This window comes from Harpia harpyja, chromosome 8 (assembly GCF_026419915.1).
Source record: "Harpia harpyja isolate bHarHar1 chromosome 8, bHarHar1 primary haplotype, whole genome shotgun sequence".
Taxonomy (NCBI): domain Eukaryota; kingdom Metazoa; phylum Chordata; class Aves; order Accipitriformes; family Accipitridae; genus Harpia; species Harpia harpyja.
Window position 1 is genome coordinate 1 of NC_068947.1, and position 52,389 is coordinate 52,389.

A 52,389-nucleotide genomic window follows, 5' to 3' on the forward strand; every position below is an offset into this window, starting at 1 on the left:
ATGAATCAAAAAGCAGAATTAGATCCCTTAAGAATTCCATCTCCAAAATATCTCTGGTTGCAAAATAAAATTATTTACTGTGAATAGCCAATGATTCAGAGTCCCCCTGAGCGTGTCTCCAGCTGACTCCCTTAACAGAGGTACAAGAGTCCCAAAGCGCAAAAGACACCAAAAAAACATGGAAATACAGGGGCGGGGGGACCAGGCAGCAGCCATGCCCCACAGGGACAGGCTGGGGGGGTGGGGCAACAACGCCCCCTGCAGTCATGCAGCAAAGGGTCGGCAGCAGCCACGCCCCCCGCAGTTTACGTGGGGACAGCAGCCGCAAATGACACCGAGAAAACATGGAACTTCAGGGATACACGGTGGGTGGGGGGAAGGGGGTGACGCCCCCACCAATCGGCATGGGAAAAAACTCGCACGGAAGGTGGGTTAGATGGATAGTTTGGGGTGGAAAGATACGTGCGCAAGAACACGCACAGGCTGGGGGGGGCATGCGTGAGGTTTACCTTCACCAGGGGCTCCACCCACGTAATCCACAGTAGGTAAACTCGTCTGGGATAATCTGCAACAGCAATTCCACTCTGGGTTCTTGACCCAACGCCAGATAATCCACGCTGCCTGCCCCATGGAGGGGGTGCTTCCCACAGGATGGGGCATCTGCTAAGCATCACCACACCCTTACGACAACACATCTGAAAAATTAAAATCACAAATTGTATTTCAGCATATTAAAAAAATAACACCAAATGAGTAGAAGAATTCCAGCAAAGGGAGAGGCTAGCAGGTGCCCTAATTAGGACTCGAGCTAAACAGGTCAGCTCACAATACGACACATCCTTTGGAAGGTAGACCGATGAAAACTGGTTTGCTGCTAGATAACTGTATAAGTGAGATTTGATAAATGATCGTATATTAACATTATGGTTGAAACAGTAGACAACGGGTAGCTGGGGACATAATTACAAAAGTGTAGTCAAGTGATTAACTAGTAATTATTCATAAGTTTTGCAGTTCTTTGCTCTTATGACTAGATGGTCCTGTACACTAGATGAGAACAATGCTGAAACTGACCACGTGTGACTGAAACTGCGTTAAGCTTCAAGATCAAAGAACAAGGACAAGAATAAAGACTTCAAGGACAGCCAACAGGAACTTCAAATGGGTCGGTGGTCGTAAAAGCAGCCCTTTGCCTCAAATGGATCCTTCATTGCGCACGATAGGATGTAGGCAGTACTAAGATAATCAGTTGCAATCATTTTTATGTATATGTATACTAATCTGATTAATATGCAATTAGTTATTCTATATAACCTGTTGGTGCTAAAGCTGTGGTATGCACACTAGGTGGAAATATCCCCCGTGCGTCCAGCGCTGCAATGAAGAATGCCTGCTTTCTAAAACTCCAAAACAAGTCTTAGAGAGTTTCTTCGACCGGCTTTTCAGTATCAGAGAGGTGCAATTGCAACAAAATGAGTCCAAAGGGGGCTTACAGAGCTAAAAGTGTGCTGCAGGGAAAATCTAAGACCTCGGGAGACATTGTGACAGTAGCAGAGGGCTTCTGAGAGGGACAGGCAAAAGAAGGCTCGAGGCCATGATGAAGAAGTCCAGAAGGGATTTGAACAGACTACAGATGTCCTCAGGGGACTAGGGACTGAACAGAGGTATGCTAGCTAGCATAGAGGACAACGTGAGCATTCTGGAGATGAAAGATGGCATCAGGAAAGGTTCTCAGGGAGGGAGAAGGGTGCAAAGTGCACAACAGAGCCAAAAGAGGGCTGTGGGGCACAAGGATGGCCTCAGGAGGCATGATTATGGGAGAAGAAGGGTGCTGAGAGTGAAAGACAGAAGGCAGCTCTGGGACACAATGCAAAACTCAAGAAGGTGTCCCAGCAACGTACAGATGTCCTCAGGGGATGAGCGACAGAATGGAGACATCCAAGATGGCAGTGAATAAGGTAAGAGCGCTCTGGGGCGCAATGAAAGCCTCGGGAAGAATTGTCTCTGAATACGAAAGAAACAAAGCCTGCTACAGAACTCAAGGATAGCTATGGAACAGAAGGATGCTCGCAGGAAGCATTGTGACAGAAATAGAGGGGTGCCGAGGTAGACAGAGACACAGAAGAAGGCTCGAGGGCACAAAGATACTCGGGAGGAGATCTGAACACGGTACAGGTATCATGAGGGAGACTGACCCACTGGAGGCAAGCGAGATGGAAGAGAGGACAAAAAGACTGCTCTGAGGAAGAGGCAACGTTCTGACAAACCAAGGGGGGTGCAGATTACACCCCAGAGATAAAAGCATGCCGAGGAGACCCTCTAAAGCCTGAGGATGAACCAAGAAAAGAGCCCCCCAAAAAATAAAAGTAGACATAGGAAGAAAATTTAAAAAAAATAAAAGGGTACAAGGCACAGGAGAAAAATTTAAAAATAGGGACAGAAAACTACATAAAAGTAGACATAGAAAAGAAATTCAAGAAGGAAGGCATTAAAGGAGGAAAAAAATTTAAAAATAGAGACAACAAACTAAGTAAATGGAGACATAAAGAAAATTCTAAAATTGACAACCTACCCAACTGTTGCGGTTTAACCCCAGCCAGCAACTAAGCAGCCGCTCGCTCGCTCCCACCACCACCCAGTGGGTTAGGGGAGAGAATCGAGGGGAAAAAAAAAAAAAAGTAAAACTTGTGGGTTGATACAAAGACAGTTTAATAGGACAGAAATGAAGATGATAATAAAATAATTGGAGATAATAATATACAAAACATAATACTTGGAGATAATATACAAAACAAGCGACGTGCAATGCAATTGCTCACCGCTCACCTACCGATGCCCAGTTAGTTCCCAAGCAGCGATCCGGGGCCCCTGCTCCCCACCCCCAGCCAAGTCCCCCCAGTTTATATACTGTGCATGACATCATAAGGTACGGAATATCCCTTTGGCCAGTTTAGGTCAGCTGTCCCGGCTGTGTCCCCTCCCAACTTCTTGTGCCCCTCCAGCCTTCTTGCTGGCTGGGCACGAGAAGCTGAAAAATACTTGACTTGTTTTAAATACCACTTAGCAACAACCGAAAACACCAGCGTGTTATTGTCGTGGTTTCAGCCCAGCCGGTAACAAAGGACCACGCAGCCGCTCGCTCACTCCTCCCGCCCCCTCCGGTGGGATAGGGAGGAGACGGAGGAGAGAAAAGAAAAAAAAACTGGAACCTCGAGGGTTGAGATAAGGGCAGTTTACTGGGACAACACAAAAAAAAAGGTTACAAAAACAACAACGGTACTAATGAAAGAATATACAAAAAGCGTGATGCACAGTGCAGCTGCTCACCACCCGGAACGCGACGCTCCGCCGCTTCCCCCACAGAAAGTCCAGAGCGCTCCCCCCGGCCCGCTCCCCATTTATATACCAAGCATGATGTCACATGGTATGGAATAGCTCCTTGGCTAGTTCAGGTCAGCTGCCCCGGCTATGCCCCCCCACCTCCCAGGTTCCTGTAAAAATTAACTCTATCCCAGCTGAACCCAGGACAGTTATCAACATTCTTCTCAAAATAAATCCAAACCATAACACTATACCAGCTACTAGAAAGAAAATTAACTCTGTCCCAGCCAAAATCAGGACACCAACAGACAAGAAAGAATTAAAAAGTAGGGACAGGAGGTAGATAAAAGCAGATGTAGAGAAAAAAAAAAATTAAAGCGCAACAAGATTAAGAAAATAAAGGAAAAAAAAAATGGGAACATCAAACTAAAACAAAATTTTAAAAGTGACAGCATTTTTAAATTACACAGCACAGACTAGAATAAAATATAAAGACAGTGAACTGGATAAAAGTAGATAAAAAAATAAAAGCAACAGGACACAGGAAATAAAAAAATAGGGTTAGACATCTTGATAAAAGTAGACAGAGAAAATTTTAAAAGTCATAACATAGAGAACAGATAGGAAAAAAGGAAACAAAAGAGACAGAAAAATACATAAAAGTGAACAAAGAAACAAAATTCAAAAGTGAAGGCATTAAGAGAGGAAAAAATTTTAAAATAGCAAAAACCCCTAAATAGACGGTGTGAGAGGCTGAAAGAGTTAATGTCTCAAACATCATGGTGGGGCAAGTTCTGCTTAACAACAAACTCTGCATAACAAGGAACCCTGCATAGCAAGGAACCACAGGTGAAAAGAAGCGGATCAGCACCCATCAGCAACAGGAGGGGAAGGGCATGCCAGAGGGTGCACAGCTCCCTGTTCTGATAATGCTGTTCTGATATGCTGAGCAGGACAGCTCACCATGCATGACAAAAGATCACATCTGCAGGGAAGGGGAAGTTACCCCCCAAACGACCCCCAAGTCCCAAAGGCTCACACACCACTCACTCATGACACCTAATTAACCTAACAAGTTTGAGTGCCTGCCCGAAGGAGGGGCAAGGACGATAAAAGGACACAAACTGAAGCCCCAGGTGTGCAAGTCCAGCAGGACTGGACCCCTCAGTTGACTGAACCAATGCTGCACCCAGGACTGGTGAAATCTTTCTCTTCTCTCTCTGTCTTGTTTCTCTCTTTCTTTTTCCTTTTCTATAATCCCTACATTTTATCCCTGTAAACATAAACCGTTGACCAAGTCTGGGACTAGGAGTGAATCCAGCTGCCCCCAGGCTCCTCTGTGAGAAGGAGTCTAGAAAGCAAAGGGGTCTGCTCTGAACCTCGTGACTCGACCGGAGGGCTCTCCTTCTTGTCTTCCCTGAAGTGATCCCAAAATAAGCAAGGCCTGTAGTATATGTTTGGTGATGTAGGGTTAGCACAGGTTACACAGTTTACTGATGTAGTTTCATGCCAATTTTTGTGGTGAGCGAATAAAGTTGAGTTTTGTGAGTTAAAGGATCCCTAGTGTCGTTTCACTTTAATCCTGACCTGGGAACCGGCAAACCTGAGTTGTCATCCTGAGAAAGTGAGATGTGACAGACGAAGGCATAGAAAGAAAATTTTAAAAGCAACTGAGTATGGGACATACTAGAATGGATTAAAAAATAAAGACAGCAAACTGGCTAAAAATAGACGAGGAAAGAAAATTTAAAAGAGATGGGGTACAGGACAAACAGGAAAATTTAAAAAAAGGGAGTGACATCTTGATAAAAGTAGACATAGAACGGAAATTTTAAAAGTGACAAGATACAGTAAACAGGAAAAAATTAAAAATAGGGACAGAAAACAAGATAAAAGTACACCTAGAAAAAAAGATTTGAAAAGTAAAAGAATTATGAGAGAAAAAATTGAAAAATAGGGACAGTGAACTACATAAAAGTAGACATAGAAAATTTTAAAAGCAATGCAGTTCATGACACAGGAAAGAATTAAAAAATAGAAACAGTTACTGGATAAAAGAAGACATAGAAAGACCATTTTAAAAGCACAGCATTAAGGAATTAAAGGGAAAAAAATAGGGACAGCAAACTAAAACAGACAGGAAATTTTAAAAGCAATGGAGTCTAAGACAAAGGAAAAAATTTAAAAATATTGATAGGCTGAAAAAGAGAGAGATACATAGAAAGTAAATTTTAAAAGTGATGCGGTATAGGACAGACAGGAAAGAATTAAAAACCAGTAATATGCAGCATCATAAAAGTAGACATAGAAGGAAAATTTAAAAAGTGATGGGGTACAGGACAGGAAAGAATTAAAAAATAGGGACAGAACTGGTTAACAGAGATAGAAAATTTTAAAAAGTGATGGGAATAAGGAAAAATGGAAAAGAATGAAAAATAGGGACAGCGAACTAAAGAAATAAAGATGTAGGACCAAAATCTAAAAAGCAACAGGCTACAGGACAGACAAGAAAGTATTAAACAATAGTGACAGCACACTAAATAGAGAAATAGAAAGGAAATGTAAAAGTGATGGAGTGCAAGACAGCGGAAAAATTAAAAAACAAAGTGAACTGGATAAAAGGTGACACAGAAAGAAAATTTTAACAGTGACAGCATTAAAGAAAGGCTAGGAAAAAAAATAAAAAATAAGGATAGGGTGAATAATAGAGAGACACAGAGAAAGAAAATGTAAGAAGTGACAGGGTACACGACAGCCAGGAAAGAATCAAAAAGCTGTGATACACTGCTTGATAAAAGTAGACATAGAAGGAAAATTTAAAAAATTATGGCATACAGGACAGGAAAGATATTTAAAAATAGGGAGAGAAAAATAGATAAATAGAGAGATGGAAAGAAAATTTTTAAAACAATGAGGTGCAAGACAGAGATGAAAAAACTAAAAATATATAGACAGTTGAACTGTATAAAACTAGCCATAGAAAGAAAATTTAAAAAGCAACTGCTTACAGGACATACAGGAAAGAATTAAAAAATAGGGACAGCAAACAAACAGACACAGAAAGAAAATGTTAAAAGTGAGATGGTACAGGACAGAGGATAAAATTAAAAAACAAAGACAGTGAATAGGTTAAAGTAGGCATAGAAAGCAAATTGGAAAAAAGTGACAGGTGTCATGGTTTAACCCCAGCTGGCAACTAAGCACCACCCAGCCGCTTGCTCGCTGCCCCCCTGCAGTGGGATGGGGGAGAAAAACCAGAAAAAAAGTAAAACTCACAGGTTGAGATAAAGCCAGTTTAATAGGTAAAGCAGAAGCCACGCGCACGAGCAAAGCAAGACAAGGAATTCATTCCTTGAAGCGTCCCGTCAGCAGGCGGGTGTTCAGCCATCTCCAGGAAAGCAGGGCTCCATCATGCGTAACGGTTACGTGGGAAGACAAATGCCATCGCTCTGAATGTCCCCCCTTCCTTCTCCTTCCCCCAGCTTTATATGCTGAGCATGACATCGTATGGTCTGGAACAGCCCTTGGGTCAGTTGGGGTCAGCTGTCCCAGCTGTGTCCCCTCCCAGCTCCTTGTTCAGCCCCAGCCTGCTCACTGGTGGGGCAGGGTGGGAAGCAGAACAGCCCTTGACTCTGAGCAAGCACTGCTCAGCAATAACAAAAACATCCCTGTGTTATCAACACTGTTTTCAGCACAACTCCAAAACGTAGCCCCATACTAGCTACTGGGAGGAAAATCAACTCTATCCCAGCCCAAACCAGCACAACAGGGTACATGACAGAGACAAAAGAATTAAAAAATAGGGACAGCTAACTAAACAAACAGACATAGGAAGAAAATTTAAAAGGTGATGGGCTACATGACAGACAGGAATAACTTAAAGACAGTGAATAGGTTAAAGTAGACATAGAAAGAAAAAGTAAAAAGCAACGGGGTACACAATAGTGAGGAAAGAATTAAAAAACAGTGATACACAGCTCGATAGAAGTAGACATAGAAGGAAAATTTAAGAAGTGATTGGGTACAGGACAGAAAAAATTTTAAAAATAGCCACAGTGAACTAAAACTGAGAAATATAAAGGAAATTTAAAAGTATCACAGGGGCACAGGACAGAGAGATAAAAAATAAAGACAGTAAACTGGATAAAAGTAGACATAGAAAGCAAATTTTCAAAGCAACAGGGTACACAACAGACAGGAAATAATGAAAAAATAGCAACAGGCAGCTTCATAAATGTAGATGTAGCATCGTGGTTTAACCCTGGCTGGCAACTAAGTACCATACAGCTGCTCACTTACTCCCTCCTACAGTGGGATAGGGGGAGAATCAGGAGGGTAAATGTGAGAAACTCATGGGTTGATATAAAAAGTTTAATAATTAAAAAGACTTTTTTTTAAAAGTTGTAACAGAAAAAAAAAACCCAGCAAATGAAAACATTTGCTTACCACCAACTGACCGATGCCCAGCCAGTCTCAAGCAACTGGGTACAGGACAAAGAGGGAAGAATTAAAATATAGGGTCAGGGAGACAGAGAGGGGAAAACATAGAAATTAAATTTTAAAAGTAATGGGGTACAAGGCGGTGCAGAAAAAATAAAAAACAGGGAGAAGCAGCTGGTTAGAGAGAGGCATATTAAACATTTAAAAGGCAACAGGGTACTGGGCAGAGTTGACAGAAGAATAACAAGTTTTGAGGAGCCATACACATAGGTGGGCAGGCAGAGAGGGAGACGGAGGAAGGGAGGCGGAGGTGGGCCAGGATGTAGAGGAGAGGATGTGCGACTCACCACAGCTCCTGGTGCCGGCAGGAGACCTTCACCGCCCCGACGTTTCTCTCTCTGCCTCTGCCCCTTCCTCCTCCCCAGTGCCGGCTGCCTGACCCTCACCCACTCGGCAGCACGCAGCGGACGCCTCAATGCTCCTCATCCACAAGGCTTCCTTGATACATGGCAGCTCACGCATGTAGCCAACAGAGGCCAGGAACAGCTCAGAGGGATCCTTCCTTGCCACGGGGACTGGCCATTCCTTGCTGCAGGCACCTACCAGCCAGACCCCCTTGCACTCCCTCCTCGGCCAGTTCCCCTGCCCAGGCAGCCCCCTTTACAGCTGGAGCCCCTTCACACAGCAGGGCCAGCCCCATCCTCAACCTCACTGGCCACACCTGGGGCCATCCCAGCCCCAGCTGGAGCCCATCAGGAACAGGGGCCATTGCCAAAGCCCCACAGCATATTATCCCTGCCCCTGCACCTACCCACATCCAGGGACACAGAGGAGGCAGGAAAAATTTATTCATTAATGCATATAAGAAATCCTGGCAATGAGTTGGCTACAAGGCTCAGTGCCCAAAGGCAGCAGGATGGGGTGATAAAAGGGAAGAGTAAAGCAGGAGGAAGGACAGAGGGACACAGAGGTGCAAGACAGGGAGCCAGAAAATGGGATGCTGGGAACAAGAGAGGGACAAGAAGCAGGAAAACAGTGTAGAGAGAGAAGCGCAGAGAGACTGAGCAAAACAACAGGGATGGAGATGGAGGAATAAATAATAGGAAGTGGGGGAGAGAAGGTGAAGGGACTGGCAGGACAACAAGATAAAGACAGGACAAGGGACAGGGAAACATTCTCAAGTGATATGGGAGAAGAAACAGCAAGAACTAGAAAACAGAAACAGGGAGCCAGGTAGAGAGAAAATTTTCAAAAAGCAACAGCATATGAGAAACATAGGCAAGAACTAACAAATAGGCACAGGGAGACAGAAAGAGGGAGAGGTAGAAAGAAAATCTAAGAAGTGACAGGGTACAGGACAGAGAGGGAAGAGTTAAGAACTAGAGACAGGGAGATGGATAGAAGGAAACAGAAAATTTTGAAAGCAACAGGGTACAAGAATCAAAAAGTAGGTACATGGAGCTGCATAGAGGGAGACATAAGAACGAAATTTGAAAAGCAACAGGGTGAGAAATTAAAATAAGGTCAGGGAGACAAAAAGAAGGAAAAGTAGCAAGAAAATTTAAAAAGCAACTGGGTTTAAGAAACATGCAAGAATTTAAATAAGGATGGAGAAGTAGAAAGTTTCAAAAGTGACGACATACAAGAAACATAGGCCAGATTTTAAAAATAGGGACAGGGAGCCTGAGAGAAGGAAACTGTGGTGGGTTGACCTTGGCTGGCTGATGAGCGTCCACCAAGCCACTCTACCATTCCCCCTCCTCAACAAGACCGGAGGGTAGAAAATACAACAAAAAAGCTTGTGGGTCAAGATAAGGACAGAGCAATCACTCACCAATTACTGTCACAGGCAAAACAGACTCGACTTGGGGAAATTAATTTATTGTCAGTCAAAATCAGAGTACAATACGAACAAATCTGAAAAACACCTTCCCCCCACCCCTCTCTTTTTTTCCTGGGCTCATCTTCACTCCTGACTTCTCTACCTCCTCCTACCGAGCAGCACAGGGGGAGAAGGAGGGGGGGGTTGCAGTCAGTTCATCACAAGTTGTCTCTGCTGCTCCTTCCTTCTTTGTGCTCTTCTTCTGTTCCAGTGTGGTGTCACTCCCATGGGGCCGCAGGTCCTGCCAGAAAACCTGCTCCAGTGTGGGCTCCTCTCCACAGCGTCACAGCCTCCTTCGGGTGAATCCGCCTGCTCTGGCGAGGGGTCCTCCATCGGCTGCAGGGTGCATATCTGCTCCGCCATGGACCTCCGTGGGCTGCAGGGGGACAGCCTGTGTCACCATGGTCTTCACTGCAGGCTGCAGGGGAATCTCTGCTTTAGGACCTGGATCACCACCTCCTTTTTCTTCTTCACTGACCTTGGTGTCTGCAGGACTGACAGCTTCTGCACAGCTTTTTTTTAGCCCTTCTTAAATATCACAGAGGTGCTACCAGCGTTGCTGGTTGGCTCAGCTTTGACCAGTAGCAGCTCCATCTTGGAGCTGGAACTGGCTGTGCCCAACATGGGGGCAAGTCCTGGTGTCTTCTCACAGAACCCACCCCTGCAGCCCCTATCCACTCCCCTGCCCCAGCTTGCCACACAAACTCACTACAACAGTGATCGGCTACAGGGCAGAGAGGCGGGATTGAAAAGTAAGGAAAGGGAGACAGAGAGAGACAGGGTGGGGAAATAGCAATGGGCTACAGGACAGAGAGGAGGAACTAATAAAAAAGGAGAGGGTACCAGACAGAGAGATGGATAAAAACAAATATTAGTGATGAGCCACAGGGCAAACGGAAGAATTAAAAAACGGGACAGTGAGGTAGATGAGAGAGACTGAGAAATATCAAAAACACTGATGATCTAAAGGGGAGAGAGAGGGGAAATAAAGAATAGGGACAGGGAACCAGACAGAGAGAGAATAATAAAGACAAAAATGGGCTATGGGACAGTGAGGGAAGAAGTTAAAACATAGGGACAGGGACCTGGAACAAGAGAATCTAAGAAAGTAAAAGTGTATCCAGAATACAGGGCAGAGAAAGGAATTTAAAAATAGAGACACAGCATCAGACAGGTGAGAGCGGTGGGAATTGTGAAGGGCTAAAGGGCAGACAGGGAGGAATTAACAAGATTGGGATAAGAAGACAGACGGATAGATGGAGAAAGACAAAGGAGTGATGGGCTGCAAGGCAGAGACAGAGAATAAAAAAAAGAGGGATGGGACAGGTCAGAAGTGCAGAGAGAAAAAGAAAACAGAGAGGCAGAACAACAGAGAAAGAGGGGGACTTAGAGAACAAGAAAGGGAGAGGTACAGAAAAAAAAAAAACACAAAAAAATTAAAGCAGTGAGAGAAAGAGAAGGTGGGGGCAGGGAGGGACTGAGATGCAGAAGAGGGGTGACACAGCCCCAGGGGTCCAGGACTCGCTGTACCTCCTGCTGTTGGAGCTGCTGGGAGAATTTGACAGTTCAGACATGTCTGTCTCTCTCTCCCTCTCCCTTCCTCCTCTGTAGCTGCACTCACTTGACTGTCATCCACCTAAGAGAATAGATTGGTGTCTTCCAGCTCTTACAATATGAGGCTTCCTAGAAACACAGCCTCACATGCACACACACTACATGGCTGTACTGTGGTTTTGGTTATGCATACAGACCCTGCCGTGCACACTGGTGATCGGACCTGCTGAGGACTACACTAGGAAGGATCCATCCTCACCTGGAGAGGCAGGCTATCTCCTGTCTGCAGCTGGTGGCTGGATCCTCTTTATTTTATTCTTCAGCAGCTTTACCATTCTGTGGCCTCTCCAGCTTCAGCGTCAGCTTCAGCAGCTCCTGTCCACAGCCAGTAAGCGCTCCACCTGTCCCTCTGCGCTCCCGCGCCGCGAGGAGAGGGAGGCCAGGCAGAGACAGCCCACGCAAGCCTGAGGCTGCTGCAGTCAACGGCATCCCCAGGGGACGAACAGACAACCGCACCCACAGCGTGGCCTCTGGGAGAAGGAAAGAGGCAGCAGTGACCATTATTACCGCAGCTCGACCCTGGCCGGAGCCCCTCCTTCCGCAGGGGCTTCCGCAGACGCCGCTCGTTCCCCGCGCCGCTGCTAACGGCACCCCTGTTAAGGGAGACTCCAGACCACCGCAGGGCCAGCTTGCTGCCCTCGCGACAGGGCTCGGGGGCTGCCTGCGGCTACAGCGCAGGCTTCAGGGGAGGGGCTGGAGCTGGGGGCAGCCGCACGGGCCGAGCGGGGCCGGGGGAGCTCTGGCGACTCGGGCGGGCGCCCGCTGGCCGCGCCTGGGGGGTGCCCGCCTCCGTCCCCTCTTCCCTTCTACCGGCTCTCTCTCGGGGAACTCCCCGGCGCTGCCCTGGCCCGGCTCGCCTCCGGCGGACCGGCAGCCTGCCGCGGCGGCCGCTTCGCAGCTTCCCGTCCCGCCAGCCCCGGGCGGCCAGCGGGCAGGAGGCACCCCTCGCCCTCGCCCTCGCCCCCGCCCGAGGGGATCGCTCGCCTCACCCGCGGTCCCGGCGCTCGCCCGCTGCCGCCAAGACCCGCGCGCCGCCACGCTGCTCCCGGGGACCGCGCATGCGCCGGAGGGGCCGGAGCCGGCGCGCCAACGCCGGGCTGCCCCACGCGCAGGACGGCGCATGCGCCCGGGAGGGCTGGTCGGGGAGCGGGCGCAGCGGGAAGCCCGCGGAAAACCACGCGAAACCGGCAACGCTCCTGAGTCTGACCTGGTCGCACTCCGGGGGCCGCGGCGGCGGCAGCAGCGAGGACTACGCCGCGCCCGAGAGCCACGCGGCTGCCCGGCCGCCGAGTCCGCGGAAACTACAGCTCCCGGCATGCCCCGAGGGGACGCCGCTTCTGTTTCCGCCCACCCCCACGCCGGCGCAGCCGCAGTCCCCGCCGAGCCCCCAGCGCCGCTCCGGGCAGCTCCGGCGCGCTCCCGCCGCCGGCTCCGGCACGGCGCGGCACCCCCCGCCCGGCTCCGGTCAGTCCCCGTCGCCGCCGCTCCGGCACGGCGCGGCACCCCCCGCCCGGCTCCGGGCAGCGCCCGGCTCCGGGCAGCGCCCGGCTCCGGGCAGCGCCCGGCTCCGGGCAGCGCCCGGCTCCGGGCAGCGCCCGGCTCCGGGCAGCGCCCGGCTCCGGGCAGCGCCCGGCTCCGGGCAGCGCCCGGCTCCGGGCAGCGCCCGGCTCCGGGCAGCGCCCGGCTCCGGGCAGCGCCCGGCTCCGGGCAGCGCCCGGCTCCGGGCAGCGCCCGGCTCCGGGCAGCGCCCGGCTCCGGGCAGCGCCCGGCTCCGGGCAGCGCCCGGCTCCGGGCAGCGCCCGGCTCCGGGCAGCGCCCGGCTCCGGGCAGCGCCCGGCTCCGGGCAGCGCCCGGCTCCGGGCAGCGCCCGGCTCCGGGCAGCGCCCGGCTCCGGGCAGCGCCCGGCTCCGGGCAGCGCCCGGCTCCGGGCAGCGCCCGGCTCCGGGCAGCGCCCGGCTCCGGGCAGCGCCCGGCTCCGGGCAGCGCCCGGCTCCGGGCAGCGCCCGCCGCCGCCGCTCCGGCACGGCGCGGCCCCGCCCCGCTGCCGCTCCGCGCGTCCGGCACGGACCCCGCCGTCCTCCTCGGGGCTTTCCCCGGGACCCGCCGGGCGATCGCGCAAGCCCCGCCACGGGGCCCGGGCCCCCCCAGGCCCACGTGCTCCCGGCCCCCCGCGAGCCCCCAGGGCCCCGGCCCCCCCCCCCGGCCTCGGCACAGGCGGCCCCCACCTCCCCCGGGCCACCCCCGCCTGGGACGGTCGCGGTCCGAGGGGCGCCCGGCCCCGCTCACCTTCTCCCGAGGGGCAGCCGCAGCCCGGCCACCGCTCTGCTCTGCTCCGCTCCTGCCTGGGCTCCCACCGGCCCCGCCGCGGCCCCTCCCCCGGCAGCCCCCCCTTCCCAGGGAGGGGCCGTCGCCATCAGCCTCACTGCCCGCACCTGGGGCTCCTCCAGCCCCGGCCCGCAGCTGCGGTACCGAAATCCCGAATAAAACTCCACAACACCCATGGGAAGTTCAGAAGCAGGCGCTTCGTTTATGGAATGAAAGATGTCAAAGTAAGATGACTCTTGACGAGCTGTTCACTGGGGTAAAAATACAGATTTTAATACCCGTCTTATTTTAGTTCTAAGACTTGGCAATTGCCAGGTATCATCTTTTCGATTTACCCAGGTCCACCGTCGAGGCCACAAGGGAGATTTCTTCCAGAGAGAGGATAGAGTTATTAAGTCTAAAGTCCATTATTTGCTTTTGTCCTTCAGGAAGAGGTGAGTGGAGCATCTATCATCACTATTCACCCACACAGTTAACCCTAAACTTTTCACCTGTCCTTTAATACAGTCACTTCCAAGCTAATTTTTTTCCATTATTAAGAGGGGACCCAGGATCATTTAAAATATTATTCTACTTTCTACAAATACATGCCCCATCTTAGAGCTTTAGCTACTAGAGAAAGTCTTTGGATTTTGGGGTCAGAGGAGTTGCAAGTCTAAACTTTCATACCCTTCTCTTTAGGATGTGCGATTTTTCTCTGTATGTCTAAACCAATCTAAATTTCCCTAGATGGTCCTGACTCTGGGTGGATCTAACAAGGATCCTGGAACTCCAGTAAATTCTAAACATCGTTTTATATTTTAAATATGGTCCCAAGTTCCTTTCTGCACTTGTCTCTACGGTTTTGGCAACTGACAGCCCCAAGGGGTCTTTGTACAAGTTTCTCCCGAAGGGCGATAAATTTATTCTTTTGTCCGTGAGGTGGATGGTTTGGTAATGTTATAATTCAAAATGCTATAATTCCTTCTTTCAAATTTAAAAAAATAATTGCCTTTTAAATCCATCCAATTTAATTTGCTAAAATGATTCTCATTGTTCTACGTCTTTTCTCAAGTTTTGGTTAAATTCAGTGTCAGTATTCTCCACGGAACTAGATTTTCATCTGACTTTGGAATCGGAAGGCAGGCTGTTATCGAGGTTAAATTTTGTGTCTTTACAAAACTTCGAATCAATTCCAAAACTAGAATTTTTTTTTTTAATCAAAATTACAGAAACGGTTAATATCAAGATTAATAGCTCAAACAATAATTGTTTCATTTTGTTTATCTTATGTTTAGAACCCCTCAAAAAAAATACTTAAACCCTATAACACACAAAAAGATTACTGCCCTTGACAATATTCCTAATAGCAACCCCAATATTATAAACTTTACACAATTGTTTTCCCAAATAGATAACGTGAAACTTACTTATAGGTTTTCAGTTTCAAAGGGCCAGTTTCTTTAGACTTCCAATTTCCTGTTGGTGCTTTCTTTAGTCTTGAATAATGAAGCCAAGGTTCTTCGCCCAGACCTTTACTGCTCTAAGTGTTGTTAAAATGACTCGATACGGTCCTTTCCACTTCTCAGTGATTTTATATATATTCAATCTCCTGGTCGGAAGGGATGCGCTGCTACGTCCAATTCTAAGGGTCCAGCTGCGGAGACATACTGACGAAGTTCTTGAAAAGAATTTCTCAAAGAATTCATAACACCTTTTAAAAACATATCTCCAAAGCCACTCCAGATACTCAGAACATAGGACTCTTGATACGGTCTTTCATATAACATTGCATAATGACTTAAATTTTCTTTCTCTTCTGGCTATACTCTGATTCTTAATAGAGCCATGGGTAAGGCTTTAACCCATGTGAGTGAGGTTTCCTGACAAATTTTACTCAACCGTTGCTTGAGGGTATAGTTCATTCTTTCTCCCCCCCCCCCCCCCCCCCCCCCCGCCCCCTTGCTTGTGGTCTATATGGGGTGTGATAGTCTCAATCTATAGATAATACTTTGCTCGACTTGTCTCATCATCTTTGCTATGAAATGAGGGCCATTGTCAGATGACATTCTTACAGGCACCCCATAGTTTGGTATTATCTCTCTGAGCAAGACTTTAACTACTTCTCTTGCTTTGTCGGTGTGACAAGGGAAAGCCTCGGGCCACCCAGTAAAGATATCCACTAAAACTAGGGTAGATCCTTCTTTTCAAGGCAATTCTATAAAATCAATTTGCTAGTATCCCCCTAAAAAATTTCCTTATTTAATAATTCCAAAGATAATCTTATTACTGATTTGGGGATCATTTTATATATAAATTTCACATCCGCTTATAATTGTTTAAACAATCTTTGTCATATTTTACTTTCTGTTCCCCGATATACTTTGTTATGTTCAGCTCGGGCAATTTCTCTTATTATTGTGGGCGGGACTATTATTTGACCTGTCGGTGTTACAGCCTGTCCTGTTTCATTTTGTTAGCCTGCAATCTAACAATTAATTCTTCCATCTTTTTCATTATAATTTGGAGTTTCTTTAGGCAATTTTATACTTTTCTCTGGAACTAGCGCTAGGATGCCTTTTTCTGCAGCCTCTTTAGCAGCTTTATCAGCCAGTCGGTTACCTGCGTTAGGAACAGTCTTACCTAACTGGTGCGCTTTACAGCGCGTTATCGTGACTGCTGTTGGTTTTTGAACGGTTTCTAACAATTTCGGTATTTGTTCTGCATGCTGAATGGTGGTTCCTTGTGCAGATAACAGTCCTCTCTCTCTCTCCATATTGCTCCATGCGCACGTACTACTCCAAAAGCGTACTTTGAGTCTGTCCAAATGTTGACTCGCTTTCCTTGACTTAGTTCCAGAGCTCGAATAAGAGCTATCAATTCAGCCTTTTGGGCAGATGTCATCGAAGGCAAAGTTCGCAACGCAATTACCTCCTCGGTTGTTATTGTCTATCTGGATAAACGTTTTCCTTCACAGATGAAACCGCTTCCGTCGGTATACAGTTCCCAGTCTGCTGCTTCTAGCGGCACATCTCAGAGATCCAGTCAGCTGGGGTAAACTCTTTCGATTGTCTGCAAGCAGTCACGTTCCAGTTCTCCTTTAACTTGATCAGTTGTTGAAAACGCAACAGGGTTAACGGTGGTAGTAGTTTTTAAGTAAACATCATCTTGTTCCAGCAACACCACTCGGTATTTCAGCATTCTGCTAGGGGATAACCAATGCCCCCCTTTCTGTTTTAGCGCAACAGTTATCGTATGGGAAACGTACAGCGATCCTTTGTCCTCAGGTGAACTTAGGAGCTTCCTGGATCAGTAGCGCAGTTGCAGCGACGGCTCTCAGACGACCAGAGCATCCCAGACTCACGTGATCTAATCGCTTCGAGAAGCAGGCCACAGCTCGCCCACTTGGCCCTAAATATTGGGCCGGGATGCCCAGGGCTATACCTCTTCTTTCGCGAGTGAAAAGTTCAAATGTCTTTGTGAGATCCGGCAGGCCTAGGGCTGGCACCCCTATTACAGCCTGTTTCAATTCCTTGAAAGTAGCTTTCTCGGCATCAGTCCAATCCATTGTTTGAGGTTTTGAGCTGCTCCTATAAAGGTCGGACCCGCAAGCCACAACTGATAATCGACAGGTGACACCACGCAACCGTTCCCGGAAATGCTCTTCATTAATTTGTTAGTCTTAGGTTCGGGGAAACGACAAATTGCCTCTTTGCTCTCAGTTCCTAATTGTCTCTGTCCTTTTAGGATTTTAAAACTCAAATAAGTTTCTTCTTTCTGGGTTATTTGGGTGTTTTCTTTTGACACTCGCTATCCACTGATTCCCAAAGAGTTCAAAAAGTTAATAGTTAACTTTGTGCATTGTTCTTCCATCTCAGCTACAATTAACAGATCATCCATACATTTCAACAAGATTTCTTGATTATTTTCTTTCTTCCAAAGCTCTAATTCTCGTGCCAATGGATTTCCAAAGATGGTAAGACTATTCTTAAAGCCTTGAGGCAAGACTGTCCGTGTATATTGTCTTTTTCTCCCAGTCTCAGGATTTTCCCATTCAAAAGCAAAAAGCTCTTGACTGTTGGGATCCAAGGGAATACAGAAAAAGGCATCTTTTCAGTCTAACACTGTGAACCATTCTCGTTTCTCTGTTAGGGTTGTTAACAAAGTATAAGGATTTGCTACTACCGGATGAATATCTTGTACTATTTGATTTATTGCTCTGAGGTGTTGAACTAATCTATAATCTTTTTCATTAGCCTTTTAACAGGCAAGGTCGGGGTGTTATATTTGGATTCACATTCTGTTAACAATTTATATCTTAAAAATTTTTGTATTATCAATACTAACCCTTTCCGGCTTTCCAGTTTTAGGGGCTATGGCTTAATTCTTAGCGGATTCGATCCTGGCTTTAAATCCAGTCTCACAGGTTCTGCTTTTTGGATTTACCGGGAACTTCCCAGTCCAGACGATTGGAATTACAGCATTATACTTTGACTGGTATGATCTTCTGCTTTCGGTAACCATCCTGTAACAACAAAGCCACTGCTTCGATACGTTTAGTTTCTGGAATTAAAATTTTAATCTCTCCATTTTTTAATTTAATTTCTGCCTCTAAGTTCTCCAGTAGATCTCCCCTTAACAGGAGTTTAGGAGAATTTGGCACATACAAAAACTGCTGAGTGACCCATTGCTTTCCTAATTTCATTGTTAAAGATTTAAAGAAGGGTCTAGTTTCTCGTTCACTTGTTGCGCCAACACCACCAATTTCTTCAAAACTTAACTCTCCCTCTAAGGTATTTAAAACTGAAAAGGTGACTCTAGCGTCAATTCATATTCAATTTTCTGTTCTCCCAGTTTAGCTGTAACCAGAGCTTCTGCTGGGAGAGTCCCCTCCGGTCCCCGTCAGCTGCGTTCACTTAAAAAGAACAACTCTACCTATGGCACTTCATTCCATTTACTCTCTCTCCTACAAAACAACAGTAATTGCAATATAGTATTATAACTCAAAGTTCTGTTTGTTTCCCATTTTTCCTGCAATTCACCCCAGTGTGCCAATAAACATCCCAACGGTGATGTTTTTGGTGTCTTTTCATCAGCAGTTCTATTTCCTGCACTCTTATTCTTAAACAATTTTGCTAATGCCATTATACTTATATACATTCAAATCCCAAATACCAAACAAATGCAAATGACAGTTGTCCCAAATAATACACAAAGTCCAACCCAGCAATAGCTTTCACTTACGACTTGGGGGCAGACGCCTAGGCTTCCACTGCAAACGGGTACCCTCCAAGCCCCAACCCTGCGAAGCTTTCGCCGCGCCTCACGGGCAGGCTTTCCAAACAAATTCCAAAGAAGCAGCGCCTTACCTTTTTTCCAGGGAACGGTGCGAGGAGCTTTGTGAGTTGAGGGCGATGGTTCTCCCCGAGAATACCTCGGCGCCGGCCGGAGTTTGATCGACACTCGATCTCGTCCAGTCTCACTCGCAAGGTCCCGTCTGGGTCGCCAAAACCGTTACCGAAATCCGGAATAGAACTCCTTAACACCAACGTGAAGTTAAGAAGCGGGCACTTCGTTTATCGCAGCGCTGGGGACACGGGGGATCGCTCCTCCAAAGGCGTGTCCCACTTAGTATCAAAATCCGTCAGTTTTTACAGACTTTTTCTGTCAGGTCATTGTTACGTAAGCTCTTTCCATAAAAAGGCATACTATGCTCGTTCTTAAATTTAACCTTTCTAAGGATTGGTCCTTTGATTATATAACCTTATCAATATTCTTATTTAAAAACAATCATTGGTCAGTTACACTTAGCTCTACTGCCTGGAATCTTCGATACTCAAATCAAGATGGGAAGGGTAAGGGGGTTTCCAAGCAGCAAACTGGCGTCCACGACGGTTTCCTTCGTTTCTTGAAACGGAACATAGAAAAACCTGTAACTTCCTGGTGAGGTTTCTAGGGTTAGCTATTTCCAACTTTAACAATATTAAGGCTCCGATAGTCACACGTAACGCAGTTCCTAAAGTTTCTATGGCTACGTTTCAAACGTAACAATCCTATACATTACGCTTCACAATTTTACTTCTTAATCAAACCTAACTCTTCTATGTGATTAAATTTTGATTTCTTTACCAGAATATTTGCAACAGCTGGAGCCCAGCAGGAACAGGGGGGGCATGGCCCGACGCCCCCCAGCACCTCACCTCCTCCTCCCCTGGGCTCCCTCACGGCCCCTCGCCCCGTGCAAAGGGAGCGCAAACGCAGCCCGGCCGGTGTCCGTTTGGTCAGTCGCGTGCCTAACGAGTCCTGCCAGCGAGTCCGCTCCGGGGCTCGGGGCCCCCCCCGACGCTCCCCCTGCCCCTGGGACACCTCTGATAGCATATTTCCATACATTCTGTATGGCACGTCTAAATAGTTTTGGATGGTTTTAATATTTTGTACCAGCCGTGGAAACTGGTTTGCTGCTAGGTGACTGTAAAAGTGAGATTTAGTAAATAATTATTAGAAATCTTACACTAACACGATGATTGAAACAATAGACAAAAGTATAGCCAAGCAATTAACTAGCAGAGGTAGGTACTCCTAAGTTTTGCAGTTCTTTGCTCTTATGACTAGATGAGAACAATGCTGAAACTGACCGCATGCGATTGAAACTGCGTTAAGCTTCAAGATCAAAGAACCAAGGACAAGAATAAAGACTTCAAGGACAGCCAGCAAGACCTTCAAATGGGCCGGTGGTCGCAAAAGCAGCCCTTCGTCTCAAATGGATCCTTCATTGCGCGTGATCGGATGTAGGCAGTGCTATGATAATCAGTTGCCATCATTTTTATGTATACGTATACTAATCTGATTCATATGCAATTAGTTAGTCTATATGACCTATTTGTGCTAAAGCTGTGGCACGCACGCTAGGTGGAACTATCCCCCGTGCATCCAGCGCTGCAATGAAGAATGCCTGCTTTCTAAAACTCCAAAACGAGCCTTCGAGAGTTTCTTGGACCGGCTTTTCAGTATCAGAGGTACAAGGGAGGAAAGGAAAAAAAAAAAAGCAGCGGTGTGGGAAAGAGAGGGGGCCAGGGGAGGGTCAGGGAGGGACCAGAACGCAGAAGAGGGGAGAGAGAGACAGGGCCCCGAGGGCCCGGGGCTCACCACAGCTCTCTTTCTTGGCGCTGCCAGCAGACTTTGCCAGTTCAGACGCTTCTTTCGGCTCCTCTCCCGCTCCCCTCCTCTTCCGTAACTCCGGCTGCACGGCCGTCCTCCCCCTAGGAGAACACGCGTCTCACAGGTCTTGCAAGACGAGGCTTCCTGGGCACGGAGCCTCGCTCGCCCGCACGCCAAGCGGCCGTACCGCACCGACGGTGCTGCACACGGACCCTGCAGTGCACCCTGGCGGTGTGACCTGCTGTGGACTACGAAGAGGGATCCTTCCACACGCGGAGAGGCAGGCTCTCTCTTGCCTGCAGCGGGAGGCAGCTGCTGGCCGGGCGGCCGGCCGGCCTTCCATTTCTTCTTCTCTACCTTTCTCTGGCCTCTCCAGCTTCAGCCGCAGCAGCTCCTGCCCACAGCCGGTAAGTGCCCCGCCTGTCCCTTTGTGCTCCCACGCCACGCCGCGCGGAAAGGGAGGCCAGGCAGAGGCAGCCCATGCAAGCTTTCCTTTCCAGCGGCGTTTCCTTACCGGGAGGAAGCAACGGGCGCGGCGGCACCTCCCGCCGGCACCGCATTGCCGGTACCGTCGGACGGCACGTGCGGGACGGGGGCAGCCCCGCGCACTCGCAGCCTCCGAGCTGCAGTACCGAACATTGGTCGCAGGGTGGCAGCGGCGAGCGCTTGGCACGAGGCGCCAGCGCGGCTCCCCAGCGGCAGTACCGAACATTGGTCACGAGGTGGCGGAAGAGAGCGGCGGCGAAAGGCGCCGCCAGCGCGCATGCGCGGATCCCGAGCTCCTGTGCCGCGTTCTGGTTGCCAGGCAACAGCAGGAGGGCGGCAAAACGCGCCACCGCGCATGCGCGGCTCCCGAACGCCAGGACCGCCTTCTGGTTGCTAGGCAACAGCAGGAGCGCCGTAAACCGCGCCACCGCGCATGCGCGTTTGCCGAGGCGTCGTGTCGCGCTACGGTTGCTAGGCAACAGCGGCGAGCGCCGTAAAAGGCGCACCGCGCATGCGCGGTTTCCGACCTGCCTTACAGCATCCTCGTTGCTAGGCAACAGCACGAGCGCCGTAAACCGCGCCACCGCGCATGCGCGGTTGCCGCGGCGTCGTGTCGCGCTACGGTTGCTAGGCAACAGCGGCGAGCGCCGTAAAAGGCGCACCGCGCATGCGCGCCTCCCCGCTGCCGTACAGCATCTCGGTTGCTAGGCAACAGCACGAGCGCCGTAAACCGCTCCACCGCGCATGCGCGGTTGCCGAGGCGTCGTGTCGCGCTACGGTTGCTAGGCAACAGCGGCGAGCGCCGTAAAAGGCGCACCGCGCATGCGCGCCTCCGACCTGCCTTACAGCATCCTCGTTGCTAGGCAACAGCACGAGCGCCGTAAACCGCTCCACCGCGCATGCGCGGTTGCCGCGGCGTCGTGTCGCGCTACGGTTGCTAGGCAACAGCGGCGAGCGCCGTAAAAGGCGCACCGCGCATGCGCGCCTCCCCGCTGCCGTACAGCATCTCGGTTGCTAGGCAACAGCACGAGCACCGTAAACCGCGCCACCGCGCATGCGCGGTTGCCGAGGCGTCGTGTCGCGCTACGGTTGCTAGGCAACAGCGGCGAGCGCCGTAAAAGGCGCAGCGCGCATGCGCGCCTCCGACCTGCCATACAGCATCTCGGTTGCTAGGCAACAGCAGGAGCGCCGTAAACCGCGCCATCGCGCATGCGCGGTTGCCGAGGCGTCCTGTCGCGGTACGGTTGCTAGGCAACAGCGGCGAGCGCCGTAAAAGGCGCACCGCGCATGCGCGCCTCCGAGCTGCCGTACAGCATCCTCGTTGCTAGGCAACAGCACGAGCGCCGTAAACCGCGCCACCGCGCATGCGCGGTTGCCGAGGCGTCGTGTCGCGCTACGGTTGCTAGGCAACAGCGGCGAGCGCCGTAAAAGGCGCACCGCGCATGCGCGCCTCCGACCTGCCGTAAAGCATCCTCGTTGCTAGGCAACAGCACGAGCGCCGTAAACCGCGCCATCGCGCATGCGCGGTTGCCGACGCGTCCTGTCGCGCTACGGTTGCTAGGCAACAGCGGCGAGCGCCGTAAAAGGCGCACCGCGCATGCGCGCCTCCGACCTGCCTTACAGCATCCTCGTTGCTAGGCAACAGCACGAGCGCCGTAAACCGCGCCACCGCGCATGCGCGGTTGCCGCGGCGTCGTGTCGCGCTACGGTTGCTAGGCAACAGCGGCGAGCGCCGTAAAAGGCGCACCGCGCATGCGCGCCTCCGACCTGCCTTACAGCATCCTCGTTGCTAGGCAACAGCACGAGCGCCGTAAACCGCTCCACCGCGCATGCGCGGTTGCCGCGGCGTCGTGTCGCGCTACGGTTGCTAGGCAACAGCGGCGAGCGCCGTAAAAGGCGCACCGCGCATGCGCGCCTCCCCGCTGCCGTACAGCATCTCGGTTGCTAGGCAACAGCACGAGCACCGTAAACCGCGCCACCGCGCATGCGCGGTTGCCGAGGCGTCGTGTCGCGCTACGGTTGCTAGGCAACAGCGGCGAGCGCCGTAAAAGGCGCAGCGCGCATGCGCGCCTCCGAGCTGCCATACAGCATCTCGGTTGCTAGGCAACAGCAGGAGCGCCGTAAACCGCGCCATCGCGCATGCGCGGTTGCCGAGGCGTCCTGTCGCGGTACGGTTGCTAGGCAACAGCGGCGAGCGCCGTAAAAGGCGCACCGCGCATGCGCGCCTCCGAGCTGCCGTACAGCATCCTCGTTGCTAGGCAACAGCACGAGCGCCGTAAACCGCGCCACCGCGCATGCGCGGTTGCCGCGGCGTCGTGTCGCGCTACGGTTGCTAGGCAACAGCGGCGAGCGCCGTAAAAGGCGCACCGCGCATGCGCGCCTCCGACCTGCCTTACAGCATCCTCGTTGCTAGGCAACAGCACGAGCGCCGTAAACCGCGCCATCGCTCATGCGCGGTTGCCGAGGCGTCGTGTCGCGCTACGGTTGCTAGGCAACAGCGGCGAGCGCCGTAAAAGGCGCACCGCGCATGCGCGCCTCCGAGCTGCCGTACAGCATCTCGGTTGCTAGGCAACAGCACGAGCGCCGTAAACCGCGCCACCGCGCATGCGCGTTTGCCGAGGCGTCGTGTCGCGCTACGGTTGCTAGGCAACAGCGGCGAGCGCCGTAAAAGGCGCACCGCGCATGCGCGGTTTCCGACCTGCCTTACAGCATCCTCGTTACTAGGCAGCAGCACGAGCGCCGTAAACCGCGCCATCGCGCATGCGCGTTTGCAGCGGCGTCGTGTCGCGCTACGGTTGCCAGGCAACAGCGGCGAGCACCGTAAAAGGAGCAGCGCGCATGCGCGCCTCCTCAGCTGCCGTACAGCCTCTCCTTTACCAGGCAACAGCGGGGTCCCAGCCACACGCACCACCGCGCATGCGCGCCTCCCCAACGCCAGTTCCCACCTGCGCTCGCCGGGCAGCAGCACCCCCGCAACGATCCTCTTCTGAGCATCAGCTGGATGAGACACCACTGACAGCTCAGCCCAGTAGAGACCAGCCACAGGTGGCAACTACTTACTGGGGGCACAGGGCTTACATTGCCCTGCCCTTTCCCCACTCGCAGCCCGGGCAGTCCTCTTCATTGCCTCCGTTCCAAAAAGCACCCGAGTGGCTGGAGCCTTTACAGCAGTCAAGCACAAACAACAGACAATGCAGGCGGTCGCTTCTGTCCCTGCCCCCCCACCCCATTCTCTAGAGAGGAGAAGCAGCACAGGGAACCTGCAAACAGCAGGGGGGGTTGCCCTGGACCAAGCCCCAGGGACTGCTGTATTCGTCTGCACGTGGCTTCAGGGTTGTGGGAGGGACAGCAGCCACTCAACAGATGCTGGCGAGAGATTTAAAAAAAAAAAAAAAAAATAACGCCTGGTTCAGGTGACAGCCTGAAGGCAGGCCACGAGAGACCCAAAGCTGCTTCGTGCCAGAGGGGCAGCTCTGTTCAGCAGGAAACGGCGCGTCCCAGCGGACCAGATGCGAGCGGCTGACCTGCAAGTGAGCGATACCCTGGCGATCCTGGGGCTCTGTTGGGGTGGGCGCACCTTTCCTCACCTCTGTGCTATCACAACTCTGCTCTCCTAATCCTGCACGCACGCAAGGCTTCTTGTGCGGGGCTTGTCTCTTATCGAAGAGATGCTGCACGGTGTTACTTACCGCCCTGCCCTCCGGCGTGCAAAGTAATTAGACGGGAAGCAGGGAAAGCAAAAGAGGCGTGTCGGGATATTAGATGTCCTCAGCAGATGACCGTAGAGCCCTCGAGGTTCCACCTTTGCTCCCTACAGGAGCGTGGCTCCGCACTCCTTGCCGCTCCCGCCAGCAAGCGTCACAATTGCCCTTTGCTGCCTGCAACGCGCAGTACCTGCACGGCCCGAGTACTGCTGCTTACGGAGCAAGAGGCGCTCGCTATAAAGCAGCAATGAAGAACAAGGACGGCCCGTCAAGACGGCAGGAGGAACACAGAGAGCCTCCAGCATTAGCCAGGCAGGGCTTCCAGCTCACCTCGTGTCGTGGTTTAATGCCAGCCGGCAACGAAGCCCCACGCGACCGCTCACTCGCTCCCCCGCCCCCAGTGGGACGGGGAGACAATCGGAAGGGCAGAAGTGGGAAAACTCGTGGCTTGAAACAAAAACAGTTGAATCATTAAAAAGAAACAACAACTTGTAAGGAAAAGAAGAAAAAAAATGACAGAGAATGGGGTGAAGCCTGACGGATGATGGGGGGGGGTGGGTGGAATACGGAGGAGGGAAAGGGGGGGGGGCAGGAGATAGGAGAGCAGGGGATGCGGGGGGAAACAACTCGCGTGGGTGAAGGGGGCGGGCCGGAGCAACAGGGGGGCATATGGGGGAGAAACACACACGGCGGGAGGGTAGGGGAGGTTACAAAGGTGCACGGGGGGACACGGGTGGGGATGACCTACCCCAGGGAGTCCACCCGGGATGATCCACAGCAGGTAACTCACCTGGGATAACCCGCAACAGAGAATCCACACCGGGAGGACCCCCAGCAATGCCCCTCAAACTGCCTGTGCTTCACCCCCAATCTTCCCCAAACTGGGGAGTTTTCTGCTTTCTCAAAATACTCAGTTTGGGGTGTGTTTCAGTGCTTTTCCACAACATAAAAAGGGGAGATCTTTTGGTTGTGGTTTTGTGCATGAAAATGGGGTGGGTTTTTTTGCTTTCCAGCTGCACAAATCCAGGCGGATTTGGCTTTCCCAGGAGTCCCAAATTCGTTCGGTTTTTTCCGTTGCAGACCCAGAATCAGGGGGTTTGGGGTTGTCCTGGTTTCGGCTGGAATAAAGTTTATTTTCTTCTGAGTAGCCGGTACAGGGCCATTTTGGATTTAGGATGAGAACAATGTTGACAACACACCGACGCTTTAGTTGTTGCTAAGCAGTGTTTATATTAAGTCAAGGACCTTCCAGCTTCTCATACCGCCCTGCCAGCGGAGGCTGGGGGTGCACAAGAAGAGTCGCTGAGCTAAAGGAGGATTCCAGGTAAACAGGTCAGCTCGAAATACACCACCTCCTTTAAAAGTTAAGAGCGATTTGAACGCTTAAAATCAGCATTTAGGCTAATCGATACCACTTTGAACACCTTCTTAGCATACAAGTAAACACTCTTGCCGGTGTTGGAAAACGTCTCCTCCCTTCCTTACAGCACTGCTGCAGGGAGATAACCCTGGGAGGCTGCGGGACGAGGTCGTACGCAATCAGAATCTACGCTTACGGATCCACCGCAACAGCTACAGCCCTTGCGCTGCTGCTGCTGCTTTGCATCTTGCTCGTTTGGTGAATAAAGCTGAAAGTGAAGTGGAAAACTTCAAAAAGCAAAATGAAAAATAAAGAATAAATCTCAATAATTCACTTTACACTAAAAGGGTGTGCCCATGTTTATATACATCCAATAAAAATACAGTATTGAAGCAGTAACTCACCAAAACCACCTCAGGACTCACTGTCACTAGTTACAAGGCTGCTGATGCTTCCTGGGAAAACCTGGAAAACACACGGAAGCGACGCCAGTTTGTCCTGTTTTGTCCGCGTCTCTTCTTTGACCTTGATTGCTTTTAGTACAGGTGCTAGTTATCTCAGTAAGGTTGTCGAGTACTCCTATAAGATATTTAAAAAAACTCATTGACTGCAGAAGCATAAAGCTTTTATCGTGAAAACAAAGCCCGTTTCTTCTGAACAGCTGAACTCTTACGAACAGTTTCTCCCCTCTTTTAGTACAAAATTATTTTCACGGTATCATTTACTAGTAAGCGCACGGAAACAGAAGATTACATGCTTTCAGGAAGAGGAAATAGACAGAGGGAAGTCAACTTGGCGTAGGCGTAACGTGCTCCAGAACAGACCTTAGTTTTAGTATTCGTATTAAAATATTTCACAGAAAAAATGTGGAAGGAGAGTTGGCACATTCTTAATGTTAACTTTAAAGTCCATACTACAAGTACCTTTGGAAAAATGCAGACACACATCGCAGGCGTACCTTGTACTTGCAGACCACTACGGAATCTTTCCATCTGTCTTGTACTTTCACGGCAGAAGAAAGGGCAACCACGGTGAAATGGTGGCAGCTGACATCCACCTGAGAGAGGGGGAAAAAAAAACCCAACAAACAAAAAAACAAAACAAAACAAAACTTTAGCATAAAACTGGGTAGGAATCCAAAGCTGCCTTTTTTTGTGAAGGTTTGTGAAGACAGTACGACTGAGCAGAGCAAAAAGTATTTTTGCATCATCTTCAGTACAGCTGTTGACACAGGCCACTAAAGCTTTTGCATTTTTCAGACAACTGTGCCTTTTTTTTTTTTTTTTTTGACTCATAGGTAACTTTAGTTTCACTAGAACTCACTTTCCTAGATACACGCAGGTGACAGACATAGAGACCTACATACATTTTCTCAAGCCTTAGTATAGCCAAGACTTCATCACCCTATATGTCCCAAGTCGAGTATTTTTGCTAAAGAGCACAGCAACACATCTGTCCTTGTGAACTGCCTCGTTGCAAAAAAGGAATGATTTTTTCCAACTTGCCCATAAAATCAGTATGAACAGAGAAAAGAGAAACACTCGACCCTAAAGAAGCTAACAGGCAGCTCTGAATTTACCAGACATGAATTTTCGTTCTTTCACCTGAAACACAAACATATCAAGGGACCAGTTCAGGAACAGGGCACGATCTGTTAACAGCAATTTTTCCATCAGCTCTTCTGCACTAGCAGCAAATTTGCCTTTTCTGTGGGTTTAACGTGGAGCATCTGTAGTGCCCTCGAACTCGCAAGTGTTTCTCTCCGCTCCCCCAGCCCGACACGTGCGATTACCTGAGCAGCAAGCGGAATTAACCACGCAGGATTTTCTTCGTGTGACGCAGAAGGTGACACTGGGAAAAGAGGAGACAAAGAAATGAACCTGCTTGTCACACCCAGCCAACGGTGAAAAGACAGGGGAGGATTCTGCCGGAAGGGCTCTGCACCCCAGGAGCTCCCACCAGCCGGTTTCTCTCCCCTTTGCCCAGTACCGAGGGGACGACGACACCTCGCCCGCGCCCCCCTCGCGGGGGGGGGCTGCCCCAGGAGAACCGGGGGACCCCCACCTCGCTTCCGCCCGCGGGAACGGACCGGGCGAGACCCTCCACGCAGAGAGAGGAGCGTGGCGTGGATCGCATCCCCGAGGGAAGAGGCCGGGCTCCCCGCTGGAAGAAGGACAACTCACCTCCCTGCTGCTCGGAGCCGCTCGCTGCGGACAGCCCTGCCTGCGCCCGGCCGCTCTTCGGCCGTGCTGGGAGCGCGGTCCGGCCGACGGACGCTCCAGCGAAAAGACGCTCCAGCTCATCGCGGCTCCTGCTCGTCACAGCCGCAGGTAATTTTGCCTCTGGCTAACGCACGCTCCAGACAGCGGACACCCCGCCTCGTTCCAGCTCCCGCTTGCTACAGTTCTGGCTCACTGAAGCCCCAGCTCCGCACTGAAGCTCCGGCTGATTTCAGCTGCTTCTCCTTACAAGCTCCAGCTATGTGCAACGGCCTGGGCTTTCCATAAGGTTGTATATCAACTGCTGTCAAAACCAGAGCATTAGGATTAAACATCAGAGTTACACGCCGTATAAATATGCGTTAGTTTGGGCGATTAATTACTGAACAACTATTCTGAGCAGCGCAGAAAGAAGAGCTGCACTCAAAGAGGGCATGTGGGGTCTGAAAAGTGCCTTTCCCCCCAACAGACCATCGCAGATGTTGAGTTCGGCTGGCTGCGTGCCGGCCTCCCGAACTTCGGCGTCCGACACAACCAGACACCCATCTCCGGGGAGGGTCCACGCACCCTGCCCACCCCCTGCTTCCCCCCGCAGCTCCCCACACCCTCCCACCCGCCTGCCAAACCAGCCAAGCCGGCTCCCGCTTTTGGCCCCCACGCCGGCTGACTCGGGGCCCATTTGGGAGCCAAAAAACCCGGCTGCCGAGCCTGTTCTCAAGGCCCAAAAACGCAGGGCCGGACCTCTGTTTCTGGGCCCAAAGCCACGCAGCAGCTCGGTCTGTTTCCGAGCCCCAAAATCAGCCAGGCGAGCCTGTTGTCAAGCCCCAGGAACAGAAAACTTGTTCTCCATTTCTGACCCTGCAGCGCCCACGGGCGACGCCGAGTGTAGCCACCCCACAGCCCTGCACCCCCGGGGCCCCACGCGCAGTTTTGGGGAGTGCTCGGGACCGGCGGAGGGCCCGGCCCCACGCCTCTGCGGGGCAGCCCCAGCACAGGCAGGGCGTCGCTTCACGATTGCCGTTTCAGGCTTTATTTCCCCGCCATGGCCGGCACGGCCAGGCCCCCACCCCAAACCCCCGAGCCGAAGCACCCCCGCGGGTAGCCGGGCCCAGCCACCCGGAAAACAAGAAAACCAAAGAGGGAACAAGACAGAGAACGTGGGGAAAGGCAAGGAGACGGACACAGAAACAGAGAGAGCGCGAGAGGGATAGGGAGCAGGACAGAGAGATGGAGCAAGAAAGGAAAAAGGGACGGGAGGCAGAACCAAGGGAAAGAGACACAAGGACGGGGAGCAGGACAAAGGGACGGAAGAGAAAAAAAAACAGCGACGGGCTGCAGGACAGAGATGAAGGGATTAAATAGACACAGGGAGCACGACAGAAGGACAGGGAGAGACAAAAGGGACAAAGAGCAGGCCAGCAGCGGAGGGGAGAAAACCAACTGCGATGGGCAGTGGGAGAGAGATACGGAAAAAGAAAAAAATACTGAGGAACAGAAAAAAGAAAGAAGAGACAGCTAGCTGGACAGGGGGACACAGTTAGAAAGGACGGGAGAGGGAACGGGGCAGAGAGAGACAGACAGAAAAGGTAGCGAAAGAAAGCAAGGCAGAGGGACAGCAAGGCGGGGCGGGGGGGAAGGGACAGGGGTCTGGACAGAGATGGAGAAATAAGCAGCAGGGACAGAGGAAAAGAGACAGAAAGAGGGACAGGGAACATGGCAGAGAAGGACAAATCAGGACAGCGGCAGGACGGAGATAAAAAACTGGGACGGTCCTCAGGACAGAGAGGAATACAAATACGAGCAGGGAGCGGGACAAAGGGATACAGCGAGAAACGACGGGACAGGAAGCAAGACAGAGCGACAGACAAGAACAATGACAACGAGAGAGAGAGAGAGAGAGAGAGAGAGAAAGACACAGACCGTGAGAAGCACAGGGGGTTGGGGAATTTAGAAAGAGAAGTATCAGGAGCCCTGCAGAGAGAGGGAGGGTGAATAAAAAAGGGGCAGGAAGCAGCACAAAGGGTCAGAGAGAGTAAGAGATGAACAGGAAGGAGGATGGGGACAGTGAGATCCAGAATGACAAAAATAAACAGCAACAGCGAGCAAGACAAAGGGATAGAGAGAGAAAGAGAAAGTAGAAAGAAGAGAGATAGGAAGGCAGGGACACAGAGCGGCACGTACAGACGCAGAGAGGAAAAGAACGCCAGGGAACAGGCCAGAGAAATTGGGAGGCGGGGAAAGAGGTGGATGCAGATCAGGACAAGGAGATGGAAAAGGAAAAAACAGCGACTGGCTGCAGGACAAAGATGGGGGGCGGCGGTGGGGGAAGAGGGAGAGGGAGCAGGACAAGAATGCAGAGAGAAAAAGGAAGGGGGGCAGTCGAACAAGAGAGAGAAAGGGGGAGAGGAAGAGGGAGCAGGACAAGAGAATAGACAGAAGAGGAGAGGTACAGGGAAGAAAAAAAAAAAAACAAAAAACACAAACACCACCCAAAAAACCCCAAACGTCACAGCAGCATGGGAAAGCGAAGGGGCCAGGAGAGGGGGAGGGGGGGACCGGGACGCACAAGAGGAGCGACAGGGCCTCGAGGGCCCAGGACGCACCACAGCTCTCGCTCTTGGAGCTGCCAGGAGACCTTGCCAGCTCAGACGCTTCTTTCTCCTTCTCTCCACCCTTCCCCTTCTGGAACTCCCGTCGCTTGGCTGTCCTCCACGTAACGGAACACGCGAGCGTCTCACAGCTCTTACGAGATGAGGCCTCCTAGACACGTAGCCTCGCTCGCTCGCTACGTGGCCGTACCCCGCTGCTGGTCGTGCATACAGACCCTGGCGGTCTGACCTGCTGCGGACTACGAGGAGGGATGCTCCCACACCCGGAGAGGCAGGCTCTCTCTTGCCTGCAGCGGGAGGCAGCTGCCAGCCAGACGGCCTTCCGCTTCTTCTTCTTTACCTTTCTGTGGCCTCTCCAGCTTCCGCAGCTCCCGCCCACAGCCAGTAAGCGCTCCGCCCGTCCCTCTGCGCTCCCGCGCCGCGAGGAGAGGGAGGCCAGGCAGAGACAGCCCACGCAAGCCTGAGGCTGCTGCAGTCAACGGCATCCCCAGGGGACGAACGGACAACCGCACCCACAGCGTGGCCTCTGGGAGAGGGAAAGAGGCAGCAGTGACCGTTATTACCGCAGCTCGACCCTGGCCGGAGCCCCTCCTTCCGCAGACGCCGCTCGTTCCCCGCGCCGCTGCTAACGGCACCCACGTTAAGGGAGACTCGAGACCACCGCAGGGCCAGCTTGCTGCCCTCGCGACAGGGCTCGGGGGCTGCCTGCGGCTACAGCGCAGGCTTCAGGGGAGGGGCTGGAGCTGGGGGCAGCCGCACGGCCCGAGCGGGGCCGGGGGAGCTCTGGCGACTCAGGCGGGCGCCCGCTGGCCGCGCCTGGGGGGTGCCCGCCTCCGTCCCCTCTTCCCTTCTACCGGCTCTCTCTCGGGGAACTCCCCGGCGCTGCCCTGGCCCGGCTCGCCTCCGGCGGACCGGCAGCCTGCCGCGGCGGCCGCTTCGCAGCTTCCCGTCCCGCCAGCCCCGGGCGGCCAGCGGGCAGGAGGCACCCCTCGCCCCCGCCCCCGCCGGAGGGGATCGCTCGCCTCACCCGCGGTCCCGGCGCTCACCCGCTGCCGCCGAGACCCGCGCGCCGCCACGCTGCTCCCGGGGACCGCGCATGCGCCGAAGGGGCCGGAGCCGGCGCGCGAACGCCGGGCTGCCCCACGCGCAGGACGGCGCATGCGCCCGGGAGGGCTGGTCGGGGAGCGGGCGCAGCGGGAAGCCCGCGGAAAACCACGCGAAACCGGTAACGCTCCTGAGTCTGACCTGGTCGCACTCCGGGGGCCGCGGCGGCAGCAGCAGCGAGGACTACGCCGCGCCCGAGAGCCACGCGGCTGCCCGGCCGCCGAGTCCGCGGAAACTACAGCTCCCGGCATGCCCCGAGGGGACGCCGCTTCTGTTTCCGCCCACCCCCACGCCGGCGCAGCCGCAGTCCCCGCCGAGCCCCCAGCGCCGCTCCGGGCAGCTCCGGCGCGCTCCCGCCGCCCGCCGCCGGCTCCGGTCAGTCCCCGCCGCCGGCTCCGGCACGGCGCGGCACCCCCCGCCCGGCTCCGGGCAGCGCCCGCCGCCGCCGCTCCGGCACGGCGCGGCCCCGCCCCGCTGCCGCTCCGCGCGTCCGGCACGGACCCCGCCGTCCTCCTCGGGGCTTTCCCCGGGACCCGCCGGGCGATTGCGCAAGCCCCGCCCCGGGGCCGGGGCCGGGGCCGGGGCCGGGGCCGGGGCCGGGGCCCGGGCCCGGGCCCGGGCCCGGGGCCGGGCCCCCCCCCCCCGGCCCACGTGCTCCGAGCCCCCCGCGGGCCCCCCGCGGGCCCCGGCCCCCCCCCCCGGCCTCGGCACAGGCGGCCCCCACCTCCCCCGGGCCACCCCCGCCTGGGACGTTCGCGGTCCGAGGGGCGCCCGGCCCCGCTCACCTTCTCCCGAGGGGCAGCCGCGGCCCGACCACCGCTCTGCTCTGCTCCGCTCCTGCCTGGGCTCCCACCGGCCCCGCCGCGGCCCCTCCCCCGGCAGCCCCCCCCTTTCCAGGGAGGGGCCGTCGCCATCAGCCTCACTGCCCGCACCTGGGGCTCCTCCAGCCCCGGCCCGCAGCTGGAGGCCAGCAGGAACAGGGGGGGCATGGCCCGACCCCCCCAGCGCCTCACCTCCTTCTCCCCCGGGCTCCCTCACGGCCCCTCGCCCCGTGCAAAGGGAGCGCAAACGCAGCCCGGAGGGCAACGGGGCCGGCCGGCCGGTGTTGATTCAGTCCTGCGAGCGAGTCTGCTCCGGGGCTCGGGCCCCCCCCGACGCTCCCCCTGCCCCTGGGACACCTCGGCAGCCGGTCCCAGAGCCACGCTTGTCGGTCCGTCGGGGAACAGACATTTGGCTCCTGCAGCAATGCACTGCTGGGGAGAAGTGGGGGCTGCCAAAAATGAGGAGCATGGCACAGGACACAGGAAGGTGGGAGGGGGTGAGGAAAGCGGCAGCTGGCTGGACAGCGGGGGTGCAGCGAGAAAGCACGAGGCAGGGAACGGGACAGCGACAGAAATACAGGGAGCCTGACAGGGATGGAGAAAGAAACAGGAGGGAGAGAGGCACAGAGGCAGCACAAAGGGGGTGGGGAAGCGGCACAGAGACCGACAAAGAAGGACGGGGAGCAGGATGGAGATGCAAGAAAAACCTGGGACGGGCAGCATGACAGAGAGGGAGGAAACAACATGGGCAGGGAGCCAGACTGAGAGAGATGGAGAAAGACAAAAAAGAGACAAAGAACAGGACAGAGGGGGAAGAATGAAACAACAGGGACAGGGAGCCGGGACAGCAAACGATGGAGGGAAGGGCCAGACCGGGGCAGGGGGAACAACACAAAACAAACCACATAGCTAGATGCTACAGGGCAGAGAGGGGAAAATTAAGAAATAGGGACACGGAGACAGAAAAAGAGAGGGCTGGAGAGCAAAAAGAATAGCATCATGGTTTAAGCCCAGCCAGCAACTAAGTACCATGCAGCCCCTCACTCACTCCCCCACACCCAGTGGGATGGGGGAGATGAATCAGGGGAAAAAAAAAAGTAAAACTCGTGGGTTGAAATAAGAACAATTTAACAGGACAGAAAGGAAAAAAATAATAATGATAATAATAACAATAATACAATGACAATAATAATAAAAGAATTGGAATGTACAAAACAAGTGATTCACAATGCAATTGCTCACCACTTGCTGACAGATGCCCAGTTAGTTCCCAAGCAGCGATCCCCCCTGCAGGCCAACTTCTCCCAGTTTATATACTAGGCATGATATCACATAGTATGGGATACCCCTTTGGCCAGTGTGGGTCAGCTGTCCTGGCTGTGTCCCCTCCCAACTTCTTGTGCCCCTCCAGCCTTCTTGCTGGCCGGGCATGAGAAGCTGAAAAATCCTTGACTTAGTCTAAACACTACTCAGCAACAACTGAAAACATCAGTGTGTTATCAACATTCTTCTCATACTGAATCCAAAACATAACACTATACCAGCTACTAGAAAGAAAATTAACTCTATCCCAGCTGAAACCAGGACAGTACCCACACCTTATTCTATACCATTTACGTCACGCTCAGGTCCCATACTTTCCAATGCATCCTAATCAATCACCATCACCTTTCCTGTCCTTTGATACACACACACACACACAGATGTCATTCCCTTAGTCTGTCTTAGGCCATCCCTATAAAATGTCTGTTGAGTTCCTTTAGTGCATGACTTTGGGCTCCATCTGTCATACCAGCCTTTCTGAGCAGGAGGGATGGTGCGAAGTCTGCTCAGTTGGCAGAGCAGGATCAGGCTTCAGTGTGGTGTGGCGAGCGGGTGACACTGGGTGCAGCAGGAGGATGGTGTGCAATGTTGGGTTGTTGCATGCTGAAGGCAGTTCTGGTCCCATCACTACTGCGCTTCACTCAGTTTTATCAAAGTTCATTCTTGCTTAATCCAAGTGATTCTTACTGTAATACCATTGATATAGCATATAACAATTATAGTAATGGTAACATACAGTGGCAGGGTTATATAGCAATTAACATCATACAATTCAAATCATTGGCTATTCTCACCTAAAATTAAATCCCCTTGAGGCACACATTGGACTTCCCCATCCTTTCGCATCACCCACCAAGTGCACCCAGGTCCTTGAGCAAAAGCAATCCCACAAATGGGTTTGCCTTTGCCTGAGGCAGGAGTAACCCAGACTGTCTTCCCTAACATGTTTTTTGTGTGCACTACAGGGACTTTATCCCCTTCTACAGTACCTAAAAGTTCTGATTGGGCAGGGCTACCCTGATCGGCAGATCCTCTGGTGTTGACTAACCAGGTGGCTTTTGCTAAATGTGTATCCCAATGTTTGGGGGTTCCACCCCCCATGGCTCTCAATGTAGTCTTTAACAGTCCATTGTACCGTTCGACTGTCCCAGAGGCTGGTGCTTGACAGGGGATGTGAAACACCCACTCAATGCCATGCTCTTTGGTCCAGGTGTCTATGAGGTTGTTTCAGAAATGAGTCCTGTTGTCTGACTCAATTCTTTCTGGGGGTGCTGTGTCACCACAAGACTTGCTTTTCAAGGCCCAGGATAGTGTTCCAGGTGGTCACATGGGCACGGGATGTCTTTCCAGCCACCCAGTGGTTGCTTCCACCATTGCTTTGGCAGGTTTGTGGGAGTGCAATATAGTCAATCTGCCAGGCGTCCTCATCTTTATATTTCAGCCAGCGCCCTCCATACTAGAGGGGCTTTAACCGCTTGGCTTGCTTAATTGCAGCACACATTTCACATTCATGGATAACTTGTGCAATAGTATCCATAGTCAAGTCCACCCCTTGATCACAAGCCCATCTATATGTTGCATCTCTTCCCTGATGGCCTGAGGTGTCATGGGCCCACTGAGCCATAAATAGCTCACCCTTATGTTGCCAGTCCAGGTCCACCTGAGACACTTCAATCTTGTTGTTCTTCCGTGGCCCGACTCTTGGGTACATGAGCATCTACGTGACGTACTTTTACAACCAGATTCTCTAGCTGGGACACAATATCTTGCCATAGTGCGGCAGCCCAGATGGGTTTGCCTCTGCCTTGCCAGTTGCTCCGCTTCTGTTGCTGTAACCACCCCCACAGGGCATTTGCCACCATCCATGAGTCAGTATAGAGACAGAGCACTGGCCACTTTTCTCTTTCAGCAATGCCTAACGCTAGCTGGATGGCTTTCGCCTCTGCAAACTGACTCACCTTCTCCTTCAGCAGTTTCTGCAACTTGTCCTCTAGGACCCAATACAGCAGCCTTCCGCCTCCGATGCTTTCCCACAATGTGATAGGACCTGTCAGTGAACAGAGCATATTGCCTCTCATTTTCTGACAGTTTATTATGCAGTGGAGCCTCTTCAGCGTGCGTCACCTCCTCCTCTGGTGATATTCCAAAATCTTTGCCTTCTGGCCAGTCCGTGATCGCTTCCAAAATTCCTGGGTGACTGGGATTTCCTGTGTGAGCTCGCTGTGTGATCAATGTGACCCACTTACTCCACGTGGCATCAGTTGCATGATGTGTAGAGGAGACCCTCCCTCTGAACATCCAGCCCAGCACCGGCAGTTGGGGTGCTAAGAGGAGCTGTGTTTCAGTACTAACCACTTCCGAAGCAGCCCGAACTCCTTCATATGCTGCCAATATCTCTTTTTCATGTGGAGTATAGCGGGCCTCGGATCCTCAATATCCCCGACTCCAAAACCCTAGGGATTGCCCTCAGGTCTCCTCTGGTACTTTCTGCCAGAGACTCCAGGCAGGGCCTTTCTCCAAAAACCCACAACACCTAAGAAAGCCTGTTTCTTTTTTATTAGGCAGTGAAGGCATAGCTGCTAATTTGTTGGTCACATCCATTGGGATCCGATGATGTCCATCTAGCCATTTTATGCCTAAAAAATGGATCTCCTGTGCAGATCCCTTGACCTTACTTTGTTTTATGGCAAAACCAGCTTTGAGAAGGATTTGGATTATTTTCTTCCCTTTCTCAAAAACTTCTTCTGCTGTGTTGCCCTATACGATGACAACATCAATGTACTGCAGGTGTTCTGCAGCTTTACCCTTTTCCAGTGCAGTCTGGATTAGTCCATGACAAATGGTGGGACTGTGTTTTCACCCCTGGGACAGTCGATTCCAGGTGTACTGGATGCCCCTCCAAGTAAAAGCAAACTGTGGCCAGCATTCTGCTGCCAGAGGGATTGAGAAAAACGCATTAGCAATATCAAGTGTGGTGTACCACTTGCCAGCCTTTGACTCCAATTTGTATTGAAGTTCTAGCATGTCCGGCACGGCAGCACTCAGTGGTGGCATGACTTCATTCAGCCCATGATAGTCTACTGTTAGCCTCCACTCTCCATTAGACTTTCACACTGGCCATACGGGACTATTAAAGGGTGAGCGAGTTTTGCTGATCACTCCTTGGCTCTCCAGTCAATGCATCAATTTACAGATGGGAATCAGGGAGTCTCAGTTGGTGTGGTATTGCTGCCGGTGCACCGTTGTGGTAGCAATTGGCACCTGTTGTTCTTCAACCCTCAGCAACTCCACAGTCGAAGCGTCCTGAGAGAGACCAGGCAGGATAGACAGCTGTTAAATTCCCTCCACCTCCAGGGCAGCTATACCAAAGGCCCACTGATACCCCTTTGGGTCCTTAAAATACCGTCTTCCGAGATAGTCTATGCCAAGGATGCATGGAGCCTCTGGACCAGTCACAATGGGGTGTTTTTGCCACTCATTCCCAGTTAGGCTTATTTCAGCCTCCAATACAGTTAACTGTTGGGATCCCCCTGTCACCCCAGAAATACAAATGGGTCCTACCCCTTTATAGCTTGATGGCATTAGGGTACACTGTGCACCGGTGTCTCCTAGAGCCTTATGCTCCTGTGGGTCTGATGTGCCAGGCCATTGGATCCACACAGTCCAGTAAACCCGTCTGTCCCTCTCCTCCACCTGGCTGGAGGCAGGGCCCCTCTAGTCCTGGTCATAGGATTCTCCATTCACTTTTTCTAAAAATGGATTAGAGTTCCTTCTCATAGGATCAGGAATAAGAGCAGCCCTTCCAATCTGTCTGGCACAGAGCTCACACTGCCCATCAGAGACTGGAGCAGCAATTTTCCTGGAAGAACCCTCATCTGTGATTGTTTTTCCTTGCAATTCACATACCTGTGCATCTAGGACTGAGGTAAATTTTCCAACCCACTTCATCATATCCTCTCCATGTTCACGCAGGTAAGACCACAGGGTACCCCATGGCGTGTACCTTCTATCTCCTCTCTCTTGAGCAGAGGGACACTTATTCCTAATAGCTGAGATATTGGTCAGTACAGGTGGGAGGCAGGACTTACCCTCAAATTGCTGAAATGCTCAGGACAGTTTCTCAGCTAGTATGTCTGGCAGTTTCTCCACAGCCAAGACAAGGGAGGAAGAGAGACTTTCCTTGTATTGCCCGAGTCGGCCAGCCAGTTCATCCACTGTTGGTCCCTCTTTGTCTTTCCAGTCCATTACTGCCAATGAGTTGGCATATGACGATGGTGCACGCCGTGTAAACTTCCACCACATGGGTCGTGTGCGGTGGTCTTCATCTGGATCTGTGGGTAACTGCACATTGTCTGGGTCATAACAAACCATCTCCTGCATGGCTAATTCCCTCAAGTACTGGATATCTCTTTCCATGGTAGTCCACTTGCTTAGATGACATACAACACCTTCCTTGAAGGTATACCTTTCCCTCATGCCTGACAGAAGCTGCCTCCAGAGGCTGAAGGATTGTGTCTTTTTTGCAATCGCTTTGTCAACACTCCCTTCCCTAGAAAGGGATCCCAGCTGCTTGGCTTCCCTACTGTCTAATTCCAAGGTACTGGCTCTGTTATCCCAGCATCAGAGCAGCCAGGTGATAATGTGCTTGCCTGGATGATGGCTGAAATCTTTTCACATATCCTGCAGCTCACTTGGGGATAGGGATTGGGTGATTCTCTGGTTCTGCCTCTTCCTCCTGTTCACGTGATGACCCTGGTTCATCTTCATCCCTCACTACAAAAACTGATTTTTTATATTTCTTCTTCTGTTTAGGTCCAATTGATACTGGTACTGGTTGAATCTCTGGTTCAGCTGCATCACCCGTCGCTGGGGCTTGAGTAGCTGCAGTGCCTGTTGTGGAGGTTGATCTCTGGGTGGTATTTTTAAGTAGTTGTTTAACCCTAAACGAGACCTGAACCACATTCAGGAACATGCTGGTTCCTAGAAATAGGACCATGCTGGTTTCAACATCCCAAGGACATTCAAAATTTGCAAAATTCTCAAACACTGTTGTAATTAGCCTGAAGGAGAAGGGGAAGATGTGGGAAGGTGTCTCCCCCATAGGTTGGCTCCCCGAGGAGAAAATGTAAAAGGTGTAATTATTAACGATGCCCACTAGATGCCTCCCGAAGTACGGGAGTGACAGCGATGCTGAGTCCAGATACCGGATTAGTCCCATGACTGATAATTTTGTCGTACCACAAACCATTGTTACATAGTACAGCAAAGCGAAAACTTTAATCCACCTCACCTTATGGGTGATAAGCAGCAGCACAGGGACTATATACGGCAAGTGAGGTGATACATAACACAACTCTAAGAATGAGCACCACAACTCTGAGAGCCAATAAATCGATATTGTGACCAGCGACTGTTAAACTAATATAATGAATGCTTGTAACAAATTCGGTTTAACACACTATGGTCAGATCTGTTGTTATCTATCTCAACCCTTTGGGCCCCACATTGGGCACCAAAAAAGGACTGTCGTGGTTTAACCCCAGCCAGCAACTAAGCACAATGCAGTTGCTCACTCACCCCCCCTCCCCCCAGTGGGATGGGGAAGAGAATCGAAAAAAAAAAGTAAAACTCATGGGTTGAGATAAGAACGATTTAATGACCAAAGTAAAATAAAATGTAATACTAACACCACCACCACCACCACCACCACCACCACTACTACTACTACTACTACTGAAAAGGAATATAACAAAACAAAAAAAAACCCTCCAAAACCCCAACCAAAAACAAACCAAGAAAAGACAAGTGATGCACAATGCAATGGCTCACCACCTGCTGACCAATGCCCGAGTAGCGATCCACCCCTCCCAGCACAACTCCCCCCAGTTTATATGCTGAGCATGATGTTCTCTGGTATGGAATATCCCTTTGGCTAGTTCGGGTCAGCTGTCCTGGCCACAGTCCCTCCCAGCTTCTTGTTTGTGCACCTGCTTGCTGGCAGAGCATGGGAAACTGAAAAACCCTTAACTTAGGATAAGCGCTACTTAGCAACAACTAAAACATCAGTGTGTTATCAACAGTATTCTCACACTAAATCCAAAACACACTGTACCAGCTACTCAGAAGCAAATTAACTCTATCCCAGCCGAAACCAGGACAGACCCTCAGAGCCCAGCTGCCTTTCCCGCATCCCTGGCCCTGGCACCAGGGCAGGGACACCCCGGCACCAGCCCCCTGCCCCGGGACCTTGGTGCTGGATGCACCCATCGATGTCCGTCCCAAGGGCAGGTGGGGGACGGGGCTCTGACCGGGAGACTCCCAGGAGGCCACCTCCAGCTCACCGCCTGCCTCTCCTCTGCAGACGTGGCACCACCGTGCACCCACAGCTCCGCCTGGCCCTGGACCAGCTGTGGGTGCTGAGTGGTGGGACAGAGGTGGCGGGGGAGGAAGAAGAAGAGGAGGATGGCAGTGGTGAGGGCAGCAGCTCCCTCATCCTCGCCTGGCCCACCGGCTCCTGCCTTGCCACTTTCGAGTGAGTCGTGGTGCCACATCCCACGGCAGGGCTGGGCAGTGCGGGGCGGTGCTGGCCCCCGTCCTCTCTGGGGTCTGGCAGCTGCGGTCAGGGCTGGCAAGGGTCAGGAGAGGTTCCCAGCCATGCCCACGCCATCCTGGGAATGGCCTCTGGCCCCCATGCAGAGCCTGGGCAGGGAGCGGGCAGCATGCTGGCAGGGAGGGAGGGACGGAGGCCGGGTTGGCCGGGTGGGGGCTGAGGGGTGGGCATACAGGCAGCTGGAACGAGAGGGATGGGGGGCATTTCTACGTCCTACATCCCCTGGTCACCTTTTGGTCACCAGAAGGGAAGGCCAAAAGGAAGAACAGAGGGAGACAGGGCTCTGGCAGCGCCTCCGTCCTGCCCCACAGGGCTTCGTCCTGCCCCTGCGTCCTTCCCCACGGGGCAGGGCTGCGCAGGCGCCCACCTCTGCCCACGGGCTGGGGGGCAGCGGGGCCTGACGCTGGTTCTCCTCTCTTTCTGCAGCTCCTGGGTGCTGAAGGAGCTGTGGGTGAGCACACTGCTGGGGTAAGCCAGGGTGATGCTCCAAGCACGGCTTTATGGGGGAACACAGCTCCCCAGATGGGGAGACGTGCCCCCGCGGCTGCGGGCAGCAGGTGGAGGATGAACGGGGATGGAAAGCCTCTTCTTCCTCTGTTTGCAGAAGGGAGAGGCAGGCAGGGAAGCAGAGCTGAGTGCCTGGCAGGCAGGAGCTCTGCAGGGAACTCTGCTCGCTGCTTGGCTCGAGGGCTGTACACAGGGGTGGGCTTGGGATCCCTTTTGCTGGAAAGAGAAGCAGTGGCTTGGGGCTCACTCTTTTTCTGACCCTTCCCTGTGCCCAGGCAAGCAGAAGGAGCAAAGAGAGCCCGAGTGACACGACTGCCCTCCACCAAACTCCTGGAGAAGGAGCTGAGCTGCTGCCATGCCATGAGTGTCACTCTCGTCTTGGCTCTGTCCCCTGAGCATTGGTCCTCCAGCCGAGCAGCAGAGGCATTGCTTCTCGCCTTCTTCCACTCCTCTCTTGCCCAATGGAGGACATTAAGTGCCAGGAGCCTGGAGACCTGATTGAGGGCCAGGCAAAGGTGAGAATGGCTGCCGTTTACCTGCCTCTCGCTGTGCCGGAGTGCCAGGGATCTCTGGCAAGTGGGATGACCTTCAGCGGGAGGGTCCCGTGGTGCCACCTGGGGAGCTGAGAGTGTTGGGGAACCACCAGGAATGCCGGCACATCCTTGCTGGCAGCACTGGGAGGAAACCTGCAGAGTGGGGCAGAGAGCCCAGCAGGGCAGACAGTCCCAGCTCTGCCACACTCAGGCTGCTGGCACCGGGTGGCAGCTTGCAGACGGCCTGTTCTGCTGCAGGGCTGCTCTCTAAGCAAAGCCTGGTTCTTGCAGGCTAATCCCAAGCAAGGGCCTCCGCCAGTCCCTTCTGGCAATGGAGGGGGACATTGCCTCTTGGCAGTTGAGTTTAGGAAAGAAAGGCAGGGAGGGACGCCTTTCCTCCTGCAGCCAGCACTTCTGCAGAAGATGGGATGCTGCTGTGGCTGCCCTTCACCCCAAGCAAGTCAGTTCCCATCACTCTGCAGCAGGAGAGAGCTGAGCCCTTGGGGTCCCTTCATTCCCACCTGCTGTCTCTCCCTTTCACACAGGGGCACAGGCCAAGCAGTCGAGGAGCTGCCTGCCTCTGCTCCATCCTCAGAGCTGGGCGGATGGGTCCTTGCTCCTTGGCTGGAGTCGGCAGGACCTCTGCTCACTTGTCCCCTGAGTGTCACCACTGTGCTGCAGGCAGGGCAGGCTCCGGGAGTGCTGACCTGGTGGTCTCCATTGATGGGCTCTTGCTCCGTTTTCCTTCGCAGCAGGAGGGAGCAGGAGGAGGAGGAGGAGGGGGCTGCCCTGGCCCTTTGCTCTGTGGCGGACCCTGGCCGCTGCCCAGGCGCCAGGGCAGGCAGGCTCCGGCTGCAGCCGGGTGCTCTTTGGCCAGCCCCTGGCAGCCCTCTGCGGGGAGGACGGCACGCTGCCCCAGCCCATCCAGGTAAGCCAGCCTGGAGAGGGGGTCCCCAGCCCTGCGCCTTCTCGGAGAGGCGCTGTCCCCAGGAGAGGAACCGAGGAGCTCTGGGGATAGGGGATTTGGCTCTTCGCCCCCAGCACACCCTTTTGGTGCCAGCCCCCTTGGGGAGGCAAGGAGCCAGGTCTGGGGCAGTGCTCTGGCCATTGCTGTTGCAAGGCAGCTCCCCAGCCAAGTGACTGTCCTCCTGCCTCTCCTGCAGGAGCTGCTGGCTGTCCTGCACCAGGAAGGGCCACTGACAGAGGGCATATTCCGGAGGGCTGCCAGTGGGACAGGGCTTTGGGAGCTGAGGGAGGCCCTGGACGGCGGTGTGGACATCAGCCTGGGAAGCCAGCCTGTGCTGCTGCTGGCCCTCATCTTGAAGATGAGCGCTTCTGACCTGCAGCTGGAAGAGCTCCTGGCTGGCCTGGAGCGGTCAAAGGCTCACCTGCAGCCCTTGGCACTGCAGGACTTCCTCCGAAGCATCCGCAGCAGGCTCCTCATCATCAACCTCTACAAGGACTGGATTCGAGCCACGGAGAAGCCAAACAAGCAGGCAAAGGTGGAAGAGCTGACAGCGTAAGTGTGCCAGCAGCCTGCCTTTTGAGCAGCGACTGGTAGAGGCCTGGGACTTGCCTGCAAAGGGACAGGCTCCTTAAAAAGCCGTGTTTTCTGGCAGCCTGCTCTTGCTGGGGTGGGGTTGGATTTTGGGGGAAAGGGCATGGACAGGGAGCCTTCCCTTGCCTGGGCTTGGGTGAAATCAGGAGCTGGGAAGCAACGCCGTGCTTCCTTCCTGAAGCGCAGGAGAGCTGACGGCAGGCTGGCAGCACCTGCAAAGCTGCGCAACACGGCCACTGGCTCCCACCTGCCTTGTGCAAGCTTCAGGGACGGCTGCGGCAACATCTGCTTTTTTAACGTTGTGTTCCTGTTCCCTCAGGGTGGCCAACAAGTTGCCTGCAGCAAAACTCCTCCTCCTCAAGGGGCTGCTGTCCCTCCTCCAGCATATCGGCCACAACGTGTGCACCAGCAGCATGAGCTGCAGCAATCCGGCCGTCTGTGTTGGGCCGAACCCGCTGGTGTGGTACACACTGATAGCTTCCATATGGAAAAGATAATTGAATAATTGAACAAAAGTAGAAATAGTTTTCTTGTTTCTGTTTCAAATGTATCAACTTTTGCTAACTTTTATAAAATAAAATTACAGTATTTTGCTGTCAGGAATAAAGTATTTTACAAATAAAACTAGCATATAGCTCCTTGATTACATACCCATGTCTTAGATATTTCTTGCACCATGGATCTGCAGTTCTGGTACATTTTAATCTGAAAAGATTCTTTTGATCTCGTTTAGTCTGAAAAGGTTTTTTTGATCTCCTTTCAAGAACCAGGGCTTTGAGGAGATCTTCTGATTGAGGTGAGTTGATTTCCAGATTTAGACAGCCTTAACTGATTCAGTAAACCAAAGCAAATTTGGGGGGGCTTTACTTGTCAGTTACAGCTTTCTGTGAGCTATCAGAAACAGAGATGTCCACAAAAGGGTAGGAGTTGAGTAAAATTTTTAAGAAACTCCTTTAAACTGGTGCATTTTTAGGAGACTAGGACTTCTTCATGCACTGGAATCAGTTTCTGTATTAGTCCTTATTCAAGGAATAAAACAGGGCTGGAAAGTAATCTGTTCATTTGAAACACTGAGAATTTGCCACCTGTCCTCCATCTTTGTAGTCCTAATAACCTGTCCCTAATGCAATACAAGTCCTTCCCCTGTACAGTAGAGCTAGGCCACTTTATTCATGCATGATTGATGTCTTTGGATTTGAGATGATATTTCATAGTTCGCCTGGTACTTCTGGCATCAGACTTGACAGCCCTCTAATCTAGTGCTGTTCATGTCCAGGAACTGGTGCACGTTTCCTGATAACATGTAAAATGTTATGCTTTCTTGATGCATCTTTTGTAGTCTTGTGAATGGTGGTGCATACAGTATTTTCATATGATATATTAACAATTACATGTATAACTATGATAGGCAAAAAGAAAATATCTTTTTTTTATATATTACACAAGTATTAAAATACTTTAGTATTAATTTTCATCTTAGGATTGACCCTAGACTTTGGCAGTGATATGGAAATAAACACCTTGGCAAAATTCCATCCCGACCTCCAGTTCTCACTTGCAACTCTTGTGGATTTCAGCAGCGGTTTTGTGTACGTCAGACCTGCAGTACTGGGTCTTGCCATATGAGTCGTCAGATCCTTGTTCCTATAAATAAATCTTACCGCAAGAGCAACACCTCAATGATTCTGTTTCCAACACAGCACTTCCATAGTAGTTGGAAAAAATTGCAAGGGAGTGCCTTTCCCTTCCTTCTACAAGATGAAGAGGGTGGGGGTTTTGCTGGGGTTTTTTGTTTGTTTGTTTGTTTGGGGGTCGTTGTTGTTTTTTAAAGTTTAGATTCTTGCAGTAGCTACTGGGTGACTGATAAGCTCTCTGTATCAGATCTTCCTCTGCTCTTGGGCAGTGTTGCTTCAAATTAGATACGCTGCTAGAAACTTTTCCAGCAGATTTCTTAGCTCTGGCTCCCACACTGCTGGGGAAGATAGGTTGATACGTGAGCGAGAGAAATAACAGAGCAAGCATTCACTGGTCTCCCTGAGCCTGGCAGTCCCTCGAAGGGTTGTCTGTAGGAGCTGGGAGATAAGCCTTCACGGAATACTTCTGTTCTTCCTTACCTGTCTGTCATAGCGTGGATGACTTTTATGCATTTGTGAGACGGATCCCTGCACGCCGTTGTCTAACACATGAGTATAGTAGTTCATTGCACTTGACGTCAGGGAGCAGCTCGAGCGACGCTCCCCCAGCGAGGGAGAGCGAGCCGGGGCTGAGGGCACCCACAGCACGGGCAGCACCGTGCCCTTTCCGACAGGCTGCTCCGGTCAGGGCCGCGGCGGTGACTGGCAGGGACCACTGACAGTCAGCTCCAGAGTCCGGTCGGCAGCAGCAGAGACAGCGTTGCAGCACGGGTGTGAGGTCCCTGCAGGAGACGGGGCCAAGCGGGACGGGGGACGTGGCTGTGACCGGGACGCCCCAGTCCCCCTGCCCAGTAAGGGAGGCTGCCGGGGACAGGGCTGGGCACCGCCAGCCCGCGCCGTAGCCCTGCAGGGGCGAGGACAGGGCTGCGCTTGCAGGGAGGTCCCGGGCCCACGCGCAGGGGTGGCCCAGCGGGACGGGGGCACGCTGCTCAGGGCAGCGGAGGCCTCTTGGTGCCCCTCGGGGCTCTGGTCAAATGTTTTGCAGGTTTCACGACATGTAGGTAAATAACCCATCTCACAGACATGTTCAGCTTCAATAGCCAGAACTCATCCCTTAGAACAATATCAAACATCATTATTTTCTATCTTCTTCAAGCGTTTGTTCAGATTGTTTGATGGAAGTGCTCACAGGATTTTAGAATGTGATGTAGAAAGGGCTAAATATTTGTGCAGTTATTTATTTCTGATTTTTTTAATAGATGTGGCAATGTGATAATTTTGTAGTTCTCTTGCACAATCACCAATTTCTTTTGTCCAGTATATGGTATGATACCTGTGGATGAAGTGAGATGGGAAATGTTGACTTTAAAAGCCATCCTAACTACGAGCTTATGTAACTATTTAACTTAAAAGTTCAGTGTAGATTCCCTCCCCCACACCCCTTAAGTGGTGAGGTGTCATTGATTATACTACTCCATGAAATTCACTTCTGCACTGGAAACAGGGCTTTTACTCCTGGGTAAAGTGAAGGGCTATTGCATCACCTACCGAGGGTTGGAAGTTTTTCTGAGAAACCAAAAACCTCCCTGACTGAAAGAAGTATTAAATATTCTGGCAGAATGATGCAGTTCTGAGACTTCGATTTGGTGCTCACACTGAACAATTGAAGTTTCACTTTTAGCTGAGCTTTATCCTTTTAAGCTGTCTTTCCATTTAAAAATTATCTAATTTGAGTTCGGATTTGTTTGTTCAGTGAGATGCTATTTTTGTTTTTGTTACTTTTAACTTCATCTGTAAATCTTTAACACATGGGACAACTGTTCACGTACAGTTTTGTGTGAGTAATAAAATGCGGGGGTGATGGAACACCGGGATCAGCGTCCTCTTCTCTCACAGCCTTAGCAGGTTCTTTGGCATTTAATCTGCTAGCGTGAACTTTCCAAGGGTGGCATCTGCTTTGTAAGCTCCATCGAGGAAGAGAACTCCAGGCAGGCAAGTGCATGAGGCTTGGGAAATTTCCAGAACTGTGCGAAGGGACCACAGGTTGTCCGGAAGGGCATCTTTCTGCTTGTAATGTCAGGTTTCAGAAGGCGGTATAACAATATTGTAGGCCAGAATACATTTAAAAATATCATGAGTGCCTAGTTTGAGATAGGAAATGTTGCAGTTACATGACAGAGAGTAACAAACCAGCCCAAACTGAGGGGATTTTCAGATGTGGGAGGTGGCTATATCCCAAAGTACTCAGACAGGTGAAACTTACTGAAACAAACTGGCATTCTAGCTTTGGGAAGACTTCAGAATGACGTGGCCGTGAAAGTGTACTGAGTGAGTGCCAAAAAGACTTGAGAAAAGGACCTAAGCAGATGTGAAATCTGCAAGATCTGTTTGGGAGCAGAGGTTGCTAACCAAAGATGAATAACCATACTGCTAATAGGATGCTGTGCATGTCTTTTCCATTGAATGCCTTAAATTGCTTAGTTTAGGTATTGTGTGGACTAATACGGAATAAGATGTCCAATATTTGCTGACTGGTGCCTTTCAGTATGCAGAAGGCAGTCCGTGCTTTTAGTTAGTTCAAGCTAAGGGAGTTAAAGCTCAGGTTGCCGCAAACTTGGCTTGTTTGATGTACAGTCGTCTTACGCCAGTTAATGCCTGCTAATGTCACACCTTTTGAACTGCATATAGACAAATCCCAAGTGTCTGTAGGAATCCAGAGTGTTATCTTATTCAAGGTGCTTACTAAGGTTTTGACTCTGAAGGCTGTTTGAGGGTTTGGTGAAAGGACCCAGAATAACATCATCTGGAGCAGACCCCTTGCAGGCAACCAAGCTCCCTATCTGCTTGGCTGGGTGAAACACCCACTTCTCTATACAACATTGTTTTACCTTGTTCGCTTCTTTTACCCAGTCCATGTTTTGCCTCACTTGTGTGAGCCATGAAAGCTGATGAGAAAGGCAGGCCTGTTTCATTGTCAGTTTGCTTTCTGACTTCTGCTTTACCACTGGAGAAAGTTTAGGGGTCTGCAAGCAATGGATCTAGTAAGCTAGATTTTGAGAGCAGTTTTTGTATCACATCCTACTTTGGTTCTTATTGTCCAGAGCATCAATCTTCACTCAGATTTTGCAACAAATATGCTGAAAGGGATTGGCTTAGTTTTCTTATCCACAAGATAATTCCTTTCCCTTACCGGTTGCACAGGCAGGAAATTTCAGAAGGAAAGGGAAAGCTATTTAAGTTGACACTGGGTGGGAAAAAAAAAATTGTATTTTGAGTTCTTGACTGTTACATACTACTATGCTTGTTTTAACAGCTATAGGAAAGGAACGAACAGAGCAGTTGCGTGCTTGGGACATGAAAATGATGTACGTAGGCACATTTTTTCCCCCGGTTGTCAGAGAAAGGTAAAAACATTGAGTAATTGATAGTAATGCAATACTGATATGATTGGTTTTGTTTAAATGTATTTACAGATAATTTATTGACTCCAAACTGAGAAAAGTGAGAAAAATACAGAGGTGTTTTTTAAGAAAGCTGTAGAAAAAAACCCCCAAAACTAAACAAGAAAAACAAACAAAAAACTCAGGCACCACAAAACAACAACAACAAAAAACCCAACAACATTCTGCCACTTCCTTTAAGAGATCAAAGATAACATTTCAGTGTCACTATTTTCTGTTCCCCTTTTGCCACTGCTCTGAAGGAAGAGTTAGTTTTCTACTTCATGGTCATGACCTTCTTGGAAATAAATTCAGTCATTTAAAGCAGCAACCTATTAAAACATATTTGTTTTCCACACATTGCAGAACTCTTCTTAAATTCCAGTAAGATAGTTTTCCATAAAACATTCTTTCCATCCTTCCATGTATTTGGATTATAAGTGAGGATTATTTTTCTGCTGTGTGATCTCATGGAGGTGCTAGTTGAGCACATTTTGTCCCCCCTTTTTTAAGGATGTGGTTCTATAGAGCTACACTTTCAGTGTTCAGTGGAAGCAGAGATAAACAAAAGCAAATACCTGTAAAAATCTTTACTTTCCTCCATGTAGCCAGTGAGATGTTTTTACATGGAGATCTTATTTTTGAAGGGAATTTCTTTTTCCCTCTTGTAACTGTAGCAACCGTAAAAGATACCTTTCCTATGACAAGACAACAAAGACAGCATATTCTTTATAAAAGATTAAAAAACCCCACACCCCAAGCATTGAAAACTCTTGTATTTTTGTGTCTTTTCTCAATTTCATTTTAAGTATGCACTTGTCCTAAGAAAGCCTTTTCTCAGAAACTGTGGGCAAAACCTAGTCTTGCTTAGTCTGGAAGCAAATGTAGTCAAGCTTTTGCTTGGCTTTGAATGTATTACGCTGATACTTGAGACTATTGCCCAATTCTGCAAACAGCATCTGAGTGTGTAACTTCCATCCTATTTATGACTCCTCAAGGTAGGAAAGATTAACCTATGGAAACATGGTTGAAGGATCAGAATGTAGGTTAGTGAATAAGAGCTTCATTCAAATAAAAAAAAAAAAGAACAGAAGTATAATAACTCATCAAATGATCACAAGGAACAAATGTAGGAAATGGGTGTTGTGGGCAGTTAGTCAAGCTTTGCAAATTTAGCTATTCCACTCTCCTCCCGGGGCTTACTGACCTCATCGCAATCATGTAAGTTACCCACTCCAGTTCATAGTTTGGCATGGGAGCTTGCACCACACAGGAACGTGAGCTTGCACGAGTACCCTGGACTCTGAACAGCAGTGGCTGAGGTGCTGCCCAAATGCTCTTCTGCTGAATTCTGTGAAGGCAGAAAGAAAGCCCAAGAGTGACAATGCCTTAGGCTACCACAAATCTCTGCTGAGGGAATGTGAGCCAAAGCCCCAGCTTCCCCTCTGTCACAGGGAACTAAGAATATGGTCATAATAGCAACCAGGGAATCCTAACTGCTTTGTAAAATGCAGAAACATAATCTTCAGTACTTTGGATTATGGAGATGTTTCCCGTGCCTGTCAATTTCCCCAAAGAAAGTCCATTCAGTTAAATGTCAGGAAAATGACAGTGATCATCAACAAAAGCCACTCATTCACAAAGCAGAGGGATGCTGAAACCATGACAAGTAAGCTTCCTGGGCCAGGGATCGCTTTATTTTTGTTTCTATACACAATGCTTTGTGCAAAAGGATTTCTGAGCAGAGCACCCATCAGCACTACAGTAATTAAGTAAATTCTGGCCTTTATTTGAAGGCCTGACTCTAACCCAAATGAAACTGAAAGTAATCTCTTCGCTGATATTACTGGAGGTAGGCAAGATTGTTTGAAGCGTAGCTATATAAAATTTTTAATTTTATATGGATTATGTGTGAATAAATATTTTTAACCTAGAACTATTTTGAAATAGCTTTTGTAATGAATGTTAGGTCTTCAGCCAGGGGAACAAATGTAAATGCCTCTCATCTCCAGCTGCAGATGAGTTGAAATGTGGAGTCCCTAACCCTACATGCACACTTTGAACACTTTTTTTTCTTTCTGCTGACAGCCTTTTAGCAGCATCCCCTCAGGAGGCTTATATTGTAAAGTGTAATCTATCTTCTGCTTTATCCTGGTGAGTTCCAGGATGTTTAAAGAAAAAGTGCTGAAAGAGCAGACTGCTGCTGTACACCTTGTCCTGAATCAATTTCTGAGTCCTATGTGCCTGTTTACTAGTGAAGCCCTGCTTATCCTCATTTTAGGATTAAGTATCCTGTGTGCTAGAATGTAGGTATTTCCTTTATTTTTCTAGTGCCTCCTCAGTCTGCCTCCCCCTTTTCTGCCTATACCCTGTAGCCATGAGCCACCCTTCTCTGTCCCTACTTTCTTGCAGAACAAACCCGTCCAAATGAGCTCCAACTTAAGAGGTTCCCCACTGGGACGTGCATCTGATTTCCTTCTTTCCCAGCTCCACAGCATACCTGGCTACATAAAAGCACTTGGTTTTTCGAACACCGAGCACTTTTTTGTCTTTATATGCTTTCTGCTAACTTGGAAAGGTCAGCTGGGAGAGCTGTTGTTTAAGTAAATACAGCTTGGGGAGTGGTGACTCAGTAATTTGTATTGTCTGGTATCTCCTGACTTGCATCAGAAATGGAAGAACAATAGCAGAGTCTGACTCCCTGGGGACTCTGTGGGTTTGTTTTTTGTTTTTTTTTCAATAAAACCAAGAACATTTGTTGGTGATTGGAATGTCTTAGGATATTACACTGAGATCATATATTTTAGCTGAGCTCTAGTAGGCCTTCTAACTGGAAGAACTGCACAAAAAAAAAGAATTCTTCTGTGCAAAAAGAGGGACGTTTTTTATGTCTGCAAAAGGCATTGCATTTTGTATGTGATCTCACGTTCTGAAGTGCATTGTGAATGTAACTGAAAATATATTGTAAAGGACTGTGTAGAAAGATAAAACCTCAAATAAGCTATGTAAGAGAATTTTCTTTAAGGAGAAAATTTTATGAAAGGGAAAATAATACACCTCCAAGCCTCTATCTTGAAAGCAATCCAACTGTTAGACTACATTTCATTTTTTGGTATGTCCTAGCCATCCCTTTCACTAAAAAGAAACATTGATCCAAACGTTTTCTGCAGTTAAAAACATAGTGTTTCAGCCATCTGTATGTAATAGGTACCCTCCTCACTTCAGCCTTCTTGTAGCCTATCACCGGTCCGTATTCTGACGTGCTGTAGAAGGGAATTAATCTCCTTACACGTTTTTTTCTTTTTCCTTCCTGCATTCACCTGACATTTCCTGTGAGACTGTGAATCCTCCTATCTGTGCGCACCATAAAACAAATATTGGAATTGCAGGTCATTTTAAAGAAAGCCTTTCAAAGGAAAGTGCTTTAATTAACATTTACTTTTATTTGCAAAGGAACCTTGAGGATCCTTTATATCAGAATATAGGTCACGGCTCCCAAAGAATACCAATGATGTACTGTAAACTATGCTATCGATATATTAGTGTCAGACTCCCAGGCATATTAAATCTGCACGATTGCGAGGCACTAATTATTTCTATTAATTTCTATTACGGTAAAGTGTAATGACGGCAGCGGAGGTCTGAGCCTGCCATAGGAGGTGAGGGACGCGCAGAAGAGCCGGTTCTCGCCAGGCAGCGCTGGCAGCCCCAGTGGGTCGGGAGCGGGCACCAGGCAGCACTGCTGCCCCGGGAGCGGGGGGC

The 52,389-nt window shown here is 51.1% G+C and overlaps 2 long non-coding RNA genes across 3 annotated transcripts; both read right to left on the reverse strand.

Annotated features, from left to right (window-relative positions):
• Positions 1–9,694: 9,694 nt before the first annotated feature.
• On the reverse strand, positions 9,695–25,414 carry LOC128144761 (uncharacterized). Of its 2 annotated transcripts, none has more exons than XR_008236191.1 (4): positions 25,240–25,414; positions 11,457–11,727; positions 11,174–11,279; positions 9,695–10,061 (listed from the first exon to the last, which is right to left on the reverse strand). It is a non-coding gene; the product is annotated as an uncharacterized LOC128144761 (long non-coding RNA). The 2 variants fall into 2 exon arrangements; XR_008236192.1 differs by lacking the exon at positions 25,240–25,414 and adding an exon at positions 12,247–12,287.
• A 700-nt stretch (positions 25,415–26,114) lies between these two features.
• On the reverse strand, positions 26,115–27,210 carry LOC128144762 (uncharacterized). Its single transcript, XR_008236193.1, has 2 exons — positions 26,674–27,210; positions 26,115–26,537 (listed from the first exon to the last, which is right to left on the reverse strand). It is a non-coding gene; the product is annotated as an uncharacterized LOC128144762 (long non-coding RNA).
• Positions 27,211–52,389: the final 25,179 nt, after the last annotated feature.